A 72089-nucleotide genomic window follows, 5' to 3' on the forward strand; every position below is an offset into this window, starting at 1 on the left:
GACTCGAGCATGTCACTCGAGCACACGCTGTACATGGTGCATACCTGAGTACCCGATGCAAACTCAAGTAGCGAGCACTTGCGCTCAAGAATAATGACAACTTATTCAATATGATGACCTAATGTAAACAAATAATGTGCCGTACCTCTGGGTTCAAAATGTTCACTATACACCTTAATAAAATCCTTGAGGGGTATAGTTTCCAAAATGGGGACACTTGTGGGGGAGCTCCACTGTTTAGGCACATCACGGGCTCTCCAAACGCGACATGGTGTCCGTTAACAAATTGAATGGAAAATCGGCTCAAATTGTTAGCGGACGCCATGTTGCGTTTGGAGAGCCCCTGTGTGCCCAAACATTGGAGCTCCCCCACAAGTGACCCCATTTTGGAAACTAGACCCCCCAAGGCACCTATCTAGATGCATAGTGAGCACTTAGAACCCCCAGGTGCTTCACAAATTGATTTGTAAAAATGAAAAAGTGAAAATAAAACACTTTTTCATTTTTATGAATCAATTTGTGAAGCACCTGGGGTTCCAAGTGCTCACTATGCATCTAGATAGGTGCCTTGGGGGGTCTAGTTTCCAAAATGGGGTCATTTGTGGGGGAGCTCCAATGTTTGGGCACACAGGGACTCTCTAAATGCAACATGGTATCCGCTAACAAATTGCATGGAAAATCGGCTCAAATTGTTAGCGGACACCACATTGCGTTTGGAGAGCCCCTCTGTGCCCAAACTTTGGAGCTCCCCCACAAGTGACCCCATTTTGGAAACTAGACCCCCCAAGGCACCTTTCTAGATGCATAGTGAGCACTTGGAACCCCCAGGTGCTTCACAAATTGATTCGTAAAAATGAAAAAGTGAAAAAAAAAACACTTTTTCATTTTTAGGAATCAATTTGTGAAGCACCTGGGGTTCCAAGTGCTCACTATGAATCTAGATAGGTGCCTTGGGGGGTCTAGTTTCCAAAATGGGGTCACTTGTGGGGGAGCTCCAATGTTTGGGCACACAGGGACTCTCCAAATGCAACATGATATCCGCTAACAAATTGTCGGCTCAAATTGTTAGCGGATATCATGTTGCATTTGGAGAGTCCCTGTGTGCCCAAACTTTGGAGCTCCCCAACAAGTGACCCCATTTTGGAAACTAGACCCCCCAAGGCACCTATCTAGATGCATAGTGAGCACTTGGAACCCCAGGTGCTTCACAAATTGATTCATAAAAATGAAAGTGTTTTTTTTTTCACTTTTTCATTATTACGAATCAATTTGTGAAGCACCTGGGGGTTCCAAGTGCTCACTATGCATCTAGAAAGGTGCCTTGGGGGGTCTAGTTTCCAAAATGGGGTCACTTGTGGGGGAGCTCCAAAGTTTGGGCACAGAGGGGCTCTCCAAACGCAATGTGGCGTCCGCTAACAATTTGAGCCGATTTTCCATTCAATTTGTTAGCGGATACCATGTTGCATTTAGAGAGTCCCTGTGTGCCCAAACATTGGAGCTCCCCCACAAGTGACCCCATTTTGGAAACTAGACCCCCCAAGGCACCTATCTAGATTCATAGTGAGCACTTGGAACCCCTAGGTGCTTCACAAATTGATTCGTAAAAATGAAAAAGTGTTTTTTTTTTCACTTTTTCATTATTACGAATCAATTTGTGAAGCATCTGGGGGTTCCAAGTGCTCACTATACATCTAGAAAGGTGCCTTGCGGGGTCTAGTTTCCAAAATGGGGTCACTTGTGGGGGAGCTCCAAAGTTTGGGCACAGAGGGGCTCTCCAAACGCAATGTGGTGTCCGCTAACAATTTGAGCCGATTTTCCATTCAATTTGTTAGCGGATACCATGTTGCATTTAGAGAGTCCCTGTCTGCCCAAACATTGGAGCTCCCCCACAAGTGACCCCATTTTGGAAACTAGACCCCGCAAGGCACCTATCTAGATGCATAGTGAGCAGTTGGAACCCCCAGGTGCTTCACAAATTGATTCATAAAAATTAAAAAGTGTTTTTTTTTTCACTTTTTCATTGTTACGAATCAATTTGTGAAGCACCTGGGGGTTCCAAGTGCTCACTATGCATCTAGATAGGTGCCTTGGGGGGTCTAGTTTCCAAAATGGGGTCACTTGTGGGGGAGCTCCAATGTTTGGGCACACAGGGACTCTCTAAATGCAACATGGTGTCCTCTAACAAATTTAACGGAAAATCGGCTCAAATTGTTAGCGACACCATGTTGCGTTTGGAGAGCCGCTGTGTGCCCAAACATTGGAGCTCCCCCACAAGTGACCCCATTTTGGAAACTAGACCCCCCAAGGCACCTATCTAGATGCATTGTGAGCACTTGGAACCCTCAGGTGCTTCACAAATTGATTCATAAAAATGAAAAAGTGTTTTTTTTTTCACTTTTTCATTGTTACGAATCAATTTGTGAAGCACCTGGGGGTTCCAAGTGCTCACTATGCATCTAGAAAGGTGCCTTGGGGGGTCTAGTTTCCAAAATGGGGTCCCTTGTGGGGGAGCTCCAAAGTTTGGGCACACATGGGCTCTCCAAACACAACATGGCGTCCGCTAATTATTCAAGCAAATTTTACAATCAAAAAGTCAAATGGCGCTCCTTCCCTTCCGAGCCCTGCCGTGCGCCCAAACAGTATTTTTTCCCCAAATATTGGGTATCTGCGTGCCCAGGGGAAATTGCACAACAAATTTTGGGGTCCATTTTTTCTTGTTACCCCTGTGAAAATAAAAAAAATTGGGTCTAAAGTAACATTTTTGTGAAAAAAGTTAAATGTTCATTTTTTTCTTCCACATTCAAAAAATTCCTGTGAAGCACCTGAAGGGTTAATAAAGTTCTTGAATGTGGTTTTGAGCACCATGAGGGGTGCAGTTTTTAGAATGATGTCACTTTTGGGTATTTTCTGTCATAAAGACCTCTCAAAGTGACTTCAAATGTGATGTGGTCCCTAAAAAAATGGTTTTGTAAATTTTGTTGGAAAAATGAGAAATCGCTCAACTTTTAACCCTTATAGCTCCCTAACAAAAAAAAATTTTGGTTCCAAAATTGTGCTGATGTAAAGTAGACATGTGGGAAATGTTATTTATTAACTCTTTTGTGTGACATATCGCTCTGATTTCAGGGCTTAAAAATTCAAATTTTGAAAATTGCAAAATTTTCAAAATTTTCGCCAAATTTCCATTTTTTTCACAAATAAACGCAAGTGATATCGAAGAAATTTTTCCACAATCATGAAGTACAATATGTCACGAAAAAACATTCTCAGAATCAGGGGGATCCCTTGAAGCGTTCCAGAGTAATTACCTCATAAAGTGACAGTGGTCAGAATTGTAAAAATTGGCCCGGTCATTAACGTGCAAACCACCCGCGGGGCTTAAGGGGTTAAATATTTTTACTATTTTTTTTTTTTTCACTTTCTGTGAGTTTTTTTACTTTGTTCCACGCTGGGACTTTCACTTTTTTTATTCTGATCGCCTGCATAGCATAGGGATGGAGCACCATCCCTGTGCCATGCAGGCAGTCAGCACTGCACAGTGAGAAGATTGTTTAGTCATGCACTGCGCATGACCAAAAAATCTTCCTGCTGTCTGGTGACCCGGATGTTGTCATGACGACATCGGGTCGTCATGGCAACACCCGGGAAGCCGAGGCAGACAGCGCTGGAGGCCGGAAGAGGAGGTGAGTATTGCGGTCACCTCCCCTTAGCCACCGCAATGCTGCGATCGACTTGCACATAGTCCCGGGTGTCAGCTGTGACAATCAGCTGACACCCGGCGGCGATCGCGCCCACACAGCCTGTGTGCGCGCGCGATCGCGATGACGTACTAATACGGGTCAGGCTCTTAAGTCCCAGGGCACAGACGCATATTAGTACGTCATGGGCTTTAAAGGGGTTAATATTATAAGTATAATTAGTATGGTATTGCCATACCAGGGGGTGGGAAGCAGAGCAATCCTATCCCCATAGGGACCCCCTGCCGGGTTCTACACAGCTGCAACAAGTGCAGATTGTTGGGGTCTGGGGCGCACACAGTCACAAACAGCTACCAGTGAGCAGAACATCAGTTAAAGGGAACCGGTCACCAGGTTTTCCCAACAAACTATAGGCCCCACCTTTATCACCTTTTTTCCAGCAGTCTAGTAACCTGCATATAAGCACCAAACTCCCTCTGCATAGCCCAAAAACACCAAGGTTACTTACCGGTAGCCGGCTTATCCTGAACCCATGACAGCACACCTTGAGAGAGAGGGATCCGCCCCATCAAGGACAGGAAACCATCTGAAATAAAAGGGTGGTACCTCTCCCGCGCTTCAGTTGTTTACAGAGCATTGAGAGAACCTCCCAAAACAGTGCACACCAGGGTGTGAGAAACAGAAAAATAGGGGGGGGAAACTACGGGTGCTGTCATGGGTTCAGGAAAAATTGGCTACCGGTAAGTAACCTTGGTGTTTTCCCCTCACTCATGACAGCACACCTTGAGAGAATTTTGGAGAATTATGAGCACCCTAGGGAGGGACCACCACCTGAAGTACCCTTCTCCCAAAGGTAAGGTCAGAGGAGGACAGATCCAGCCGATAGTGTTTATAGAAGGTGGATGGTGTAGACCAAGTAGCAGCTCTACATATCTGATCGATTGAGATATCTGATCGATTGAGACGTCTGCCCTCTCCGCCCAGGAGGTTGCGACCGCTCTGGTGGAATGAGTCTTGACATTGTCCGGGGCCGGAACTCCTGTGGACGTATATGGAAAACAAATGGCCTCTCTAAGCCACCTACAAATGGTACCCTTGGACACGCCGTGACCTTTCCTACTCCCCTGAAAGGCCAGGAACAAGGAATGGTCCTTCCTCCATACACTAGTCATGTTAATGTACTGTAGTAGGGATCTTCTAACACCTAGGTTACGGAATCTAACTTCCCCTGGGTTTTTTGGATTGTTGCAAAACGAGGGTAGTACAATCTCCTGGTTACAGTGGAATCTAGATACCACTTTGGGAAGATATGCTGGATCGGGTCGCAAGGTGACCCTATCATCATAAATTTGCTTGTACGGAGGATCAACCGAAAGGGCCTGCAGGTCACCCACCCTACGAGCTGACGTTAAGGCCACTAAGAGGATGGTCTTAAGGGTGAGGATCTTTGGAGAGACGTCCTGTAGGGGCTCGAACGGGTCACTGGTAAGTGCGTTCAAGACCAAATTCAGGTCCCAGGAAGGAACTCGTTATGATCTAAAACATGAACTAAGGAAAGATAGGGGAAGGCTGTCCCTACAGTAAGACTAAGCTGAATCCCTACAATGTAGCAGGCTGCCTGTTCCTAGTGAACAGACCCGCCTTAGTCCTCAGCTAGTCTGAACGAAGACCTATAGCATAAAGGGAGGGGTCCCTAAAAGAACTAAGGACTGGGACAAAAAATGGGACACCTCCTAAACAGAGAAGTAGCTGCAGAACACAAAAGACAAACTGACAAAAAGGTATTAGAGGTCCCAGAAGGACCAAGCGAACTGACAGAGAAAGGCACAGAAGCACCTGGCTAGAGAAACAGTCAAACACTGAAGTCCAGCACAGCCAAAAGGGCGGGGCTGGAATATAAAGGCAGATGGTCACGTGACCACAAAACACAAGATGAAAAAAACAAACAGGAGGGTTCTAACAGTACCCTCTCTTCTATGAGGATCCTCCGGATTCTCCAGGCCCAGGCCTATCCGGAAACCTCTTGTGGAAAGCTTTAACAAGCGTTGGAGCAGAGACATCATCAGTCCTTACCCAGGAGTTGTCTTCGGGACCGAAACCCTTCCAGGAGACAAGATACTGTAATCTCCCTCTATGCCATCTAGAATTCAAGATACAAGCAATTTCATATTCGCCGTCTTCCACCACAGGAGGAACTGTGACAGTGGCGTTCCTATCAGATACATTAGCCTTTTTCAACAAGGAAACATGAAACACAGGATTAATCTTCCAGGAAGTAGGGACATCCAACCTAACAGCAGATGGGTTAACAACCTGAAGCACTTTAAATGGACCCACAAACTTAGGACCCAGTTTTTTAGAGAGAATCCTCAACTGCATGTTCTTCGAGGACAACCAAACCATGTCACCCACAGTAAACAAAACCTCCTTACGTTTCCTGTCAAAATACTTCTTGGACTTCTTGTTAGCCTCTTGAAGGTTGCAACGTACATTAGTCCAAACTCTCTCCAAATCACCGGAAAAATTCTCCTCCTCCGGCACTGCCGACCCCAATTTGGAGAACGAACCAAAAGATGGATGTCTCCCAGTACAACAAAAAAAAGGAGAACACCCAGCAGAGGAGGATGTATGATTGTTAAATTCTGCGAGAGGCAGAAACTCAGACCACACCTCTTGATTGTCCTCCACAAAACAACGCAAAAACTGTTCAAAATCCTGGTTCTTTCTTTCAGTCTATCCATTAGACTCGGGATGATAACCAGACGAAAATGATAAATGGACTCCCAACCTGTCACAAAAAGCACTCCAAAAGCGAGCCACAAACTGAGATCCTCTATCAGAAACAATATCCGTGGGAACGCCATGGAGCTTGACCATCTCCTTAACAAAAGCTTTAGCGAGTGTCTTGGCGCAGGGCAACTTAATGAATGGAACCAAATGACACATCTTACTAAAACGGTCCACGACCACCCAGATGACAGTAAAACCCTCGGACACAGGAAGATCAGAAATAAAATCCATTGTGAGATGCGTCCAAGGCGCACTAGGAACCTCCAGAGAGCAAAGCAACCCCGCAGCAGGAGTATGTGAAGCCTTTGACCTAGCACACACAGTACACACTTGAAGACTTCCTTCTGCCATCCAGGCCACCAAAAACTGCGACTGATAAGTCTCTTAGTCTCTGAAATTCCTGGATGACCTACCAACCGAGACTCATGACACTCCACAAACAAATCTTTCCTAAAGGTTCTAGGCACGAACAACCTCCCATGGGGAGTGTTAGATGGAGCATCATCTTGAGCTTTCAGAATCCCATTCTCCAACACGGAGTCCAATGCTGCCACCACAACTCCTTTCTGTAAAATGTTCTCCTCCTCCTCGGCACCGACCGTAGGAGAGAAGCTGCGAGATAAAGCATCGGCTTTAACATTCTTAGTACCAGGGATATAGGTAACAGAAAAATGAAACCGAGAAAAAAAAAAGTGCCCACCTAGCTTGACGGGCATTCAAACGCTTGGCAGCATCCAGATAGATCAAATTCTTATGATCTGTGAAAACCTGAATAGGAAATCTAGCGCCTTCCAAGAAATGACGCCAATGTTCAAACGCGAGTTTAATAGCCAGCAACTCCCGATTTCCAACATCATAATTTAGTTCGGTTTCCGAAAAAATTTTTGAAAAGAAGGCACAAGGATGTACTCAACCCTTGTTCTCCTGAACAAAACTGCTCCGACCCCCACCGATGAAGCATCGACCACGACCAAAAAAGGCATGGTCTTATCAGGCTGCATAAGGATAGGGGCAGAACTGAACCTCTCTTTGAGATACTTAAACGCTTAAATGGCCTCAGTAGTCCACTGGGCAGTATTCGCACCTTTCCTGGTGAGATCGGTTAGCGGTTTAACAATTATAGAAAAATTCTTAATGAATTTCCTGTAATAATTGGCAAAACCCAAAAATCTCTGTATAGATTTCAAAATCAATAGGCCTAAGGCCATTCCTGCACAGCCTGAACCTCCACAGGGTCCATCTCAAAGCCCTCGCTGGAGGCAATGTAGCCCAAAAACTAATTTTCTGTACAGCGAACTCACATTTCTCCAGCTTAGCAAAGAGTGAATTATCACTCAATAACTGCAAAACTTCACATACACTCTGCCAATGGGACTCCAGATCTGGTGAATAAATCAAAATGTCATCCAAATACACAACCACATTCTTACCAATCAAAGGTCTCAAGATGTCATTAATAAGGTTCTGAAAAAATGCAGGTGCATTGGTAAGACCAAAAGGCATCACCAGATTCTCAAAATGACCTACCGGAGTGTTAAAAGCAGTTTTCCATTCATCACCCTACTTCACTCGTAACAAATTGTATGCCCCCCGGAGATCAATTTTAGAGAACCACTTGGCCCCCACTAACTGGTTAAACAAGTCAGGAATTAACGTCAATGGGTAGGAATTGCGTACGGTAATCTTATTAATTGCACGAAAATCCAGACATGGATGTAAACGCCTGTAATTTTTTTTAACAGACAAAAATCCAACTGCCACAGGTGACTTAGAAGGTCTAATGTGACCAGCAGCCAGGCTAGTCTGTATGTATTCCTCCAAGAACTTTCTTTCAGGGATAGTCAGATTAAACAAGCGACTCTTGGGAAGAGTAGCTCCCGGAACAAACTCAATGGCGCAATTACAATCCCTATGAGGAGGTAAAACTTGCGACTCCTACTCCGAAAAAACCCTCCAAAAATCTTGAATAGGTACAGGTAATTCCCCTTTTTCCACTGCCGCAATGCGACCATTACAACATTTGTCATAGCACTTAGGACTCCAAGACTTAATCACATTAGTAGACCAATCCAGTAAAGGATTGTGCATTTTTAACCAAGGCAATCCTAGAACAACCGGAGAGGGTAAATTATCTAAAAGAACCAAGTCCAAAATTTCTTGGTGAACTCCATTGATAGTGAGGGGAAATGCAGCAACCTTGTGAGTAATACATTTCAAGGGAGTGTTATCAATAGCAATCATAAAAATAGGTGATGACAAAGGTTTGGATTTCAATTTAAGGTTTTCCAAAAACCCTTTATCAATCACATTAAGTGTTGAACCACAATCCACAAATACCTGAAATTCAATCAAATCTCCCTGCAAAGTAGTACTTCTAGAAAGTAATACTCCTGCAGAGCATAAACAATCTATACGGGCGTAACTGACCTTTTTTTTTTTTTCTTTACTTAAACATAGCTCACAATACTTAATCAAATGCTCAGCTTTACCACAATAAAGACACAATCCCTCGGTAAACTTCCGGTTTCTTTCCTGAGAGCGGAGTGACATCGCCCCAACCTCCATCGGTTCTCCGCTGTCTGAGCAGATTTTCTGGTGACTAGGAACTGACATTACAGGAATCTTTACCTCTTTCAGCCTGAACCTCAGCCTCCTGTCCACACGAACAGCTAATTGCATGGCATCCTGCAAAGTCTCAGGTGCAGGGAATGCAATTAGCATTTCCCTAACCCTTTCACTCAGACCAGCAAGAAATAAACATTTCAGCACAGGATCATCCCATTTAACTTCCGAGGCCAATCTCCTGAAGTGTGTGCAATAATTTTCAACATCATCTTACCCCTGATTCAAACGCCTGAGTTCAGCCTCAGCAGATGAGATTCGATCAGGATCGTCATATAATAGCCCCATAGCAGAAAAAAATTCTTCAACAGACGTTAAACACAGATTAGGTTGGAGAGACAAGGCCCACCCCTGTGGTTCATTGCGCAAAAGTGACATAAAACCAATGCGCTGTGATTCATTCCCAAAGGACCTTGGTCTCAAACGAAAATATAACAAACAAGCATTTTTAAAGGAAAAAAAATCTTGCTGTTTACCATAAAAAACATCAGGCAGTCCTACCTTGGGTTCGACAAAATGCCCTCCAGAACAGCTACTCACGTGTTGCTGAAACTCGGCCACCTCCAGAGACAATCCTTGCAGGCGTTGAGCCAAATCCTGGACTGAAACCATATTGATTCCCGAATTTCTTTCCTTTTAGATTTTTGGGCTGGACTTACTGTTATGATCTGCAACATGAACTAAGGAAAGATAGGGGAAGGCTGTCCCTACAGTAAGACTAAGCTGAATCCCTATGATGTGGCGGACTGCCTGTTCGTAGAGAACAGACCCGCCTTAGTCCTCGGCTAGTCTGAACGAAGACCTATAGCATAAAGGGAGGGGTCCCTAAAAGAACTAAGGACTGGGACAAAAAAAGGGACACCTCCTAAACAGAGAAATAGCTTCAGAACACAAAAGACAAACTGACAAAAAGGTACTAAGGTCCCAGAAGGACCAAGCGAACTGACAGAGAAAGGCACAGAAGCACCTGGCTAGAGAAACAGTCAAACACTGAAGTCCAGCACAGCCAAAAGGGCGGAGCTGGAATATAAAGGCAGATGGTCACGTGACCGCAAAACACAAGATGTAAAAAACAAACAGGAGGGTTCTAACAGAACTCTAAGGGACCGAACCGGTTCGGCTCTGGCACAGGACTTGATAAAACTAGAGACCCACCTGTTCCCAGCCAAGTTACAATTATAGAGCGCCCCCAAGGCCGACACCTGAACCTTAAGAGTCCCCGTGGCTAGACCCAGGTCACGCCCATTTTGCAGAAACTCCAGGATCCCTTTGATTGGAGGCTTGTCTGATAACGGGGCATCTATAAAAGCTAGGAATTTCTCCCAGACTCCGTTATAAATTTTAGTCGTTATTGGTTTCCTACTACCCGGCAAGGTAGAGACTAACCCTGGTGAAAACCCCTTTTTACCTAGTAGTGACCTCTCAAATTCCACGCCGCAAGATGGAATCCTCTGGCTTGGGCGAGGATTAGTGGTTCCTGAATGAGAAGGTCCGACCTCTCCGGTAGAACCCAGGGATCTGAAACAGACATTAGTCGAAGCAGGGAGAACCGAGGCCTCTTGGGCCAAAAAAGGGCTATAAGAATTATCCTTGCGCCATCCTCCCAAATCTTCCTCACCACTGCTGGAACCATTACTAACGGGGAAAAGGCATAGGCCTTCCTGAACTTCCAAGGAATCTGGAGGGCATCTACAGCATGGGGATTTTCTGCTGGGTTTAAGGAACAGAATCTGTCTACCTTCCTGTTTGCTCTTGTGGCGAACAGATCTATGTCTGTTTGTCCCCATAACTGGACAATCTGTTGGAAGACCCCCGGGTTTAAGCTCCATTCCCCTGTCTTAGGGTGTGGCGCTGAGAAAATCGGCCCTTACGTTTTCCACCCCCCTTATGTGAAGGGCACTGAGGGATGGGAGGTGCAGCTCTGCCAGATATAGTATTCTGTCTGCCACAGCCATCAGGGAGCGTGACCTTGTTCCCCCCTGGTGATTTACATAGGCTACTGAAGTCCGGTTGTCGGACCTGACCTGGATGTGGTGACCCTGAATGTGAGGAAGGAATCCTATCAGCGATTTCTCCACTGCCCAAAGTTCTTTTAAGTTTGAGGATGCCCCCATCTCGTGGTATGCCCAGTGACCCTGTACTGAGAGCTCTGCTAGATGACCCCTTCATCCGGAGCTGCTCGCATCGGTCGTAATCACCCGATCTACTGGTCTGGACCACTGCACGCCTGAGGTCAGATTTTTCCTGTCTGTCCACCATGAAAGGGAATCTACAGCTTCTAGGGAGAGAGAGAACTTGCATTCTAAACGCCCGTTGAAGGACCTCTGCGCTGACAGGACCTCCCACTGAAGAAGTCTCATATGCCCCTGAGCCCATTTGACTGCTGGGAGACAGGCCCAGGAGGGACATTTCTTCTCTTAGGGACATCACTGGAGACCGCATGGCTTTCAAGACTAAATTGATTATTTTGCGGACCTTGTCTTCTGGGAGGAAGCAGGCTTGGAGACGAGAATCTCTTCCAATTGTTGGAGCCACACCATTAGAGACCTTGCCACACAGGTGCCAGCTACCGCCGGCTTCAGGCCTCCTGCTGCAGCTTCACAAGTGTGACACAGAAAGTAGTCAGCCTTTTTATCAAGGGCATCCTTTAGGACGCCTGAATCCTCCAAGGGTAGGGAAGATTTTTTGGATGACTTGGCTACAGTCCCGTCAACTTTGGGGATTTTATCCCAAGGCTCAGAGTCCTTCTCTTCAAAGGGGTACCCTTCTTTTAGAGAAGGAGGGTAAGGCCCCTGATCTCTCTGGTTTCTTCAACTCTCGGTCAATGAGGCCCTGAATTTTAGTGTTTACCGGAAAGGAGCATCTCTTTTTTTTCTCCAACGCCCGCAAACATAACGTCCTCCCGGGATTTGGATGCTTTCTTCTCCCCTAGACCCATGGTTGATCTGACTGCTCTAACCAGTTTGTCTGTACCCTCAATGGAGAAGCAAGGTCTACCGTTATCCGATGAGGAAGAGGATGATGAATCACTCAGCCATAAATCCTCGGACTGGGAGGAATCAGAGTTGGAGGAGACATCTCTATGGGATCTTTTCTTCCCTCTAAACAACCCCTTCAGGGACCCCTGAACCTCTGCGTGGACTATGGATTTCAGATTAGATGCGAAATCCAGAGAATTTTCTGCTATAGTTTTATTAATGCAGTTCGGGCAAAGCCGCTTTTGCCAGTCTATGGGAAGGGAAGTTTGGCATAGGGCACAAATCCTGTGCTTTTGCTTGGCGCTACTCTTCCTAGGCTACTACAAAAGGAAGCACATAAGAGACTTCCCATTACTAAAAGGTGACATTCACGAAGATCACTCACCCCTGAAGTCAAAAACGGGTAAAGCATTCGGAGGCTGTAGCGGAACACACGATGATTCCTTTCTGGATGGTCCAGAGGTGTTTGATACCTTGCTCCTGCGGCTGCCACTGCGATTGCTCGAGCGGCTGTCCATGTGAGAGGCGTCTGTCTGCTTCTTCCGTTGCTGAGGTGGGGGGGTTAGCTGCTGCTCTTGACTATTCTGGTCAGCCATGTTGCAGAAGCGTGCCACGCTCCCAGGATACCCCCCTAATATAGGGCCATCCAGAATCTCCTCCGGTTAAAGGGCCCTCCTCCCCCCCCTTCCCAGGCCGAGGTTTCAAACAGAAAAAAACGGCCCGGGAGCGCTTCACAGGGAGCCATCATCTTGGATTGGGCGCCGTCACCCGGCACGCCTTCTCCCAGCATGCCCCGCGCTGTGACGTCAGGCGTGTCATACCCAGAAATTGCCGCTCCGGAATGCGGCCGACAGGAGCGGCAGGGGGAGGGGGGTGCAGTGGTCTACGGGAAGCCGGAGCTTGCCTCACCGCTTGTGCCCGCTCGGACGCAGGACACAAAGGAGCTGCGGACGGCGCTTCTGGAGGCTGGAACCGGGTGCACAGGCTAGTGCCCGCTCTTCCACACCGGAACAGACCCAGGTAAGTCTTCTTTTCCAGACAGGTTCCCATCTAGGACAGCAAACAAACTGAGAAGCGAGGGAGAGGTACCGCCCTTTTATTTCAGACGGCTTCCTGTCCTTGATGGGGCGGATCCCTCTCTCTCAAGGTGTGCTGTCATGGGTGAGGGGAAAAATACCTTTTATACTTCCCTCATATGGCGCGGTCTGGCCTCATGGCGCCTCCTCTCTCCCAGCAATCGCCGTCCTCCTGAGATGTTGTCTGAGAAAAACCTCGGCACTTGGTATAGCTCTCCTGAGATGTTGATCCAGAGAGATTCAAAAACCCCATGCGGCAAATGTAATTTGTTCCAAATTAGGGGAAAGATTCCTTCCAGACTCCTCAAACGGCAATCAGACTACAGTAGTTCGTTGGATTAATGTCCCGGTCGTCATGGAATTTAGAGCCCATAACCTGTAATGTCATATTTATCAAGATCAAAACTTTTGAGCATCCGTGCCTCTTTAAAAGGGAAGCTGTGACCATGAAAATCTGTTCAATCTGCGGGCACCATGTTATAGAGTAAGGGGAGAGGAGCAGATTGATGTATAGTTTTGTGATTAAAGTGATTTAAACCTTTGCTTTCTGGGATTTTCGGTCCAGTGGGCGTCCACTGGACCGAAAATCCCAGAAGGCGAGTCCCTGACCACGGCATTTAATATGTGCTTGTGGGGGTGCGTCTCATTCTTCCTGCTGTTTGGCATTGCCGTGACGTGATCACGGAGCTCCGATGGGTTGTCATAACAGTCCAAGGTCTGCTGATTACTCCCGTGCCTGTCATTACGATACTCCTGTGAACGTCGGTCTGTGGCCGGCGTTCATAGATCATGATTTCACCTATTCATATCAGTGCTGCTGCTGAAGCACTGCTATGTGTAGTACCAGTGATCAGACGATTGCAGCTTCAAGTCCCCTTAGAACAGTAAAAAGTAAAAAAAAAAAAAGTTTTAAAGCATGAAAAAGAAACACAAAAAGTTCAAATCACCTCCCTTTTACCCCATTTAAAATAAAACAATAAAAAATTACACATTTGGTATCGCTGTGTTCAGAAATGCCCATTCTATCAAGATATAAAATAAATTAATCCATTTGTTAAACGGTGTAACGAGGAAAAAATAAAAACGACAGAATTACAATTTTTTGGCCGCCGCAACATTGCAATAAACTGCAATTAGAGGTGATCAAAACATTGTGTTTATCCCAAAATGGTATCAGTAAAAACGTCAGCTCAAGTCGCAAAAAATAAGCCGTCACCCATCCAGTTATGGATCTTGGAAGAAGGGGAGGAAAAAAACAAAAATTAAAAAAATCACGGGGTAGTGAAAGCTCCATTTTTGCATTTAGTTGGAAATCTTCCAGGGTATATTTTGTACATAACAATATTGATGATACATCCTTAGGATAGGTCATCAATATTATATCGGCGGGGGTCCAACAATCAGTACCCCAACTGATCAGTTATTTACATACAGCCATAATGTGCTGAAAAGGTCACTGGACTATTCCAGAAATTTTATAATTGTTCATAAAAAGAGGGATTTTTGGTACTCACCGTAAAATCTCTTTCTTGGAGCTTTCATTGGGGGACACAGGACCATGGGGTGTATGCTGTTGTCACTAGGAGGTTGACACTAGGCAAAAAGGAAAAAAGCTCCTCCTCCGCAGTATACACCCGCCTACAGGCATAAAGCTCACCAGTTAGTGGCTAAAGCAGTAGGAGGAACTTAAACAATTAACTATGCAATGCCCAACGTGGCACAACCGCGAAACTATATTAGATGCCCGACAGGGCCCACTGTAGCTATGCCCAAAATCAGGGAGGGTGCTGTGTCCCCCAATGAAAGCTCCAAGAAAGAGATTTTACGGTACCAAAAATCCCTCTTTCTTTATCGCTTCATTGGGGGGACACAGGACCATGGGACGTCCTAAAGCAGTCCCTAGGGTGGGAGAACAGAAAAAAGGTAACCACAGACTAGGTCTGACCGCCGGCAACTGCTGCCTGCAGAACCTTCCGTCCAAGACTGGCATCAGCCGAGGAATAAGTGTGGACCTTGTAAAACCTTGAAAAGGTGTGGAGTGAAGACCAAGTTGCGGCCTTACAGATCTGAGAAGCTGAAGCCTGATGGCGAACAGCCCAAGAGGCCCCCACCGCCCGGGTGGAGTGAGCCCTTACCCCCGGAGGGGGAGATTTGTCCGAGACGCGATATGCTTCCAAAATGGTAGAACGTATCCAACGGGCGATTGTTGACTTGGAAGCAGGGAGACCCTTGCGACGCCCCTCAGGAACGACAAACAGGGCGTCCGAACGCCGAAGGAGAGTCGTTCTAGAAAGGTACACACGCAGAGCTCTGACCAGATCCAGTTTGTGCAGGGACTTCTCCTGAGGATGCACTGGGGCCGGACAGAAGGAAGGCAAAACAATGTCCTCATTGATGTGGAAAGAGGAGACTACTTTTGGCAAAAAGGAAGGTACCGGCCTGAGGACTACCTTGTCTTGATGGAATACCAGAAAAGGAGACCGACAAGAGAGGGCTGCGAGTTCTGCAACCCTCCTAATAGAGGTAATAGCCACCAGAAAAGCCACCTTCCAGGAGAGAAGAGAGGCTGAGATGTCCTGAATGGGTTCAAATGGGGGCTGCTGAAGGACGCTCAGGACCATATTAAGGTCCCATGGAACCACCGGGGGGCGATAAGGCGGCGCTAGGTGAGCCACCCCTTGCAGAAACATCTTGACCTGAGGACGGAGAGCCAAGTTTCGCTGGTATAGAATGGACAAGGCCGAAACTTGGCCTTTGAGAGTGCTTAGAGAGAGTCCCGCTTCCAGGACAGACTGAAGGAAAGCCAAAATGACCGGTAGCGAAAAGGACATGGGAGCTAGCTGATCCTTTTCACAGTGACGAAAGAAAGCTCTCCAGGTTCTGTGGTATATGCACGAGGTTGCGGGTTTCCTGGCACTAATTAGGGTCTGGATAACGTTGTCCGCAAAACCAGCTTTCCTTAACACTGCGGCCTCAATAGCCATGCCATTAAATTCAGAGACCGAGAACTCTGGTGAAGAATAGGTCCCTGAGAGAGGAGGTCCGGACGGTCCGGCAGTCTCCAGGGGGAGTCGACGAGCAGGTTTACCAGATCTGCGTACCAGACGCGTCTTGGCCAATCCAGGGCTATTAGAATTACCGGTACTCCCTCTGTCTTGATCTTTTTGACGACCCGAGGGATCAATGGTAGAGGGGGAAAAAGATAAGGGAGCTGGAACTGAGACCATGAGATGACTAGCGCGTCTTGAGCGATCGCAAGGGGATCGCGGGACCGGGCTACGAAGGATGGGACCTTGTGGTTTAACCGAGACGCCATGAGGTCGACGTCCGGCGTGCCCCATCGTAAGCATATCTGTTGGAACATCTCGGGATGGAGAGACCATTCTCCTGAGGCAAGGCCCTGCCGACTGAGGAAGTCGGCCGCCCAATTGTCGACCCCCGGAATGTACACTGCTGAGATTACCGGAACAGTGTTCTCGGCCCAAACTAGCACTCTTGCCACCTCTTTGAAGACGGATTTGCTGCGTGTTCCTCCCTGATGGTTTATGTACGCCACCACCGTGGCGTTGTCCGATTGTACGTGCAAGAATGTCCTGCCAGTGACGCAACGCCAGGTAAATTGCCCTTATCTTCAATATATTGATCGGCAGGGAGGCTTCGTGGAGACTCCAACGGCCCTGCACTGTGTGGTGGAGGAAGACTGCCCCCCAACCGATGAGGCTGGCATCGGTTGTGACTACCTGCCAGCGAAGCGGCAGGAATGACCTCCCGGGTCTGAAGGAAGAAGGACGAGTCCACCATATTAGTGACGTTCTGACATGAGTCGGTAACCTGATGTGTCGATCTAGAGACGACGGGTTCTTGTCCCATGCCGACAGAAGGGCCAGTTGAAGAGGCCGGGAATGGAACTGCGCAAACGGGACTGCTTCCATGGCTGCCACCATTTTTCCCAAGACACTCATGCACAGGCGAAGGCGGCGTGGACTCGGGTCGGAGAGAAGGTGAATCCCCCGACGGAGAGAGTCCATCTTCTCCCTCGGGAGAAGGACCCGGGCATGGGTCGTGTCGAACTGCATCCCTAGAAAGGTTAAGCGCTGAGATGGGACCAGGGAGGATTTGTCTGGGTTGATCAACCAGCCTAACCGAGAAAGCGTGTCCAGGGTGATCTGGAGACTGTGGAGACAGTCCCTGAACGTGGGACCCTTGATCATTAGGTCGTCGAGGTAGGGGATAATTACAATCCCCCTGGCTCGTAGAATGGCCATGACTGTCGCCATTACCTTAGTGAAAACCCTCGGGGCGGAGGCAAGCCCGAAGGGGAGAGAAGTGAATTGGTAATGTGCGTTCTGGAAGGCAAAACGAAGGAACTTCTGATGTGGTGCGTAAATTGGAATGTGAAGATACGCATCTTGAATATCCACTGAACTTAGGTATTCCCCGGCCTCCATCGAGGCGATTACCGACCTGAGGGACTCCATTCTGAAGTGCCGTACGCGTACATGTCGGTTTAGTTGTTTGAGGTCTAGGATCGGACGTAGTGAGCCTTCCTTTTTTGGAACGACGAAAAGATTTGAGTAGAAACCAGAACACCTTTCTTGAAGGGGAACTGGAACTATAACTCCTGAATGCAGAAGGGAGGCAATGGCCTGAAGGAAACCGGGAAGTAGAGATGAATGCGGGTGGCGGGACCTGAGGAATCGTGTTCTTGGCATGGTGTTGAACTCGATTTTGTAGCCTGAGGTCACTACCTCCTTGACCCAGGCATCCTCTATTGCCGATACCCAGGGGTCTCGGAACAGAAGAAGACGGCCGCCCACCCTGGGAGAAATCCCAGGTGGGAGTGACCCGTCATGCTGAGGAAAACCTGTTGGATCGAGATCGGGATCCAGAGGACTTGGAAGAGCGACTCTTTGCGCGCCAGTTGGGAGTGGGCCTAAAGGTAGGCTTACGTTTGTCTTGCTGTGCTGTGGTACGGTCCTGTTGAGAGGAGGGTCCTGGTTGAGAGAACCGACAAAAGGACCGGAACTGAAGGTAACGTTTTCTAGGAAAAGGGCGATTAGGTCTCGGCTGAGGAAGGGAAGTGCTCTTGCCCCCAGTGGCATCAGAGATGATCTGGTCTAGTTTAGACCCAAACAGTCTGGAGCCCTGAAAAGGGAGATTTGTTAGTGATTTCTTGGAAGCCGGGTCGGCGTTCCAAGCCTTCAGCCAAAGAATCCTACGTATAGCGATGATATTGCTGGAGACGCGTGCTGAACAGGTAGCGGCGTCGAGGGATGCCGTGAGGAGATATTTCCCTGCGTGGGCAATCTGATCCGCTAGGTCAGCCAGATCGTCTGGGGAAGCCCCGGAAAGGATGCATAGCCTAAGCTGTTTGGCCCATGCGGAGACTGCCTTTGAAACCCAAGTTGAGGCGAAGGAAGGACAAAAGGAGGTGCCAGCAGCCTCGAAGGCTGACTTAGCCAAGGCCTAAACCTGTCTGTCTGTAGTGTCCTTGAGGGAAGAACTATCTGGGAGGGACAGTACCGTCTTAGCCGAAAGACGAGAGACAGGAGGATCTACAGAAGGGGACTCCGTCCATCTGCTGACGAGGTCGTGGTTAAATGGGTATAGCATGTCTAACTGCTTATTTCCAGTGAAGCGTTTCTCTGGATGCTCCCATTGTTTTTGAAAGATACCATCAAATTCTGAATGGTTAGAGAAGATGCGTGCTGGGCGGTTAATTCTCTTGAAGGAAATGGAGTAGTCCTGAGAGGGACTCTCGTCCTCTTTAACATGCAGAGTGTGATTGACGGCCGATATAAGGCTGTCAACCATGTCCTGGACTTTAGAATATTGGTCCTAGTCGGATCAAGAGTCAGAATCTGATTCAGTGTCAGATCCCGGAGCGACCTCTTGGGAAGAGGTGTGAGAGGCCGGGAGCAATTTGGAGTCTGGAGAGCTGGAGGATGAGCTTGTGTGAGTCCGTTTCTGAGAACATGCCCTCGGTCTGCCCTTAGAAGGAGGGGGCAGGGGTGCCTGCGAATCGTCCGTTGGAACGTTCGGAGCACTTGTGGCCGTGGATAGCATGGGCAAACGTTCTAGGACCTGCACCAGAGATTGAGATACCTTGGTGAGGTCAGAGACAGACTGGGACATAGCAACAGCCCACTCCGGAGGAGGGGGAGTTACCTCGTCCTGGGCGGCAGGGTGGTCCTGGGGTGCCAGCATGGTGGGAGGCTTGCAGGACGAGCAGAAAGCCGTTGTCAGACCCGCTGGCCACTTAGTACTGCAAAGAGCACAGGCGTAGTATGTGACTGTGTGAGTGGGACGAACAGAAAACTCCCTGGGTTTGGGCATATGTGCCTAACCAGAAATACTGCAGAGGAGGGAGCCTGTGTGGTGCCAGAGTAGGTCCTACCAGGTCTGGGGTGTGCACGGTCCCGTATCCCCCTTCAAAAAGTCCGGAGCCGCGGAGACAGGAGTAGGGCTGCAGTGAGGAGGCAGTCAGACAAGATGCTGCTGCCGGAGCCAGCACGAGAGCAGCGTAGAGGGGCGGAGAGTGTTTCCCTGAGCGAGCTAGGGGAGCCAAAGCTCCGATAGGCAGAGGGGATGAGGGGCGGGCTTAAGAACCTGGCCGCTGATAGGCCTACAGGATAGAAGTGGGCGTGACGAGAGGGTCATAACGCTCCACAGTCCTGATTGGCCGTTTTCCGGGAGGGGCGTGTACCCTCCCGAAAGAGAAACGCCCGCCCGAACCTGCCCCCCGAGAGAAAGCGCGGGCAGAATTGCCGCGCAAAAGAGGGAGAGGGGGGGGGGGGTGTAGATCTATGGGGGGCGCCATGGGGAACGCCATTAAGTATGAGGTCCTCGTCCGCCTATCCGATGTCTGAGGAGAGGGGGCGTGGCTAAGCGCTGCAGTAGGCAAGCGGAGATGAGAGGGCTGAGGGAGCAGCGTGGATTGTACCTTTCCCGATGACTTCTTGCTCCTTCCCTCTGAGGATGTACACAGGACGTCCTCCGTGGATAGGGGGGATCCTGGCTCTTTCCTCCTTCCCGCACTGACCGGTCCTGGACAGTGCAGGAGACGGTGTCGACCCCAGAATGTGGGGGAAGGTCACCGTAGTGACCAACGTCTCCCTCCCAGGCCGCTCCGAGGAGGGGGCTGGGGTGGGGAATGGGCAAGGACTGGCCACCGAGAATCACCCTGAGACACCCTAAGGTGACAGGTCCTGCCCAGCGGGTCCGAGAGTGGGCGATGTGGGGGTAGCCACATTGCTCTCTCGGTCGCTAGTGGGTTAACAGGGGACACAATGTGCCCTGTTAGCCTGAAGAGCTGTATCTGAAAAACAAAGAAGAAATGTTAACAACACACAACAGGGTTGGATCTGAGAAGATCCAGGTCTACCTCCTACAGACACTAAGCTTAAACTGGTGAGCTTGATGCCTGTAGGCGGGTGTATACTGCGGAGGAGGAGCTTTTTTCCTTTTTGCCTAGTGTCAACCTCCTAGTGACAACAGCATACACCCCATGGTCCTGTGTCCCCCAATGAAGCGATAAAGAAAGTGGTTTTATTGAGAAAATGAAAAGAGAAAATCAAACTCGTTTTGGCTAAACTTTAGCCTTCATCAGGTGTAACTTCATCCATATGTTCATTATTACGCTTAGAGAGTGCAGTTGTTTGTCTCCTCCTTTGCTTCTTTTTCTTCATTTCTTTTCTAAGGAAATCTGTCCAATAACAGTATGACCATGACGGGATTAAAGTCAGAGCAGCACAGTGCCATCCTCAGGTACTGCAGATGAACTCACAATGTTATATGAGCTGCAATACCCAAGAATGGCCACTACACAGTGAATGGCGCTGTTCCTTTCTAGCTTGTACAAAGAGTATATTTTCAGGCTGCAGCAGGGGCTGTGAACTGTGAGTATGATAACGACCAGGCCCATGCATGAGGGGGGACAGCGACTCCTATTTCAACTGAATGTGCAACGACGTACATTCAGCTGAAATGTATTGCAGAGCAGAGGCCGGCCAGGTCCCTGCACCACAATACGCACCACCAGCCAATCAGAGGCCAACAGCCGAAGTTAGCTGTGGGCCTCTGCGCCAGCTACAGAAGAGGGTGCTGTGTGTTGTGAGCGCGGGGGAAGGTGAGAAGTTTTTTTTAATGCATTAGAGAGCAACGGCAAAACGGAGAACATTATATCAGGATGGGCCCATGAGGGGGGATATTATACTAGGAAGGGGCCCATTGTACCTGTAAGGAGCCCAGTATGGGGGACATTATACCAGAAAATGGTCCAGAATGGAGGACATATCAGGTAGGGGCCCAGGATGGGGGACATTGTACCTGGAAGGAGCCCAGGTTGGGGGACATTATACCAGGGAAAGGCCCAGAATGGAGGATATTATATCAGGAAGGGGCCCAGGATGGGAGATATTAACCCCAGCAAAAGGCCCAGAATGGATAACATTACATCAGAAAAGGGCTCAGGAAGGAGGACATTAGTACAGGATGGGGGATACTATTACAATAGGTGGGCTTGGGAGGGGAAACATACATGCCTTTATAGGAGCTAGAAAGCTACAATGGCCCATACATCTGACCAACATGCAGGTGGGAGCCCACTGGACTCTAGTTACGCCCCTGGTCCCCATAGAGTCCCCTAAGTATGGTAATTATAAGAAGCCTGAAACCACAAAGTAAAGACACGTCATACAAAAGGAAAAGCTTCCAAACCCTCTACTGAACAAAGCAAACATCTTTACGTTAAAAAGTTTATTACTTATAAAGATGACTCTGTATAATCTCATATTCTAATATACAAACGACACAGAAAATAGCAATAACTTCTAAAGGGAAAACACAATCTGTGCGAGGAATCTGTGTTCTTAGATTAACAGCCGTCTCTTTTCTTAAGCAACTTAAATAATTTTTTCTCCGGCAGCGTCGCGAGCCATACACGAGGATATACACTTTACATGGACACATTTTCTGGGTGATTGATAAAATCTCTCCGCTATTGAGCTCCATACAATAACGGTTTCTGAACAATTAAAAACCTGAATTTGTAGCTAGAAATTTTATTTTGCAGAGTTCTTCCACAGGAAGAAACAACAGAAATTCATAGGTGTAGAAACGTTCGCCATTCCCTGGATTCTGCTACATTACCTGCGTTAGCTACATCTTCCCACCTTTTGTATTGAGCTCCTTTCTGTACAGACTTAAGGTCCCCAAACACCTTAGTCGGCAGCCTTCTACCCCCAGACACAGGAACGCTTGGCCGAGCAACCCAACGTTTTCTGTGAGAGGCGCTGATTAAATAATCGGTGGCAGCAGATTATCTCTCAAATGCAACAGGACGGAGGCTTCTCTCCCTGACATCACCTGAGAAAAGTCAGGAGGACGCCATAAAGATTAGACAGGCGACCGATCCCGCCGATGTCGGCAGGGTAGGTAGATTTTAGGTGTATGGGGGGGCCATTCTTAACGTCAGTCCATAGTACAGCTAGAACATCTGTCGCTAAGCTTTTAGATTTTCTTTTTTCTCATTGCACTTCAAGTTAAAAAAAAATAAAAAATCTGATTGAAGTAGGCAAGGAGCGACTACTGCGCAGAGCTGATTTACCTTCGTTTTTTATTTTTATTCCAGAAATCAATAGTACACGTGAAAATAAGCAACTTTGCAATATATCTAATCAAAGGACTCAGCTTCTTTCTCCTCCTGGACTGATCATTCACTTTCAATTTATGGGTAAAATCTGTATTCAGTGAAGACAGATTTTCCCATTACTAAGATAGAGGCGTTAGTGCTTAGAAAGTTCAATGGAGAACTGTCATTTCAGAAGAACTTACAGCAGAATGTCTGTGTCGGCCTCCAGCTCCTCCCTAGAATGTCTGTTTCTGCCTCTAGCTCCTCCCTAGAATGTCTGTCTGCCTCTAGCTCCTCCCTAGAATGTCTGTGTCTGCCTCTAGCTCCTCCCTAGAATGTCTGTGCCTGCCTCTAGCTCCTCCCTAGAATGTCTGTGCCTGCCTCTAGCTCCTCCCTAGAATGTCTGTGCCTGCCTCTAGCTCCTCCCTAGAATGTCTGTGCCTGCCTCTAGCTCCTTCCCAGAATGTCTGCCTCTAGCTCCTCCCCAAAATGCCTGTCTCAAGCTCCTCCCTAGAATGTCTGTGTCTACCTCTAGCTCCTCCCTAGAATGCCTGTGTCTGTCTCAAGCTCCTCCCCAGAATGCCTGTGTGTCTCAAGCTCCTCCCCAGAATGCCTGTCGGCCTCTAGCTCCTCCCTAGAATGTCTGTGCCTGCCTCTAGCTCCTCCCTAGAATGTCTGTGTCTGCCTCTAGCTCCTCCCCAGAATGTCTGTCTCTAGCTCCTCCCCAGAATGTCTGTGTCGGCCTCCAGCTCCTCCCTAGAATGTCTGTGTCGGCCTCCAGCTCCTCCCTAGAATGTCTATGTCTGCCTCTAGCTCTTCCATAGCATGTCTGTCTCTAGCTCCTCCCTAGAATGGCTGTGCCTGCCTCTAGCTCATCCCTAGAATGTCTGTGTCTGCCTCTAGCTCCTCCCTAGAATGGCTGTGTCTGCCTCTAGCTCCTCCATAGCATGGCTGTGTCTGCCTCTAGCTCCTCCATAGCATGGCTGTGTCTGCCTCTAGCTCCTCCCCAGAATGTCTGTGTCTGCCTCTAGCTCCTCCCCAGAATGTCTGTGTTGGCCTCTAGCTCCTCCCTAGAATGTCTATGTCTGCCTCTAGCTCTTCCATAGAATGTCTGTGTCTGCCTCTAGCTCCTCCCTAGAATGGCTGTGTCTGCCTCTAGCTCCTCCCTAGAATGTCTGTGTCTGCCTCTAGCTCCTCCCTAGAATGTCTGTGTCTGCCTCTAGCTCCTCCATAGCATGTCTGTGTCTGCCTCTAGCTCCTCCCTAGAATGTCTATGTCTGCCTCTAGCTCCTCCCTAGAATGTCTATGTCTGCCTCTAGCTCCTCCATAGCATGTCTGTGTCTGCCTCTAGCTCCTCCCTAGAATGTCTGTGTCTGCGTCTAGCTCCTCCCTAGAATGGCTGTGTCTGCCTCTAGCTCCTCCCTAGAATGGCTGTGTCTGCCTCTAGCTCCTCCCTAGAATGGCTGTGCCTGCCTCTAGCTCCTCCCTCCTTCATAGAATTTTATGAGCACCAACTGTCATCTCCTGTCTCAGTAATGGGAAAATCTGTCTTCATTGAACACAGATTTCATCCATGAATAGAGAGTGTAAGAAAAAAACAGGAAGGAGAAAAAAAGATTTCTCTGCTAAGATGAATTACAAAGCTGCTAATTTTCATGTGTACTATTGATTTAGGGAATAAAAATAAAACAGACGGTTACTCTTTACTCACTTCTGTGACAATTAATGTCATAACATGGGAGTCGGAAATAAGATTAGCTTGTACAGAGCTCCAAATCATGTTCCTCTCTTCACAAATACATTAAAGGGAAAAGCAACCCTTACGTTTATTCCCACGTCTGCTTGTCATGGTCTGAGCACGGACAGGGTGCAGGTGTCCTGACCTCAACCTGACAGCCTATAAGGCTGCTGAGTTTGGGTAATGAGACCCACAGCCGGTCAGTGAATGTAGCATTAAGAATTTTTTTTTCTCACGGGCTGACAATGTAAAAAACAAAAACCCTTATTATATTTACCTTTAAGACTTCCCGACATTTTCACATCACCAGTTGTTGGGGTTCGGAGCCACCCCCATTTGGGGTAAATAAGTATTTTTGATTACTTTTTATTGAGGTTGTTGGGAGGCAGGATGAACAGGAAAAAAAAACAGTAATTCAGGATTTTTTTTTCTTTTTTTTACGCCATTAGCAGTGCGAACAAACAGCACATTACTTCTGAAGCACAGCTTTTTATGGATGTAGCATTATTATTTAGCAATGGAAAAAAGGAGGCTTTTTTAGTTTTTTTTTTACTTAAAGGGACCCTGCCCCATTGTTTATGCATCCGATCTGTGGACACCATGGTATAGAGGGGGAGAAGCTGAGCAGAATGATGTAAAAGGTTTGTAGGAAAAGATTCAGTATAACTTGTTTTTTATTTTCTGAAATCCCAGATGGTTGCATGCATACGAGTCCGGCGGGGCTGGTCCTACGCAATACGAGTCCGGCGGGGCCGGTCCTACGCAATACGAGTCCGGCGGGGCCGGTCCTACGCAATACGAGTCCGGCGGGGCCGGTCCTACGCAATACGAGTCCGGCGGGGCCAGTCCTACGCAATACGAGTCCGGCGGGCAGTCCTACTTAATGAATAACAGCTATCTACAGTATGCATGCAGTCATAAAGGAAAGACTGTCAATCACTAGTAAGACCGCCCACTGGACTCCTATATACACACAAACACCAGGGATTTTAAAGAAGTTGTCCACTACTTTATTTCCTCCCCCCAATGTATCCCCCCGGGGCCCCTAAGACGTATTGTAAATACCTTCTGTTGCTGCTAATGCCTGTGAGCGGCGCTATCGGTGGCCGCTCAGAGGCATGATGTGACCACGCGCTGACGTCACGACAAGTGAGGCGTGACTCAGCGCTGGGGGTCCCCGTGGTGGCTGCTGGGTTGTGGGCGGGGTTATCCCCCGCGTCACACCCAGCATCCACCGCGCGCTTTCCCAATGAATGGGGAAAGCCAGAGCGCGCGGTAGAAGCCGGGTGTGACGAGGGGGGGGTAACCCCGCCCACAGCCTGGCATCCACCGTGGAACCAGGAAGACAGAGACCCCCGGCTGCTGCCAGCACTTGTCGTGACGTCAGAGCCAGCTGCAGCTGGGGGTCACGTGATGCCTGTGAGTAGCCACCGATAGCGCCGCTCACAGGCAGTATCTGCAACACAAGGTATTTACAAGAAGTCTTAGGGGCCCCGGGGGGATCAATGGGGGGGGGGGGGGGATATAAAGTAGTGAACAACCCCTTTAATGAAGAAAATACAAGTCATCAAGTCATACTGAAACTTTTCAAATATCTATCTCCTCCTGCTCTATAACATCCTGCCTGCAGATCAGATCCCATTTTCACCATGACATGTTCCCTTTAACATCCCATTAAGGGTTTGAAGCAATCGTTTGGTTGCTGGTATAATTCACTACTTCTATACTGAAGTGATCATGTCTATTATTGTAAACATGCCTTTGGCAAGGTTTAATAGGAGTGCAAAGATGGCAGACATAGGGTGCTTCAACTTATCATGGAAATCTATTGCCATCCCACAATCAGATTGAAGGGGAGTGTGAGGAGGGACAGAGGAAGTCCTCTTTGTCTAACCGCTTAGATGCCACTGTCACTATTAACCACAGTATCTGAGGGGTTAAAAAGCCAGGATGGGACGTATCTCCAATACTGGCCGCTGTAGCAGTCAGTAACCTACAGCTGACACTCACTGGTAACGGTGCAGCTCCTGTGCTGTACATTTATGGCGCTGTGAGCTGGTGTTGGAAATAATCACTGATGTAACCCATAGGATATCCAATCTAAACAATTACTCTTATCAGATGCACTGCAGGAAGCTTTAGGGTCCGGCACTTTGTGTGTCGTTATATAGTGTCCTTGCAAAGAAATGAGGTGAATGAAATAAATACATGACCTGTATAGCTGGGACTGATCTAGGAGGCCTCCTCTATGACATCCATATGCCCTAATCAAAACATTTCCTTTAAGAAGCAGCAGGCTGAAGCTGCTGGTTAATAGGCTTTACCTATGAACTTTAAAGTGGTGGTCTGATCTTCCGGTGAAAGTCTGCAGTCACTTTATGTGTATGCAGACTACCGAGTCCTTGCAGTGTGCGGGCCATGCGCTATCAGATTTCTCCAGTTGCCAGCGACAGCAGGCGGTTATGTGATAGCAAATATGTGATTTGCATACACGTGGTCACATGCTGACTAGACGTGTGTAGCCTCTCTCCTACAGGTGAATTGAGCAAGGCTGAGCACATCTAGTTGGAATGTGGCTGGAAATATGCAAGTCGTATACTTGTGGTCACTTGCTGGCGCCAGACATTCCTGACAGTATGTGGAGCGCTCGCTGTAAAGATTGAGAAGTCTGCAGTCACATAGTGCAACACCAGAAGACAGGAAAACCACCTTTAACAAGCATGTAAGTTTGTAACCAAAGTATCTCCGCATTTATAAGGAAGTCTCCATCTTGAGATCTTTAAGCATTGCTTGCAATTAGGTAAAAAGAGCAGAAGTCCGGATCAGAGTTCCCTCAGCTATCGCTGTATTATCATCAGAGACCCCATAACTCCTGTAATGAATATTAGCTGTACTTTAGTCAGCAAACGGGAATGAATCCATCAGCAAAAGATGCACAACGGAGGAAAATAAATAAATAAGAAAAAGCGGAGGTGAGCAGGCCGGGGGTGTAAGAACTGAAATGAAATCAGGAAACTTAAAAGTGGTTAAAAAAAAAAAATGCTATAGATTAGTAATAATTAATCCGTGGTGAAGGCAAGTAACTATTAGCTTTGAGTTCTCTGCGTCACTCCGGGGACGGCATCGCCACATATGAGCGTGACTGTGCCATCAAACAAATCCTCCATGCTGACGGCCACGAGTTCTGTGCCAGCGGATTGGCTGTTCTGCGAGTCTGGTAAAGCCACAATCACCTGAGAACCGGCCAGTTGCGACTCGTCTAAGGTGATTACTTGCTCTCCTGCGGCTACTTGATCCTCCGTCTGGATAACCTGCAGCAGGCAGACAGCGAGCGGTTACTTATAGTGCAAACACTCCCGTGTAACGGATCCCATTACTCATTGTATAAAGAGGAAAAATAATATAAAATAAGTACCTGCACAACTTGTGTATTTACGGCCTGAGCTTCCGCCAGTACAATGTCAGGATGGTCTGTTTCATAGTGTTTCTCTAGCTGAGTCTGAGACGTGAAGAGCTCCCCGCAGAGGTCGCAACCAAATGTGTTCTCCGTCTCATTAAAGTGGTCGGTGGATACATGATGCTGCAGCGCACCCGGGAACTGGAAACACTCGCTGCAGTAAAGACACTGGAATGGCTGGGTCCCTGATAAGGAGAAGGATTATTAGAAATAGATAGAAAATCTGCTGGATTTATAATCTCTCTGCCCTGATTTAAACCCTCGCCCCCACACTTCTGTTTTGTTTTTGTTTTTTAACTACAAGAGCCATATATTCTTTTTATTCTTCCATCAATATAACTGTACCAGGGTATACAAGTTCTTTCTATGGGTCAGCACAGTTATGGTCCAGCAAATCTGTTTGATCACATCTGTAATGTACTATTACCGATAGAAGCTGGAAGCGAAACGCGCGTCGGGGTGAGGGGACGCAGACCCAAGCACTTTCCAACATTCCAAAGGATTCCTCACTTCACAGCTATTTGACTTTCTGGTACACTGGATGTATGTTGGTCTTTTTAGATATGATAAGATCCTAGACGATGTATTTCACGATTGTTAGGTATCAAACATAATAGTTGGGTTGGCTACATGCTTACCCATTACTCCAATAATTTACCTGCAATTTAAGGGATTTATTTATACGGAGCTGTATTGATATACTGTGTATTGGATTGTCCTATATTGTTATTGCTAGATACCTGCCGGATACACAGTTGATTTGCACCCTCTTGTGGTTATTTATATTATGACATCACTAATGTAAATTCCTTATGCTGGTAGGAGATATAGATTCAGATTGTTTTGTAAGAGAGAATCCTTTATATATATTTTTAGAGGGTTTAGCCTCCCCTAATACAGCATTCTGCTTTTTACAGTTGATATTTTTAATTTTGCTTCAATAAATTTCATTGTTTTTAATTGATGATCGCTTAGTTTCTCAGTTTTTATTTTTCGCTGAGGTTTGTTGTAGTGTATGGAGATTAAAGGGAATCTGTCCGCAGGTTTTTTGCTTTGTAATCTGAGCACAGCATGATGTAGGGACCGAGACCCTGATTCCAGCGGTGTGTCACTTATTAGGCTGTGTTGCTGTTTCAATAAAATCAAGTGTTTTATCAAAAGGAGATTATCACTACAGGACTAGGTTTCTCGTGTCTCCTGGTCTAGCCACACCCCCCACCACTGATTGGCAGCTTTCTGTCAAAATACAGTGTACACAGGAAGCGGCCAATCAGTGTTGTGGGTGGGGTTATACACAACTCTGCATTAGAGAAAACAGTGATTCTATGAAAATGACAGCATTCAGCCCAGCAAGTGACAAATTGCTGGAATCAGGGTCTCTACCCATACATCAGGCAGTTCTCAGATTACATAGCAAAAAACACTGACAGGGATAGGGGCAACATCACCATATCTTATCAGAAGGTTAGGGTGACCAATAATGATGATGTGACGACAGTATTATCCCTTCTCAATTCTGCAGTATTAAATGGACAAGTAAGGGATTTTGGACTTGTTTCTTCCTATTCTTGGATATTTTCCCAGCGCTTAGGTTTCCTCCATACATGAAGCGCTCACATAGCCACTTACCTGAGTGCTTGCACTTGATATGCACTTGCAATGCAGCCGATGATGGGTAAATCTGCAGACATTTCTCACATTCATAAGGCTTGTTATCTGAAAAGGGACAGGGTGCCAAAGACTTCAGGTTACCCTAATTCTGTAAGTACGACATGTCACTGGAGTTCTCGTTATCGTATGTCTGCACTAGTTAACGCCTGTATTGCCCATTTAAGAAGAAGAGTGGTGCATGTTTTCTTACAAATCAACATTGTTCTGTTCCTCTGTTAGTCTGCCTGGAAATGCATGAGCTAACCATTACTATTATCATACCCCCGACCATAGGGTGTGTTCTTCTTAATTGGACAGTGTCTGAGTACAAGGACACTGCACTGACACGGAGAATGGTAGATCCAGGTTGTCAGACTATTCATGCATTTCCAGGAACAATAACAGAGATATGGTACATGATGTGTTCTCATTTGTCGCTTAGCTGATTATATTGGCATAAGCTCATGTTATAACCTAGAATGACATGTTCCTTACCGCTCTCGCAAGGATGTTCGTTCTTCGTGTGCTTCTGCAGAGTAGACGGGTTGGTAAAGCCTTGCTCGCAGAAGCTGCACTGAACGGACGAGAACTTGGAAGAGCGATGGTTCTGCGCAGCAAACAGATCTGGATGATGGGTGCGGTTGTGGTACCACAGGCCGGACAGTTGCTGTGAAAATGAAGGTGATGGCATTACAGGAGAGAACCTGGTTACAGTGGCAGGCATCCGGCGAGAGTCTCGGATCACTGACCTGGTACGCTTTGTCACAGATCTCACAGTTGTACGGTTTTCCTCCCACGTGGGTGACTATGTGGCGCTCTAGTAGAGAAGGGGCACTGAAAATCTTTTCGCAGGATGGGCAGGGGTGGTATTCCTTGGAATGGACTATCTGGATGTGCTGTCTGTTCTCTTCTAACGTAGGGAAACTCATTCTGCATTTCTGACAATCGTACGGATCTTCAATGTCTGAAAAGATCCATTTATGTAACAAATGTCAAAATACAAGACAGGTTGTACAATAATGGCAAGAGAAGACTACAAATCATAATGTTTTAACAAAAGTTCAAAGAAACAGCAGATTAAAACCCATCTTAAAAATACTGAACTGAGCAAGAGGAATCATAAAAGCGCACTCCAGTTGTTTTTTTTCAGCGTTGGAGTGGCGCTTTAAGTGTAAGCCCCCTGCCCTCAGTCATATGCTCAGCCTCTGGCGTCTTCCCCGGTTTTCAGCACCATTCCGGTCCCGTGGCGCCATCCAACTGGAGGTCAGAAGCTCCGCTCACAAGCTCTCAATACAAGTCTATGAGAGCCAGAACGAGGCCAGAACCAGGATCTCATAGACTTGTATTGAAAAGTGACCTCCGCACCGCTCCATTAAACACTGGAGTCCGTCAGGAGGTCACTTTTCACAGCAGGCGGACTGGAGTGGCAGGGAAACTGATGAAGGTGAGTATATGACAGGGGAATTACATTTAAACCACCACTCCAGCGGTGCTTTAAAGGAAACCTGACAGCGGGTACATGCTGCCTGATCAACGGGCACCATGTATCAGATACTGGCTGCGTGATTTTATCTATGTATGTTGCATTATTTAAGAGAAAAACCTACTTTAATAGCCGGCTGGGAACCAAACTGCACAGGTGACCAGTGGGAAAGGCCAGTCCCTGTGGCTTTTCCCCGCCGCTGTCACAGGTCTCCTCCTATACACGCACAGGGAGAGACCTGTCACTCAAGGAGAGGGGGCGAGGAGAAGCCGCTGTCTTTCAGACTAGTCTACAGCACAGGTCTGTACGTGGCGGCTTTTAAAAACCATTAGTAAATGCATTACACATAGCCGGCAGAAGGACCTCCTACTGACCGGCTGGGGTAAATATGAGAATCATATAAGACACACTTTAGAGGCTTTTAGGAAATATTTTTAAAGTCGCAAATTCCTTTCATGTTAAGGAAAATCTAAAGCCAGGCAATAATGCATCTAAACTAATGAGGGGCGTTCCCAAATTCATGTAATGAATGAATGAAGCTTACTATGGAAGGTCCGTAGGTGTATACTAAGCCCATTGGCTTGGCTGAATCCTTTCCCGCATTCACGACAGACGTACGGCTTGTCTCCTGTGTGTGTTCTCACGTGTCTAGTCAGCTCGATAGATTGTGCAAATACGGCATCGCAATACTGGCAGACGTACATTTTACCTGGGGTGGAAGGACAGAGCGATGTTAGAAGACAGACAAGTGCTCTTTTATTCATAGGCAGCAGCGCCACCTTGTGGTAAATCTGAGTAATTGCAGTAATCCGTTCACTCACACAGCACTGCTCTCCAGCTACACTACAACTCCCAGCATACCTGAACAGCCACAGAAGAGGTCGTATGTACCTGTAAACAGACTGGCCAGTATCATACCTTCAGAATGCTTCTTCTTGGTGTGGTAGGACAGCGCGGCAGCCTGGGTGAATGTCATGTGACAGTGCTTGCACACAAAAGGGCGCTCTCCCGTGTGCAGCCGCTGATGATTCTTCAGAGTGGAGTTTGCAGCAAACTTGGCGCCACAATCCTCACAGGAGAATGGCTTCTCGTCAAAATGCTCTGTCCGTTTATGGTACTGAAGCCCTGAGGAACAGCAGGTTACCATTTACTGAACATCACTGTTTAGCGAATTAGGCAGTGTATTTTCAATTATACTGAACAGGGATTGCAGCACTTAATGAGGACAAGACTGGCCCGTGGGCTGCAGTCTGAAGAAACACAGCTCCCAAGACCTGTGTCTCGACTGTCAGAGGAGCAAGATCGTAAACACACAAACGTCAGTGAGCTGATGAGAAGGGCTGTGACATGAGAAGAAATAAATCTCCTTGCTGACTGACTGCACAATGATGGCTGAGGCTGGGAAAAATAAAAAAATACTTTGTGTTCTGTCAGCGAGAAGATTTATTTCTGTTCTTGTCACAGCCCTGCTCCGCTAGCTCACTGGTATGTGTGGTTATGATACAGCTCCTCTGTCATATGAGACACAGGTCTTGGGAGAAGTGCTTCTTCTGACAGCAGCCAGTCCTGACACATGACAGACAGGCTGCCATTTGAATTACATGATGGGGGCCATCTTATCACACTCTTTGTGAACCCCTTTAAGGGTCAGTCACTTGAACACTCGACACAGCTAAAGCCTCATTCCAATGGGTGTTTTCCAGTTGTATGTGAAACAAATGAACAGAGTTTCAGTAGTGCGCCGATCAGATTTTCATCTATTTTTAACATTTGCTTTTGCACGTATGCAAAAAATAAAAAAATTAAATTTAAGCTCCTCCTACACTGTGTTCCAAATTATTATGCAAATATTTTCTCAGATTTTCCCAAATTACCTATATGAATTGCAGACATTGTAATTCTCCAGTCAAATAACTATTAGAGTACAATTGAAAGGTTTTTGTACAAACTGCCTATGATAACAGTATATTTTTAAAAAAATAAAAAACTCAAACTGCACTCAAAATGCATGTTCCAAATTATTATGCACAGCAGAGTTTTCAACCTTTTCATTTTAATAAAGAACAAAAAAAGGTCATTTTTGAAATTATAAGCATTAGCAGGTTATTACAAACTGAAATCAAACAGTTTTCAACTCAAAACTTTATTCTAGGTGATGTTACATTTGCACAGAGGACCCCTTGTTCGAAAGGAGCTTCTGAACTCTCTCGTCCATTGAATTTGTCAGGTTTTGGATGGTTTCTGCTTCAATTGTTTTGCATGAGGACAGAATACCCTCCCAGAGCTGTTGCTTAGATGTGAACTGCCTCCCGCCATCATAGACACTCCTTTTGATGATGCTCCAGAGGTTCTCAATGGGGTTGAGGTCAGGGGAGCATGGGTGCCACACCATAAGTTTGTCCCCTTTTATGCCCATAGCAGCCAGAGATGCAGATGTGTTATGTGCAGCATGAGACGGGGCATTATCATGCATGAAAATGATCTCGATGGTCCAGATGGATGGAGTGGAGGATGGCTGGTTGATGGACACCCCATGCAAACACGGCTACGGCGCTAACAAGGAGGAGGTGGAGTAATGTTTTGGGCTGAAATCATGGGGAGAGAGATTGTCGGCCCTTTTAGGATCCCTGAAGGGGTAAAGATGAACTCCATAATGTATGTTGAGTTTCTCAAACAGCACTTCCTTCCATGGTTCAAGAAGAAGAACCGTGCATTCCGCAGCAAGATCATTTCATGCATGATAATGCCCCGACTCATGCTGCACATAACACATCTGCATCTCTGGCTGCTATGGGCATAAAAGGGGACAAACTTATGGTGTGGCCCCCATGCTCCCCTGACCTCAACCCCATTGAGAACCTCTGGAGCATCATCAAAAGGAGTATCTATGATGGCGGGAGGCAGTTCACATCTAAGCAACAGCTCTGGGAGGGTATTCTGTCCTCATGCAAAACAATTGAAGCAGAAACCATCCAAAACCTGACAAATTCAATGGACGAGAGAGTTCAGAAGCTCCTTTCGAACAAGGGGTCCTATGTGCAAATGTAACATCTCCTAGAATAAAGTTTTGAGTTGAAAACTGTTTGATTTCAGTTTGTAATAACCTGCTAATGCTTATAATTTCAAAAATTACCTTTTTTTGTTCTTTATTAAAATGAAAAGGTTGAAAACTCTGCTGTGCATAATAATTTGGAACATGCATTTTGAGTGCAGTTTGAGTGTTTTATTTTTTTTTAAATATACTGTTATCATAGGCAGTTTGTACAAAAACCTTTCAATTGTACTCTAATAGTTATTTGACTGGAAAATTACAATGACTGCAATTCATATAGGTAATTTGGGAAAATCTGAGAAAATATTATTTGCATAATAATTTGGAACACAGTGTAGACATTAAACACACAAAATCTGTCATCTGTGTCCTGTGTTTGTTTTTTTTCACAGATCCATTGACTTGCATTGGAGAGTTTGATCGGTGACTTGCATCAAAAACAGACTTCCGTTTTTTTATTTGCAGACACTGGGACTGCAAAAAAACCACATGGACTATAACGGGCCCATATTCAATCCATGAAGAAAATGGACATCTGAATGAGGTCCAACAACAAAAAAGGAAACGTTTCTTTAAAAAATTATCCGACAATCTACTTCATATAATTACAACTCAGAACGGACAGAAAAGCGATGATAGACTTTCTATTAAGTATCTGTACAGTTGCCCCTCTATGTATGTAGATTCATATACTGGACATTTACTATTATGACTTATACGTACAAGTATTACCTGACGGATGAGCAAATTCTTTCCCGCAGATGTCACACGTCACCAGCATTTTCTTTTTCCCTTTGTTATTCCGGGACATCAGACAGCCGTGCGCTTCCTCCCGGTGCTGGTCCAGCTCCCTCTTGGAGGCCTGCACCACGTTGCAGTCTTTGCACTGCAGAGGATTTCTTTTTGCCATTCGGCAGCGTTTCATGTGCACCTCCAGGCGGCAGCGGAACAGGAAAATTTTGTCGCAGGATTTGCAAATAAAACTCTTTTTTGAGCCCCTTTCTTGAGCGAATTCTGCTCTCTCCTTTTCAGAATCCACGTCGTCGTTCTCATCATCTTTCGCTTCATCGTCCTCTTCGTTTCTGTCGCCGATCTCTTCGATAGGTTCTAGCTGACATTCGTCGTTTACCCCCCACTTCATAGCGCTCAGGAAACTGAATTTGCCGTCTACCTGCAAACCTTAAAAGAAAGAAATTCATCTGAATGATAAAGTAATAATGTAATAATAGGAAGGCGGAAATAAAAGGGATGGTAGAAGAAATCATGGTGGCCTTCTACTACAAACAGTCTATGTAAATACTTTTATACAAAAGGATTCTTGCAGTGATATTTTTCTGTTATACCAATAAAAGTGTCACTACTAGAATACTTTTGTATTTTTAGGCATAAAAGTATTTACATAGATTTCTCTGGCTAAGGATGCTTTCACATTGTGTTTAGGCATCCGTTCAGTGGCCAAGTCGGGGTGTATGTTGGAACCCCCAGCAGAATGGGATTCGGACGTATGCGCTGACGGGCCTATAGACTATAATGGTGCCGGCAGAGCGAACATGTGCTCTGACGTGCATCATTTTCGGGAGTGTACGCCTACTGGAGGCAGACACTCAGACGTAGTAGACTTCTTTTTTTTTCCCCACCAAATTGTACATTTACAGGGGTACTCGAATGTCAAGGCGTTATCTCCAGGACAGGTGATAAAATCCGGATTGAGCTCCTGCACCGACTGCCGAGGACAGGATATATCAGAGTTTGGCTCCATCGTTTCAGCCGTGTATGTTTTACACAAACTGCAGCATTTCAGAGAAAGCATCCTTTGAAAAGTGGTCTGGGGACTAAACGTCTTGTGTGCCAAGTCTAAGAAAAAGATCCCCGGTGGCTTCTCCTCACCCCACTCCCCAAGACTGCCAGGTCTCTCCTTATATACACACAAAGGGTAAAACCTGTCAGTCATCGGGAATGATATAGGGAGAAGTTGCTGGGGCCTGACTTCTTGGACTTGTCGCCTGAGTGACATGGTCCCCAAAGATCTTTTTAAAGTGTATTTTCTCCGAAACTTGGTAGCACTTCAGTGTGAATCATACATGGCTGAAATTATGAAGCCAGACTCTGATTCATGCTGCCCATGGCTCGGGCAGCAATATTCAGCTGTCTGCTTCTCTGTAACTACAGCTCAAGATGAAAAAAATAAATCAATACTTGGATAAGACAAAAACTTACTTAGCAGTTGATTAATTAAAATGTGAGTATTTTGCCATTGCTTCTTTTGAGTGATAGGAGAGACAACACACAGCGATATAAAACACTCACCGAGTTCTTCTAACTCCTTCATTAATGGCTGTAAGTCGGGGGCAGAGTCCTGGAGGATGAACAGCAGCTGGCAGAACTTCAGGACAGGCACCGTGTGCTGCAGAGCAGAACTCAGGAGCAGCTTTGCAGGCAAATCTTCGTTATCATTCTGCTGAGCAATGTTTAACAGCTGTAAGAACAGAAAGTAAGAGGTTAAACATTGCATTGCAAGGCACAATTAGCAGGTATGGTGCACGTGTTCAGTCCTGAGAACATGTGCACCATACCTACATAGGACATGACACCTGCCGATCAGGTATGTGTAGACGTGACAAAAGAACTGAGTGGGCACAGGACAAATCCTCTAATAAGTGCTATAGCGGTCACCCAAGATCAGTACAAAATAGGTTAAATAAACGTTTTTTCTAAGCCTTAAGATACTGATGCCCTACCTTAAGACAGGTTTTCTAGGTGATCAATATCCGAGCAGTGGGGATCTTTCCCCAAGCAGCTGTATTCAGCTCCGGCAGAGGCTGAATGTGAAGAATGAATGGAGAGGGAACCGCACAGCTCTGTTCGCTGTATAGTGGCCACTCCTGGATAATTTGGGCTCAGATCCTATTCACTTCAATAGGAGCTGAGCTACAGTATTGTGCAGGCCAAAGCTTACCAAAATGTTTCCTTTAGGGCCTCACGAGTGGTTAAGGCCAATGTCACAATTATACATCTGTACCTATACCTTTCATGTATCTTCTGAACCCAGTTTAAAAGCGGCAAATAAAACGGGGATTTTTAGTTCTGACCCTAAAATCTCTTTCTCGTAGCCTTCATTGGGGGACATGGGAACCAGGTGGCTGACACGAGGATAACGCAAGTGTCAGCTTCTCCGCAGGCTGCATACCTACAGGCACCGCGCTAACACCAGTTTGGCTTAGTGCGTGCAAGTCTGGAATTATTTTCTACCCAGTTTACTTCTTCATATTGGCCACTTATTTTCCTTTCTAGGCTGGGAAACAGCGCAATAGGCCACTGCGTGTAGAGAGAACAGTGCTGAATAAGGCAGGTGAGTAAAAGGGTTTGTACCCTTTCCATAAAGTTTCTTCCCTGGTTGAAATTAGTTATAAAATAACAAACAGCGTTGTACTCACCATCCCCGCGTCCACCGGTCAGTCTCCACCGCTGCTCCCAGTGTCTGGCATTGGTTGCGGCGCTGAAGTCTCATCGTCAGCCAATCAGTGAGCTCCGCAGCTCAGAGGAAGGTGTTCTGTCGACAATGGCAGAGCCGCTGAGCTCACTTATTGACGACACGTCGACAGTCAATGCCAGACACCAGGAGCAGTGGAAAGGTGGATCAAGGGAAGGAGAGTACAGCACTGTTTGTTATATATGTATGATTAAAAAAAAACACAGAAAAATGCTGCAGAAAAGATGGCGGAAGAAAGCTCGGTTAGATCACTGCACACTATGTGATTCTTTCATTATACTGGAAGCTTTGTGGGTGAGCAACAACGCAAATGTGATCAGAGACGAAAGTCTCCCTACTCCGAAATGTTAAAATCAGCATGAAATACACCAGTATGAGATCAGAAATTTCCCTTCGCTCCTCTACTCACTGCTGTGATGGGATCACAATTATAATTCAGGTCATGAGAGAAGTGAATGGGGAATGCTAATAAAACACAAGATGGCTGCGATTACCAGACAAGAGTTTACCTGTTTTACCAAGTCGTTCAGAGCCTCATCGTCGGGTGACACAAAGCTGAGGACATCGCAGTGTCTGAAAGCTTGTGCTATCAACTCGCTGTGGCGCAACAAAACCTCAGCCAACTCATTCTCTCTGTTCATCACTGTGGAGGTAAAAAAAACACAATTATCAGGATAAAATAAACAGTTTACACCGAAAAAGCACAAACAAAAATTCTGGACAAATGATGGCCAAGGACAGGAGCTCTACTCTGAGCATTTACAGCCAGGCATCGTATTGGACCCTTCCTACCGCTCTGGAAGAAGACATCAGCTCCCGGTTCTTTACGGATCTCATCCATCAGAGACCTCACTGCCGGGCTGAACTCCTGCATCGCTAACAGCAGCTGCCAGATGGCCCCAATGGATAACGTTTGCTCCTCAAATACACAAGACATTAGGATACTGAAGACACGAGTGCTGCAGTTCTTTCTCACAATATTCTCCACCACCTGAAACAGAAGATGCGCTCATAAATGCTCTAAAGCTTCACTTTTAACCCCTTAAAGCAGCCTTTTTTTTTTTTTTTGCGCTTTTTCTTTTAAAAAAAAAAAAAATTCCTCCTCGTCTTCCAAGACCCTTCATTTTTCCATTCCAACTTGACTCTATAGGTCAACATGATTACGGCACTATTAAATGTATACAGTCTTGTTTTAAAAAAAACTCTGTATTATCTGTAGGTACCTGCGATGTTTTGAATGCTTTTTATTTGCAAGTGAGGTGACTGAAAAACAGCAATTCTTTACAGTGTTTATGGCATGGGTCAATTAATTTGATATTTTGATAGAGCGGACTTTTATGTATGCAGAGATATTGATTATGCTTTTTCTTTCTTTATTTTCAGATTGGGAGAAGGAGATCAAGTCAAAATGTAAGTGTCCTTTTAGGCCTGTGACAGGGTGGCATACCTTTATATCATCTATACAGCAAAAGCACAGCTATCATATACCGTGTGGTATACTTTTATACCATGTCTGCCAATACCATGGCATATCTCAGAGCCTTCCCTGCTGGGAGCAATTCCCTCTGGCACAGTTTGCATAGAGCCTAAACCAGATTGCTGCCATTCAATAGCCCAGGCACAATCTGGCTATATTGTATTATTTAGCAACCCATAAAAGACACTGGTGCCGTCAGTATTACAAGTGAGACTTCTCATGGGTAAGGACAGCGTCCACTGCAGGTTCCCCTCCACTATCATAAGAGAATTACACTGTGCTGATGCTGTGGAAACAATACTAGTGAATGGAGCGAGCGCCATTACACCAGCACAGCCTCTGCCCTTTCCAGACAGAATACCGGCGCCATAAAATGCACTGGCGCTTTGCAGCCTTGGATCAGAGAAATACACAGATGAAGAATTATTTTGCACAAGGCTGCATTGTGCGGTGGGGACGCACCTCTTTTTCTTGATCTGTCAGGTTACTTGCTGATGACAGTCCGCCGAGAACCAAGTCGGCGTCATTAACGACTTCGGATAAATTTTCCTGATATTGCTTCAGCAGCTCTGCCCCGTAGTCGGCCATGCTCATCTTGCCTGAGACAAGTAGAGTAGAACCAGTTTACACAGAAAACATTTTTATAATTATGACTTTAAAGTTTTTAGCTACAATTTTGGTACCGTGAAAAATCACAGGATACCCCATTATATTTAACCCGGTCAGGTTTTCATCTTTGTGCTTTACTTTATTCCTCCTCTTCTTCCAAGATCTGTAACACTTTTCATTGTCTGCTGAAAATGCCGTGCGAGACCTTATTTTTTAAGGGAAAAATTTTAACTATTGGGGTAAAATGGTGGAGGAAACCCCCCCTCCCCCCAAACAAAATATTTTTGCTATTTTTGGGGGATGTTTTTATGGTGTTCGAACCAATGTTGACCGCTGCGTCACGCGACCGCATCACTTAAAATTTGCTGCCAATCTAATTGGCAATTCAATCTGGCGCGGATTGCTGCTGTCAGAGGCCGGTCCTAGCTGTGTAACGTAGCCTGTCACCTGTCTTGTATGAAGAGGGCTCAACTATACCTCCCGATCAGACAGGTGACACATGTACACAGTGGTTAATACCGAAGCTGAATATTTCCAATCTGCTGCTCGTGCTGAACATTTCAGATGGTTTTATACTGAGCTTTAAAAAGTTGTAATTGTTTGGATACTATAAAAAGTCTATCGTTTTAAAGCCGCGATCAGGAACCTGCAGCTGCAATTCCCATCATGTCCTCATAGTGAGCGGCTATAAGGACTTGCTGAGAGTTCACAGCTGGAAAACTCAATAAAAAGGTTTTATACCTTTAAAGGTGGATTTTTTACTGTGCGGCTCCAGAATATCAAGGAGAGCGTGCAGATCTGGGAAGGCTTCTCTCACCGCTTGTAGAAGTTTGATCAGACTATCAGGGCTCAAAGTTCTGGTCTCTGAAGCTTTCCTCAAGAGTTTGTCCATAGCCTCCTTGTGTGATCCGCTTTCACAGCAGTCCGTGATCACCTGTCGGTACAAGGAAAGCGCATCATTGGGACTGGTAAAACCGCAAAAGACAAAGCTGTTCCATTGTGAGGGAACAATTACCTTTTTCTCGATATTGGTTAGGAAATCCTCCTCTGCTGTATCCAGACACTCGATGATGGGGCTGAGCTCAGTAATACACTGTATCAGCTCTTCTCTGCGTTCCATCAGGAGATCAAACAAAGTTTTCTCTTTTTCCACCAGTTCTGTAGATACAGAGACAAATCATATTAGACCTGTGTGCAGGCCACTAATGGAGACTGTGAGGAGCTGCCCACTTACTAAAGACTATAAGACTTTTTCCAGCATGGAGCACCCATTTTCCTCGATCTTATTGCTGTGTTTTGTTAGAAATTTGATTGCTGTGTTTTATTAGTGATTGGTTTGCTCATCAGTTCAACCTCAGGTATGAATTCCATTCAGTGAGCATATCTCAGGAGCCTCTAGCCATTGTTCAAACAGAGACTAGGCCCATTGTGTGAGTGTTGAAAGTAGATCCAGTTGGATCAGTCACCACAGGGAGTCTCACATGCAGACCCAGGTGAAGGGTGCGACCTGAGAAATATACCTCCACTAATACACGCTTAGCTTTGAGGGGGAAGGGGGTGGATGAGAGCAGTTCTGCCCATTCAGGGGGCTGATCCTAGTGAAGGAGAAAAGAAGCCACGTTTAGTGGAGCGTTGGTGAAATGACACAGAAGGAATAGGATCGAGACTGATGACCTGGAAGGATGGATGGATGCATGGCATATGGAGTGTTGGCAGATCAGTTACCAACTGGACTGGATAAACATGCTACAGTTGTGGGATCTGTCGTTTGGATTTAAACTTTCTTAAAGGATTGTTGCTACTGGATACCTGTGCTTCCATTGTTTTACCTGTCGTCTGGAGGATCGGGGACTGTGACTACAGACTATACTGGCACAAAGGAAGTGGAACTACCGTTCCGGGAAGGGGATCTTATGCACTGAGACAATTGTATTTTGGACATTTACCTGGAATTGCTGTATTACCATAGATGTGAGGAATAAAATATTGTTGCATCATTAACCTGCTTAGGTGATTATTAAAACCCATAATCTCAGATGTTTACAGAGACTGTAGCAAGAAAAGTTGTCTTCTGGCACTCGAAAGTATTAAAGTGGAATGGGGGGCTCAGTTTCAAGAAAGTAAAGCTTTGTTGCATGATGTTCTGCAACTTTCTAAAATACTTTTAATATCACTCCTCATTTTAATTGCAAGATCATAGTTTACATTAAGACACTGGAAACCAGTACAGAGCTGAGGTTTTGCTACAGCTGTTTCCCACCTTGGCAAACCTCTGTCAGATAATGGATACAATTTACATGCACTAATACAGTGTAACAAGCCCATATGACAATAGATTTGCAGTGGATTTGTTTAGTCTGTAGTATTTTGCTTAGATGGGAGACTATGCAAAGCATCCGGTCTGTAAAGGTTTATAGTGTTCCCACCTATTGACAACAAGCACAGATACTGAACAAACCTCTGTCAGATAATGGATACAATTTACATGCACTAATACAGTGTAACAAGCCCATATGACAATAGATTTGCAGTGGATTTGTTTAGTCTGTAGTATTTTGCTTAGATGGGAGACTATGCAAAGCATCTGGTCTGTAAAGGTTTATAGTGTTCCCACCTATTGACAACAAGCACAGATACTGAAAACGGAGAAGAGTAGTCAAATCTCATTAGACCTGTACCCACAGATGTACACCACCAACTAAATCATATCAAAAAAAGGGGAAGGGGAAAAGAATGTGGATATATAATCATTTAAAATTCATATACTTTATTGAATTATTTAAAAGTTTTGAAAGAGTACAAATTACTCATGCATCCACAGATGCATATAATAAGGTAACCATCCTAATTTTGGACGGTACCCACTAATAAATCTGGTTAAATGGAGTGTTGGATAAATTTGGAATGCTACAACCCCATCCCTTAATTCATTAGGCTATAGCTGTACATTATACATTGCCCCTTCGACAGATGTATGCACTAACAGTCACAGCGAGTAATCACTGCGACCTAGCTCTCAGATAGCAAACTCAACAACAGGATATTCTATCTATCCTCACCTCAGTTGCGTATATGTAAGATCGTTGCAGATAGGGTGCTTGGTGTTATCAGAGTGATCGTTGCGATCTAGTTCTCCCAGTTATGAGATATCAATCTTCACCCCAGCTAAGTGTATTATATATTCATTGCAGATGGGGTGCTTGATGTTACCGTACCAGACCGTGCAGTGTAGTTCCACTACTGCACATACCATATGTCAGCCTGCCTACTCGCACAGCTGATCGACACCGGTAAAAAGAGTTCTCCCGGCTGCTAAAAGAGGGATTTTTGGTACTCACCGTAAAATCTCTTTCTTGGAGCCTTCATTGGGGGACACAGGACCATGGGTGTATGCTGTTGTCACTAGGAGGTTGACACTAGGCAAAAAAAGAAAAAAGGCTCCTCCTCCGCAGTATACACTCGCCTACAGGCACCAAGCTCACCAGTTAGTGGCTAAAGCAGTAGGAGGAACTTAAAAAGATTAACTATGTAATGCCCAAAGGGGCACAACCGTGAAAACTAAATTAGATGCCCAACAGGGCCAACTGTACCTATGCCCAAATTCAGGGAGGGTGCTGTGTCCCCCAATGAAGGCTCCAAGAAAGAGATTTTACGGTGAGTACCAAAAATCCCTCTTTCTTTATCGCTTCATTGGGGAACACAGGACCATGGGACGTCCAAAAGCAGTCCCTAGGGTGGGAGAACCAAAAAAGGTAACCACAGACTAGGTCTGACTGCGGGCAACTGCTGCCTGTAGAACCTTCCGTTCAAGACTGGCATCAGCCGAAGAATAAGTGTGGACCTTGTAAAACCTTGAAAAGGTGTGGAGTGAAGACCATGTTGCGGCCTTACAGATCTGAGAAGCTGAAGCCTGATGGCGAACAGCCCAAGAGGCCCCCACCGCCCGGGTGGAGTGAGCCCTTACTCCCGGAGGGGGAGATTTGTCCGAGACGCGATATGCCTCCAAAATGGTTGAAAGTATCCAACGGGCGATGGTTGACTTGGAAGCAGGGAGACCCTTGCGCCGCCCCTCAGGAATGACAAACAGGGCGTCCGAACGCCGAAGGGAAGCCGTTCTAGAAAGGTACACACGTAGAGCTCTGACCAGATCCAGTTTGTGCAGGGATTTCTCCCGAGGGTGCACTGGGCCCGGGCAGAAGGAAGGTAAAACGATGTCCTCATTGATGTGGAAAGAGGAGACTACTTTTGGCAAAAAGGAAGGCACTGGCCTGAGCACTACCTTGTCTTGATGGAAGACCAGAAAAGGCGACCGACAAGAGAGGGCTGCGAGCTCTGCAACCCTCCTAATAGAGGTAACGGCCACCAGAAAAGCCACCTTCCAGGAGAGAAGAGAGGCTGAGAGGTCCTGAATGGGTTCAAAAGGGGGCTGTTGAAGGACGCTCAGGACCATATTAAGGTCCCATGGATCCACCGGGGGGCGATAAGGCGGTGCCAGGTGAGCCACCCCTTGCAGAAACGTCTTGACCTGAGGACGGAAAGCCAAGTTAAGCTGGAATAGAATAGACAAGGCCGAAGCTTGGCCTTTGAGAGTGTTTAGAGAGAGTCCCGTGTCCAGGCCAGACTGAAGGAAGGCCAAAATGACCGGTAGCGAAAAGGACATGGGAGCTAGCTGATCCTTCTCGCAGTGCCGAAAAAAGGCTCTCCAGGTTCTGTGGTATATGCGCGAGGTTGGGGGTTCCTGGCACTAATTAGGGTCTGGATGACGTCCGCAAAACCCGCCTTCCTCAACACTGCGGCCTCAACGGCCATGCCATTAAATTCAGAGAACGAGAACTCTGATGAAGAATAGGTCCCTGAGAGAGGAGGTCAGGACGGTCCGGTAGTCTGCAGGGGGAGTCGACGAGCAGGTTTACTAGATCTGCGTACCAGACGAGTCTGGGCCAATCCGGGGCTATTAGAATTGAAGGTACTCCCTCTGTCTTGATCTTTTTGACGACCCGAGGGATCAATGGTAGAGGGGGAAAAAGATAGGGAAGCTGGAACCGAGACAATGAGATGACTAGCGCATCCTGAGCGATCGCAAGGGGATCGCGGGACCGGGCTACGAAGGATGGAACCTTGTGGTTTAACCGAGACGCCATGAGGTCGACGTCCGGTGTGCCCCATCGTGAGGATATCTTATGGAACACCTAGGGATGGAGAGACCATTCTCCTGAGGCAAGGCCCTGCCGACTGAGGAAGTCGGCCGCCCAACTGTCGACTCCCGGAATGTGTGCTGCTGAGATTGCCGGAACAGTGTTCTCGGCCCAAACTAGCACTCTTGTCACCTCTTTGAAGACGGACTTGCTGCGCGTTCCTCCCTGACGGTTTATGTACGCCACCGCATTGGCGTTGTCCAATTGTACGCGGACTGGGAACCCTGCAAGAATGTCCTGCCAGTGATGCAACGCCAGGTAAATTGCCCTTATCTCCAATATATTGATTGGTAGGGAGGCTTCGTGGAGACTCCAACGACCCTGCGCTGTGTGGTGGAGGAAGACTGCCCCCCACCCGATGAGGCTGGCATCGGTCGTGACCACCTGCCAGCGAAGCGGTAGGAATGACCTCCTGGGTCTGAAGGAAGAATCCACCATATTAATGACCTTCTCACATGAAGAGGTAACCTGACGCGTCGATCTAGAGACGACGGGTTCTTGTCCCATGCCGACAGAAGGGCCAGTTGAAGAGGCTGGGTATGGAACTGGGCAAATGGGACTGCTTCCATAGCTGCCACCATTTTTCCCAAGACACTCATGCACAGGCGAAGACGGCGTGGGTTTGGGTCGGAGAGAAGGTGAATCCCCCGACGGAGAGAGTCCATCTTCTCCCTCGGGAGAAGGAACCGGGCATGGGTCGTGTCGAACTGCATCCCTAGAAAGGTTGAGCACTGAGATGGGACCAGGGAGGATTTGTCTGTGTTGATCAGCCAGCCTAACCGAGAAAGCGTGTTCAGGGTGATCTGGAGACTGTGGAGGCAGTCCCTGAAAGTGGGACCCTTGATCATTAGGTCGTCGAGGTAGGGGATAATTAATATTCCCCTGGCTCGTAGAATGGCCATGACCGTCGCCATTACCTTTGTGAAAACCCTCGGGGCGGAGGCAAGCCCGAAGGGGAGAGAAGTGAACTGGTAATGTGCGTTCTGGAAGGCAAATCGAAGGAACTTCTGATGTGGTGCGCAGATTGGGATACGAAGATACGCATCCTGAATATCCACTGAACATAGATATTCCCCGGCCTCCATCGAGGCGATTACCGACCTGAGAGACTCCATTCTGAAGTGCCGTACGTGTACTTGTCGGTTTAGTTGTTTGAGGTCTAGGATCGGACGAAGTGATCCGTCCTTTTTTGGAACGACAAAAAGATTTGAGTAGAAACCCGAACACCTTTCTTGAAGGGGGACTGGAACTATAACTCCTGAGTGCAGAAGGGAGGCAATGGCCTGAAGGAAACCGGGAAGTAGAGATGGATGCGGGTGGCGGAACCTGAGAAATCGTGTTCCTGGTATGGCATTGAACTCGATCTTGTAGCCTGAGGTCACTATCTCCTTGACCGAGGCATCCTCTATTGCCGATACCCAAGGGTCTCGGAACAGAAGTAGACGGCCGCCCACCCTGGGAGAAATCCCAGGTGGGAGTGACCCGTCATGCTGAGGAAAATCTGTTGGATCGTGATCGGGATCCAGAGGGCTTTGAAGAGCGACCCTTTGCGTGCCAGTTGGGAGTGGGCCTAAAGGTAGGCTTACGTTTGTCCTGCTGTGCTGGGGTACGGTCCTGTTGAGAGGAGGGTCCTGGTTGAGCGAACCGACGAAAGGACTGGAACTGAAGGTAATGTTTCCTAGGAAAAGGGCGATTAGGTCTCGGCTGAGGAAGGGAAGTGCTCTTGCCCCCAGTGGCATCAGAGATGATCTGGTCTAATTTAGACTCAAACAGTCTGGAGCCCTGAAAAAGGGAGATTTGTTAGTGATTTCTTGGAGGCCGGGTCAGCGTTCCAAGCCTTCAGCCAAAGAATCCTACGTATAGCGATGATATTGCTGGAGACGCGGGCTGAACAGGTAGCGGCGTCAAGGGACGCCATGAGGAGATATTTGCCTGCGTGGGCGATCTGATCCGCTAGGTCAGCCAGATCGTCTGGGGAAGCCCCGGTGAGGATGCCCTGCCTAAGCTGTTCGGCCCATGCGGAGACTGCTTTTGATACCCAAGTTGAGGCGAAAAAAGGACAAAAGGAGATGCCAGCAGCCTCGAAGGCTGACTTAGCCAAGGCCTCAACCTGTCTATCTGTAGTGTCCTTGAGGGAAGAACCGTCTGGAAGGGACAGTACCGTCTTAGCCGAGAGACAGGAGGATCCACAGAAGGGGACTCCGTCCATCTGCTGACGAGGTCGTGGTTAAAGGGGTATAGCATGTCTGTTTCTTTCCAGTGAAGCGCTTCTCTGGATTCTCCCATTGTTTCTGAAAGACACCATCAAATTCTGAATGGTTAGAAAAAGTGCATGCCGGGCGCTTGATTCTCTTGAAGGAAACGGAGTAGTCCTGAGAAGGGCTCTCGTCCTCTTTAACGTGTAGAGTCTGATTGACGGCCGATATAAGGCTGTCAACCATGTCCTGGACTCTAGAATATTGGTCCGTGTCGGATCCAGAGTCAGAATCTGATGCCGTGCCTGATCCCAGAGCGACCTCTGGGGAAGAGGTGTGAGATGCAGGGAGCAATTTGGAGTCTGGAGAGCTGGAGGATGAGCTTGTATGAGTCCGTTTCTGAGAACGTGCCCTCGGTCTGCCCTTAGAAGGAGGGGGCAGATATGCCCGCGAATCGTCCGTTGGAACGTTCGGAGCACTGGTGGCCGTGGATAGCATGGGCAAGCGTTCTAGGACCTGCACCAGAGATTGAGATACCTTGGTGAGGTCAGATACAGACTGGGACATAGCAACAGCCCACTCCGGAGGAGGGAGAGTTACTTCTTCCTGGGCAGCCAGGGGATCTTGGGGTGCCAGCATGGTGGGAGGCTTGCAGGTCGAGCAGAAAGCCGTTGTCAGACCCGCGGGCCACTTAGTACTGCAAAGAGCATAGGCGTAATATGTGACTGTGTGAGTGGGACGGACAGAAAGCTCCCTGGGTTTGGGCATATGTGCCTAACCAGGAATACCGCAGAGGAGGGAGCCTGTGTGTGTGTGGAGGTGCCAGAGTAGGGCCATCCCGGTCTAGAACGGGCACGGTCCCGTATCCCCCGTCAGAAAGTCCGGAGCCGCGGAGACAGGAGCAGGGCTGCGTTGATGAGGCAGTCAGACAGAATGATGCTGCCGGAGCCAGACCGAGAGCAGCGTAGAGGGGCAGAGCCGGAGCGGAGCGTGCTGCCATGAGCAAGCTAGGGGAGCTAAAGCTCCGATAGGCAGAAGGGATGGGGGCGGGCTTAAGAACTCGGCCGCTGATAGGCCCCCGGGGTAAAAGTGGGCGTGACGTAAGCGTCATATTGCTCCTCGGCCCTGATTGGCCGGTTTCCGGGAGGGGCGTATACCCGCCAGAAAGAGTAACGCCCACCCCGAGCCGCCCCCCGACAGCGAAAGCGCGGGCAGAAATGCCGCGCAAAAAAGGACAGAGAAAGGGGGGAGGGGCTGTGGGGGACGCCATACTATGCTGTGAGTCCGAGGCCCCCAGTGTCCTGTGAGAAGAGGGGACGTGGCCAAGCGCTGCTGTAAGTGAGCGTCGGCGGAGAAATGTGATGCCCCCATTATTATCCCAGGGTTTAAGGAGCCCGCTGGTAGGCAACTCTGTGCCATAGCTGAGGGACCTGGGGCTGAGGAGGCAGCAGGGAGGGATTGTACCTTTCCCGATGACTCTTCTTCCTCTTTCCCTCCGAGGATGGACACAGGAGGTCCTCCGTGGATAGGGGGGATCCTGGCTATTCCTCCTTCCCGCACTGACCGGTCCTGGACAGTGCAGGAGACGGTGTCAACCCCAGAATCTGGGGGAAGGTCACCGTAGTGACCACCATCTCCCTCCCAGGCCACTCCGAGGAGGGGGCTGGGGTGGGGAATGGGCAAGGACTGGCCACCGAGAATCACCCTGAAACACCCGAAGGTGACAGGGAATAGGTCCTGCCCAGCGGGTCCGAGAGTGGGCGATGTGGGAAATGCCACACTGCTCTCTCGGTCGCTTGAGAATGGGGATAACAGGGGACGCAGTGTTCCCTGTTAACCCTGAAGAGCTGTATCTGAAAAATAAAGAAGAAACATTAATAAAACACAACAGGGTTGGATCAGTAGGATCCAGGTCTACCTCCTACAGACACTAAGCTTAAACTGGTGAGCTTGGTGCCTGTAGGCGGGTGTATACTGAGGAGGAGGAGCTTTTTTCTTTTTTTGCCTAGTGTCAATCTCCTAGTGACAACAGCATACACCCATGGTCCTGTGTCCCCCAATGAAGCGATAAAGAAAGTCAGGCGGTCTGTATTATTGTGATGTGGGGTAGTCCATACCAGGACAACTCCTCACATCTATGATCTCACTGCCTGCACACGCGGTCAGCATGCCCGGCTCGCGCACCTGATAACTATCACGCTCCGGAGGTTCTGCTTGGTCAGACACACCGTAACTGCATATACAGTCTTAGGGCTTTTTCATATTCCCTCCTAACATTCCCATTATACCAGAGTAAAGTACTTTACTACACTGCAAGGTCTGTCACGGTAACACCAAGCACCCTATCTGCAACGATCATACATATACGCAACTGGGGTGAGGATAGATAGAATATCCAGTTGTTGAGTTTGCTATCTGAGAGCTAGGTCGCAGTGATTACTCACTGTGACTATTAGTGCATACATTTGTCGAAGGGGCAATGTATAATGTACAGCTATAGCCTAATGAATTAAGGGACGGGGTTGTAGCATTCCAAATTAATCCAACACACCATTTAACCAGATTCATTAGTGGGTACCGTCCAAAATTAGGATGGTTACCTTATATGCATCTGTGGATGCATGAGTAATTTGTACTCTTTCAAAACTTTTAAATAATTCAATAAAGTATATGAATTTTAGATGATTATATATCCACATTCTTTTCCCTTTTTTTGAGATATTGAAAATGGTCAAGGTCCGAAACAATGTGTATAAGAAATGGCCGGATCCCTATTGATCGTAGAGTGATCATGTATCCTATCAATATGTCATCACTTTATAGGGAATCTGAGAGTATGACAAACCCCACATATGGGCCTGCTGCTGTTTGAAATGTAAATCCATTGACACCTTTATATTTCCAATTTGTCGCTGCATTAAGGAGAAAACAGTGTTTTCATTAATGTGCAAATGATGCCTCAATTGGCCTGGGCATGGCATAGCACTTAAGAATCCTATGCCCCCTGAGACTGTTTCCCTGCCCAGCACCAGCCAATTTAGCTTGATTGATAGCTCTCTGTGATATCAGACACCAGGAAAGGAAATCAGACAGCGAGCCATCAATCAAGCTAAAGAGGCTGGTGCTGAGCGGAAAACAACCTGGGAAGGCAGAGTGCACTGACAGCATCAGGGCAGACACAGCCGGCAGTCAGCGCCGGGGCGTGCTTATCGCTGCCTCTCACAATGTCCAGAGCGCTGACTCTAGCCGTGGCGGGCACATAGCTGACTGAAAGACAGCAGCTCATGGGATTAATAAAGTTCATTTTATATCGGGTGCCACACTTTTGGTACGATGGCATTTACCTGCAGATCAACCCTACATCTGCAGGTTAATAGCGTTAACTAACATGACAGGTTCCCTTCAAGTGCTCGGTTAAGCACTTGCATATAAAAGAATACGCTGATTACCCAGGAGTGCAGCAACAGATAGAAGATATAATGATCTCAATAGATTTACATTTCAAACACCTGCAGCCCCATATATGTGGGTTTTGAGGGAGAGGGGGTGGAAAAGATGATATTACAGACAGAGAAAACCAAAGTTTAAAAGTACCACACTCCAAAGTTTGTTTTTTTAATTTCACCATCGGTTAGGTATCAGTAATGTATGTTCTGTGACTGTACAGTGCCGGTAAAAAAAAAAAAAAAAAAAATCTTTACATGTAAAATCTGTGTCATTATTTCACTTCTTAAAAAGTGCAAACAATGTGGGCAATAATCAAAAACCGGCACGCTGAATTCATGCCCAAACGACTGCAGATGGTGATAAAATGTAAGGGTGACATGACGAAATACTAATTGCAATGAAATATCCACAATAAAACACTTGAATGTTAAGATTTTGTGGTTTTCTTGAACTTGTAAAGATCTGTTTTACCGGCACTGTAGTAAAATCCTTCCCGGCCGCTGTATTCTGCACTTTTCAGGCCCACTCTGATCCTTTCCTGGATCATGTCACCCCGGTTGTGACGAGTCTTGTCGCTCTGATGGTTGGGCACACGGAAGTCGCTTATCAATGCAATCTATTGCGACTCAGGAGGAGGTCCTCATAGACTTACATTAAGAGGAAGTAACAGTCTTTGTGAGCCGGCAAATCAAAGCTGCAGTCACAAGATATCGGAGCAGGACTGGAGCAGCGATGGAAATAGCAGGCGGCAGCAACCGGTACGTGTCTTACTACACGAAACACACATCGCATTACTGATACCGAACAAATAGTGAATTTAATGAGAATTTATTTAGTTATTTTTGGCAATGGTTTTCTTACCAGTTTCCACTAATTGTTCTTCCTCTGAATCTTTTTCTTGTGGCTCTTTCTCACGTAACGCTTCATTTACGCTCGGATTGGTGTCTCGGCACAACTTGAGTAAAGCCAGGACGGTCTCCACAACAATGCTCTGGCCGTCTTTAACCTTCTCCAGCAGTTTTGCAAACGTTGAGCTCCCTTCTTCGGCTTGACAGCACTCCACCACAGCCTTTAGTGCAAAACACATGAGCAGAAAGCAAAACTTCAGGGGCTGCTGAGAATACACCTACGCTGTGCAGGCCCTGAAGACTGACCTTCTCTACCACGGCAAGTGGAAACCACAAGTTATAGAGGCAACGCATCAAGTAGTTCATGCCAAAAAAAACCACCCCCAAAATACTGCATACTTGTGCAAAACTGGTGTCACACTTGCACTTGAGCAAGAAGCGACCCCATAGTGTACAAGACTGTACTGTGCAAAAAGGGAAAAATATATATGAATGCGGAAGGAATGAACAAGTATGTGCACAAATCATCAATAGGTTTCCCTTGGCAGCCAAGAAATAATGCTGCAAATATTAACAAGGCAGAAATCAGAACCCGTAAGGATTGTACTCATCTTGGCTGTGGTTTTCACTACCATGTATAAGTGCACACTCATCCCTTATGGGGCGCCAACACGTGGACTATAGGGGCTCTCACCTGTTTCTCCGCCTCATTGATTTCTTGACATCTGCTTAGGTTTTCCAGGACGCTCTGCGGGTCCGACAGCGCCTCGCTGAAAATACTTTCATAACGGATAAGAAAATCCAACTCACCGGAAGTTTTCTCAGTTTCTAAATGCAAAACACATGACATCCAGATTAATGAACAAGAAACGACATTCAGAAAAGTGGTTTCCGGCTTGTAAAATGCATTTATGAGCAGTTATTGTTATGTCTTTCTTTACCCTTAAACCTCAAGAAATGTCATACAGGTACTAACAGACCTCTCCCTCCCCCATTGGGCACCCTAAACTCTGGGTCCGACATCAGACCGCAATGCACCGACTGTAGCGGGCGTCTCTGCAGCAATGAAGTCCTGATCTCAGGGACATCTGACTGCAGCAGCCAATCACTAGCAGCAGCGTGGACCTGCTACATCCAGTGATAGGCGGAAGTGGTCACATGTCCCTAAGCAAGGACATCATTGCTGCAGCAGTAAATAGAGACTGTCTATTTTTTTTTTAAATGGAGACCGACTTACACTAGTATTGCTAGTGTAAGTCGGTCTCCATTAAAAAAAAAAAAAAAAAAAAAAAAAAAAAAAAAAGTTCACCCACCCCTTACTCCTCATTTATGAACATAAGCTTTAGCAGTGAGAGGCTAAAAATTAAAGAGGTTTTCTGGGACTTTAAAACTGATGGCCCATCCTTAGGATAGGTCATCAATGTCTGATCGGTGGGGGTGCGACACCCAGCATCCGTGCCGATCAGCTGTTCCCGGTATTGGCCGACATTGCTCAGTTGCCGAGCTGCACAGCTCTGTAGACTGTAGCGGACGGGTAATGCACGTCTGCCTCCTATTAAAATCAATAGTGGGTGTATATGCAGTACCCGGCCGCGGCCACTGTGCTGTGCAGCTCCGTAACTGAGCAGTTCCATCCGCCACCGTCACCGGGGTACCGGGTGTCGGACCCAACGGATCAGACATTGATGACCTATCCTAAGGATAAGCCATCAATGTTAAAATCCCAGACATCCCCTTTAACAGTCAGGAAGCACTTAGTAGACGAAGAGGCTAACTTCTTATAATATGAACAGTAGATACACTAATTGCATATGGACGTCACCATCACGAAGGTGTGGAAGCCTAACTCGGGACCTAGAGAGCCACTTGAAAATATTACATGAACATTCATTCATATTAGAGGCCGACAAGCAATACTGCTATTATGACCAGCCACAACTTCACAATGGAGGCATTAACTTATTGCTAGGCTCAGCAGAAGTGATGATGGAGTATTTCCATCTTATAAAGGCCATTAATATATGGTCGGTGGGGGTTACATCTCTCTGATCTCCACAATCTTGGAAATGTAGACGGTAGAGCGCCGACCCAGTGTTACACCCCATTCTCAATTTATCACCGCACAGCAGCGCTCACGACCAGCGTGCTGTGCAGGGACCGTGTCCGGCCTCATTTACTTGCTATAGTTTCTCTGCACAGTCAGGAGAATTGCTGTGCAAAGAAATTTTAGAAGGGAACACAGTGCTATATCAGATCTGTGTCCCCGTCATTCACGTTTCCTATGAGATGGAAACACACTATCAAAAGATTGTTTATATCTACGACTGTTGGTTTAACTTTCCCCTATGGATCCATAAACAGTTATGCTGTAAGATGACCGTCACATGTGGATACACCCTGAATGTGTGAATAGGTCATAAGATTACCGGTATCATCAAGTCTTCTTTTCTTGGCGGCAGGTTCCGCAGTTTCCTCCGCAGCCGCTTTACCATCTTGTTCTGAGACGCAGGACGTGGCTTCAGGACCTGCAGCTAAAGAGTCGGCATCCACCTCTTTATCAGCAGCTTCTTGCTCTGACAATTGCTGTTGGCAGATCTCATCTACGGGGGAGACACATGTTCTGACTGCAGGTTTTTCAGGACTTGAAATGTCATTGGATTTCACGAATAAAGGTGCAGAATTTATCTGAGTTGGGGATAGAGTCCTTTCTGTACTAGAAGACTCCGTCAAGTTCTCCTCCACCTTTTCAGGCACTGTGCGATCGTCCAAACTTTGTTCTGTAGGTCCATCGGGTAAGGTCTGGTACGCAGGCTGCAGATTGCTGTTGGTGTCCAACTTCTTGGTAAGCAGAGTGGGGCTTGGAGATTTGCTTACTTGTTGCTGCACTAGAGCCAACAGGACAGAGGAACTTTCGGCACTCATGGGAGACATCTTTTCAATAGCAATGGTTTCATTAGCTACATTACTCCTGGGGACAACGGGTTTAATATCGGTCTTAACCAAGGTTAATGGCTGGACTGGGACTTCTTTCTTCTGGGTAGAGTGATTCATCAGTTCGGTCAGGAGGTTTTTACAGCTTACAGCCACGTCAAACATCTGAAGGCTGTCGGCCACGGAGATAATTTTGGTCAAGTTGTGCTTGCCTGGTGGTAACTTTCCTGAGTACATCATCTCTAGGAGCAAAGAGAACTCATCGGGAGTGATGACGGAGGCATCTATAGAGATGGTTTCAGTAGTTTCCAGCAGGGATTTAAAGAGCAAACTCGCAGCGGAAAGAACAAGTTTGTGAGCGCGGAAATGTAAGGAGCCGACAAATATTGTGCAATCACAAAACTGCTGCTCTTTGCACAAGGTGTAAACCTGCTGTAGGAGCTGTCTGCTGTAGTTAGGCAGCTCCATTGTGTAAAAGAATATCCTGCACCAAGGTATTACGGGATAGGAGAACCTAAAAAACACAGGAAAAAAGGTATATAAGATTTCTGTAGCAGCATTTAAAAAAAATATATACAAGTAGCAAGATGAGTAAGGCCTCGTTCACACGTCCAATTTCTCGTTTGTCTCATTGAGGGATACAGAACCATGGGTATAGTCTGCTGCCACCAGGAGGCAGACACTATTACTGCATATAAATAAAATTGCTCCTCCCCGGAAGACTATACCTCACCTGCTGGAGTCCGGCTTCCTCAGTTTAGTGTAGTGTCAGTTGGAGGCGAGGTCTGTCAAACCTGTCTTAGGTTAGGCGCTAAGAACTGTTTTTTGTTTTTCAGATGGATGTTTCAGGGTAACAGAGTGTAATTGTGCACGGTTTAACCCATGTAACGTTGGAGAGGACAGGCTGTAATTCTTCAGTCCGTATCTTCTCGTATCAGTGTGGTCGGATCAATGTCCCTTGACACTGTCGGTAGTCAGAAACTGGGGAGGAGGTCCGTAAATCAACTAGCTCTTGCTCACTCCCCCATAGAGGACCAGTGTGCATGGAGCAGAAGGTAAAGGGACAGGTAAGTATAACTCGGTCAATGAGCCCTTTGTTCGCCACCTTCCCCCCCTCTATTCCTTTCTTTGGGGTGGTGGTTACCAGAGGCTGTACGGCTCCGGGGGAGAGAAGGGGACGGTCCACGTGCAGGGGCCAGGTGCTGCTGCTGGCTGTTCTACTTCCCTATCTGAGCTCCCCTTGGCCTTAGCTTGTCAGGGTTAATAAGGTCAGTGGGCTGAAGTGGGACATTGCCTCGCAGCTACCTGTGTATCTGCCGGGGGTGGTAGCAGGCCGGACCGTGTTAGTGCGGGTCCGGTCCCAGCAGGCAGATCGCAAATGCATGTAGCCGTAGGAGCGCTCGGCCAATTGGCTAGTAGAACATTTCCAGCCAATCGGCAGCCATGTTACTCCCGGCCTATCAGCGTGGCCGGCTTTCAGCCAATCAGTGGTGGCGTCTAGCAGGGCTGTGGAGTCGGCAAGCCAAACCCACAACTCCTCAATTTCCAGGACTCCGACATACATGGCTCATGTTTATGTGATAAATTTCCTGTAGCACAGATTCATCTCAGCTAAAAGTCTACACCCTTAGATCAGGAATAGGACAGACATTTATAGGACAGTTCATAGCTTTCCCAAATTCTTATGAAAAAATATTCCCCAAAAACTGCATTGAACTACAATACCCAAATTATTATATATTGACGGAATCGGTGCATTTTATACCGACTCCACAGCCCTGGCATCTAGGCACGCCAGGTTACCGCCCCTTCCTCTTTCTGGTTTCAGTGCGGCACTATTAAATGGTGGGGGGCACAGAAGCACCTCAGCCTCTTCCTTCTTGCTGGATAGCAAACTCACAGGGGAAACAGATTCCTGCAGGGTGGATGTGGTGGGCTGTTGGCTACTGGGGGCTGATACTAAGCACTAACAGTTTAGTGGAGTCTATTTTCTTTCTGTCCTTCCTCTATCACTCAACATCGGAGTCTAGAGAGGACCATTCACACCAACTAGTGCAGTCTGCACTGGTCACTTATTATGCTGTGTGACTTGTAATAGTAAGTTTTCCACCGGTCAGTCTGTGGCCTATTGTGCCACCTGCACCCCTCGTATAAGCACAATGTGGATGCGCTCCTAGTAAATTCATCACTTATTCGCAAGTATAGGGGATAACTTAATGATTACTGATGGTTCGACCTCAGGGACCCCCCCCACTGATCCAGAGAACGAACACTGTATTTGGCCTTGTCCTATCGACAATGAATGGAGTGGAGATGTGTAAGCTCGATCTGCACTCATTCTTGGGATTGATAGGTTTTCCAGGAGACGGAACTCTGATCAGAAAACCATCCCAAATCCTATGGATAGAAAAAAAAAAAAATTTTCAATCTTAGTACAAGCCATTATACGTATTTAATGCATGTGGACATGATTTAGGGAGGCTACACTGCTTTTAAGCACCCAGTTGTGCCAAAAAGAAGAAGGTTTAAATGTGAACTTTGGCAACAACTTCTGAGACTGCAGTAGAGAACAGTTCTGTCAGTCCCACAGCCATTATTAGAGTGGTACTAGAGTTGGTGCAAATTGATTTGCAGTGTTCGTCCTTACATGAGTCATCTGTGGCTGCTCTACGGGAGCCATGAAGACCACCTCCTACCCGACTGCATCCAGAGCCAAGCTAACTGAAATAAGAGCAGTGGATGCCGGGAGGCAAGAGGTGGTTGGTTCTCAGGGCTCCCGTTCAGCGACTGTGGCATGAATAGATAAATGGATACAGCAAATAGATTCACACCAACTCAAAGTGATCCTTTATTTTGACAACAAAAAACATAGGGACCCCTGTTCCCAAGTATTACATAAACACAAAAGCCATCCATTATTAGGGTATTTATTGTGAAATGTACATAAAATAAAAAAAAATTAAAAGTGCTGAATATTGCTAATTTCTATATATTCTTGCAAACATAAAACATTAAAGGGAACCAGTCACTAGAAAAAACGCTATTAACCTGCAGATATAGGGTTAATGTCGAGGGTAATAGCATAGCTTTATTATGCTGCACTTAGCCGAACGCTGCAGGGAGAAACCGCTCTGAGTATAGACAGCGATGGCTGTAACCGTGCCCCCGGCCCTGACTGACAGCAGCCCCAACACAGAAGACTGTCAGGGCCGGGGGGTGCGGTTACAGCGGCCGCTCTCTATACTCAGCGCGGTGACAACCGGCGCCGCTCCAATGACTGAGACCGGAACGCTGCAGGGGGGAATAAAGTGAATTTTCTCCCCGCGGTGTTCAGCTAAGCGCAGGCTTATAACACTATTAACCTGCAGATTAACCCCATAGCCACAGGTTGTGTTTTTTCTGCTGACAGGTTCCCTTAAATAGCAGCAAGAGATAATACAAATCCTCCCATGTAAAACAAGGTCTTATACAGCCATAATAATAATAATCGACAACCCAAAAGAGGATGGGTGTTAAAGGGCCACTGACTCTAAATGTGACATCTTGTAGAACTACAGAACAGATGACAAGCTGCTAATACCCAGCACACATCACACTGTCTACCTCCACTTCTGAAAAGGCAGATACCAGAGAACAATAGACTGCATTCAGCCCACAACAGATGCAGCCAGGACTGCCTGGGCCTGGAGCATCTCTCAGCTGTGACCATGCAGCACTGATCACTACAGGAGCACAGACACCAATCAGAGCCCTTCTTTCATTTTCAAATCTGCCTTAGAAATATGAAAGCCGTGATCTGATTGGTCGCTACGGGCAACAGCAGCCGGTACCTCTGTACCGTACAAAACATACAGTACTGGAGCCGCCCCCACATACACCACTAGCCGGCACCCGCTCACACACGGTCTATGGCCGCCTCCGCCGGACGCTCACCCGCTGTCAGCTCCTCTATAATCTTCCTATTTTGACATCTCCTCCTTCATGTTGAGCGCTAGGCCCGAAGAGTCCTTCCTTCCCCTTCGACCCCCGTCAAGAGACGTACGTACGACGTCACTACGTACAGCGCATGTCCGTGATGCCACAAGTTCAGAGTGTTTGTGCAAGGCGCGGACAATAAAGTTGATTGAAAAAAAAGAGAGAAAGGGGAAGAAAAAAAAAAAAAAAAGATGCAGTTTATTGTATGCGATGTACCAAAAGTCCCAGCAAGTCCTGTGCTAGATATTACATAGATACAACCCTTATAGAGATGAGAAAGAGATAGATTACTAGAGAAATGGATAGATACACTTTGTAGGCCCGCCTTTCTCGTCAGCCCTGTTGGGGTCTTTTGGGGTCTGTACCAGCTTTGCAGGTGTAGAGGTGATCTGTTTGCTCAGTTGTAGCCTGGTGTGGGCAGCAGGCAGACGTGACCGGTGTCAGCTCTGCTGTTTGTGCCTTATTGTCTCTTTTTTAGTTTTCCTAATGTTTCCGGGGGGTGCAGATGTCCCCCGCCTTATATTCACCATCCCAGAGAGGACGGAGCGTGCCGTCCTCGCCGGTCATCTTTCCCCCATGACTGCGGCCACAGTGCAGTGCCGATGTCCCCACTATTCATGCGAGACCACCAAAGGGGTGACCCTGGGGGCATACGAAGACGTCAGATAGGTTAGTATAATTCTCTCCACATTCCCCCGACACACTCCCCCATTTCTCATGGGTTCTGTTAGTCTGTACCCTGGGGGTCTTCCTCCTCTTCATTCACACTGGGCCATTTTTCTTGCTGCTTCCCTGCGTCTATTTGCAGGTTTCAGCACCATTTCAGGATAGTCCCCCTTCTCTCTTGCTCTCTCAATGGCGATCATTCTTTCCCAATCTTTGGGCCTCCTCCAACAACCACTGGGGTGCAACACTAACTAATCGAGTCCCTGGGCTTTCTTGTGGCTAGGCCACAGCCTTTTTTTCATCCCTAGGTTGGCCTGCCAATTCCCCTGACCCTCTTACTTGGCTCAGTGAGGATGAGGACGAGTTTATTCACCTCCTAGAGCACTTTCACGCTATTTACCTGGGGAGGGGTTCTATTTTCCCATGTTTTCATTTTTGCAGGTACCTTCTCAAAATATCTCTATCTGTCCTGACCTTCTTCCACTTGACAAGCCTCAAGAATCATTCATATGAAAGATCCAGCTGCTTTATGCTGCCAGTGAAACTTAGCAGACATGGATCCATGCTTTTACGGCTCCTGAACCACTCTTGGTACTGGTAGATGCCATTCCGGGCCTATTTTCATTTTTTTTCCAAGCACTATGTTCTCTTTGTTGGAAGACCCCACATCATTCCCCCGCAAACAGCCCTGTGGTCAGCCAGGCTCCCTCTTGCCCCAGTGCCTTAACCCCTCGCCCATTCAGAATTCCTCAGATATCTGTGAGAACCCGAACCCCGCAGGTAGCTCAGATCTTTGTTCCAGGTAATCTGGCCAGCCTCTTTCAATCTTTGGGCGATTCTCTAGAATGTTTGCCAGCCCAGCTCGCCTATCAGTGTTTGCTTGCCCAATGGAGTCACTCTGATATAGAACTGAAGGAGCCTACCCCCTCATTACCGACACTCTTACAAGGGAGATAGGTTTTCTTCCCACAGATCCTGTTTGGCCTCTCCGGATCTTTCCTGGGATGGAGCTAAAGTGGACAAGACTGCATATTCCTCTTTCCAGCCTGAATCCCAGGATAGATACCTCTGACTAGCATTCCGAGTCTAAGCTGGGTACTAAGCTGGCCTCAGTCCACCGACGCTGCTGGCAAAAGGTTACCAAAGAATGGAAACGCTTGGATTGTTGCATGCCTTCTTCTTGAAACTTTTAGGTACTCTTCTCCTTTGCTGGACAATTTGTTACCAATTGATCAATACCACCCTCTGTAGACTCTCAGTTGACTCTCTAGAGCCACCACTTTGACCCTCTTTGATGTGGTGTTGATGTGTTGTCCCTCAGTGACCAGCTGATAAGAAAATTGACTCCCTCTGAAGTGGCCTTTTCGACATAAAGTTCCCCTTTGCAGCGTGTCTTTGTGGTGTCTTGATTCAGCAAGGCCTACTTGGCCTGGACTGGGCACCTTCACCTGAGTTTATCGAACCTTAGAAGATCTTCTTGATCTCTTCTCACAATTGCTGCACACCTCTAAAGTCCATTGCAAGGCTTCCCTTGAATTAGCATAGTTTGTGGGCCATGCAACAGCCAATCTGGTGGCTGTTCAGTGTTCCACTTGGCTTACATCCTGGACTAGAATTCCAGGGTTCATAAAGGCCCTTAGGCTATGCTCACACATTGCGTTTTTGCTGCATTTTTTTTCTGCATCAAAACCTGATCGATGATGATTGATAGATAAGAACATCCCTGCACTGATAGATCAATGCTACTGTCGACACAACACTTAATCTTTTTACACACTGATGACCGTGTGCATGCGCAGCCTACCCGACTCCTAAGACTTCCGCTGATCACTTTCATTCCACGCTTGCGGGTCAGCCGGCAGTTCCCAGGAAGCCTAATTCAGAGGGGCGTGGCAGACACGTCATGTGCCGCAATAGTCATCAGGGTCATCAACCAGACACACATTCATTGGTTCACTGACCAGTTAAGTAGGCTTCTACCCATCACCTCAACACCCCCTGCACGAAGCTTGTGGTGAAACACGCGTCAGGGTGTGGGGACGCCACTGTTAAATGTCCTGCCCGCTCCTGCTTTTTGCATCCTTTGACCTACCCCGGTATACAAGTACCTCTTGGAATTTCACATTTATGTGTTCAAATACGTCATTTCTGTTAGCCCATATAGGGCATTACCCTTTCTGAATCTTATGGTGATGTTTGCTAGTGACTAGTGTTGAGCGAACATGCTCGACACTGCTCGGTACTCTCCCGAGCATCACGCTACTCGGGATGTTCGGCGAGCACCGAGCATTTCCGGTTTACTCGGGCGGGAGCTCGGGTCTCCGCCCTGCATGTTTGGCGCTCTTTACAGAGCCAATGAACATGCAGGGATTGCCAGCCAGTCACTGTAATGCTGCAGCCATGTTGGTTGTGGGCATTACAGTGATTGGCTGGCCGCACAGCGTCACCTCGAGTATTTAAAACGGGGCGCCGCCATCTTGGACACAGTCGCTCCGGATTAGACAGTGTAGGGACAGCGCTGCTGATTTAGGGAGAGATATAAACTGCGAAATAGTTAGTGTAGGGTCTGTAAAGGCTGCCAGAACAAACAAACAGTCCTTTTCAGGACTAATATCCATCCCAGATACCAGGCAGGCAGGCTGTATAGGAGACACAGTGGTTATACCAGCAAACGCTGCATTACAGTCCTGTGTGCTCCTGTTGCTGAAATTGCTGGACTTAGCACCAGGTGTCGGGGGCCAGGAAAAATCCTTTTTTTTTCATCTAAATCCTCCTTTTTTTTTTCCTCCTTTACACTGTACAAATACCCGTCTTATTAACCTTTTGGTGTGTCCCCCCCCCCAAAAAAAAAGCGTGTCTCTGATTTTTCAGACACAAATATAACTGTTGAAAATAGTCTGGTGTAGGCTAGAGAAACAGAAGTGTTGTTTTGCACTTCCACGGTTCAAACCTCTGTATTATCCATTTTGGGCAATTTGTATCTAAAAAAAAAAGCAGTTTGAGTGTGTCGCTCACTGTTCAGCCGCAAATATCTCTATTTAAAAAAGTGTGGTATACCCCAGTAAACAATAACTGTGGTTTTGCCATCCCACGGTAAAAAATCTTTATTATTCAGGTTTTGGTAGTTTTTTCCGTAAAGAAAAACAGTAGTGTCTCCTGACTGTTGTGACACAAAGATATATCTGTTGAAAATAGTCTTGTGTAGGCCCGACATCCCAGTGTGGTTTCGCAGTCCCACGAGTCAAATCGCTGTACTATCCAGTTTTGGGCCTTTGGTATCTAAAAAAAAAGCAGTTTGAGTGTGTCACTCCCTGTTTTGCCGCAAATATCTCTATTTAAAAAAGTGTGGTATACCCCAGTAAACAATAACTGTGGTTTTCCTCTTCCACTTTTCTAATCTACTCTTTATTACCCTTTTTCCATTGATAGTGCAAGTGTAAGCTATTTTACTTCATTTACAATGGGCAAGGCGCGTGGCAAGGGACGTGGAAATGGACGTTCTGGTGATGGTTCGTGCAGAGGACGGGGCCGTGGCCAAGGTGAAAATGTGCCACAACCAACAGCCACATCTTCTCGCTCCCACTTCTTGACCGAATTAGTAGGGAAGCACAGAACAACACCAGTATTGAGAACTGATCAGTGTGAACAGGTTATTAATTGGATAGCAGATAATACTTCCAGTTACCTGGGCACCACCACCTCCGGTCTGTCTTCCACACGGTCAACTCATAGTAGCCGTGAGTCTCGACCGCATACTCCTCCTCACCCTGATGCTCCTTCCTCCCACCATGCCGAGTGTCGTCAGGCAGCAAGTGAACCCACACTTGGACACTCTGAAGAGCTGTTCACTGGTCCATTTCCATATTTGGGCCCCTCGCCTGATACGCTTGAAGTGGTGGAATAGGAGATCCCATGTTGCGATGCCTAAATATTTGAACAGCCACGGCCACAGGAAGTCGACGTTGGCAATCTGTCACAAGAGGTGGACGATGACGAGACACAATTGCCAGGAAGTGAGGAGGAGGATCGTGGTGCGCAAGTGGAAGAGGAGGAGGTGGTGGATGATCTAGTAACTGACCCAACGTGGAAGGAGGACATGCAGAGTGAGGCCAGCAGCACACAGGGGGAGGGAGGCAGAGTACCCCAACAGGCAGGAAGAAGCAGTGTGGTGGCCGCAGACAGAAGGCAGGCAACCGTTCCCCGTAACGCCAACACGAGGGACGTTGCCAGTACAAGCGGTAGGTCTTCCAGAGTCTGGAATTTTTTTAAAGACTCTGCTGATAACCCCAAAAAGGCCATATGTTCCACCTGCCATGCCAGCATCAGCAGGGGTGACAAAACTACCAGCCTGACCACCACCAGCATGATCAGGCACATGGCAGCAAAGCACCCGACTTTGTGGGGAGAAACCCAGGGTCCACGACCAGTGTCAGCGGGTGTCACCACTGCTTCTTCCACTGTTGTGCGTGCAATAGAAACCCCTGTTGTGTGTGCAAGTCAATCCCCTGTCTATACTGCATGTAAAGATGCCCCCTCCTCTCAGTCTTCACTTGTTATGGCAGTTTCTCAAGAAACAGCATCAACGTCCACGTCCCACCGCAGCGTTCAATTGTCCATATCCCAGACCTTTGAACGAAAGCGGAAATTCGCAGCTAACGCCCCACAGGCCACAGTCCTAAATTCGCACATTTCACGACTGCTTGCATTGGAAATGCTGCCTTTTAGGCTGGTGGAGACGGAATCCTTCCGCAATCTTATGGCGGTGGCCGTCCCTCGGTACTCGGTCCCCAGCCGACACTATTTTGCCCGGTGTGCCATCCCCGCACTACACAAGCACGTGTCCCAAAGCATCTGCCGTGCCCTCAACAACGCAGTTACTGGGAGAGTCCACCTGACAACGGACACGTGGACAAGTGCTTGTGGCCAGGGACGGTACATCTCTCTGATGGCACACTGGGTAAACATAGTGGAAGCCGGGACGTAGTCGGACCTTGGGACGGAACACATCCTCCCCACACCGAGGATTGCGGGCCCTATGTCAGTCAGAGTTGCCCCCACAGTGTACAGCTCCTGCGCATCCTCCTCCTCCTCCTCATGTTCAGCCTCCATCTCAGATATCACCACATCTGTTACAAGCTGGAAGCATTGCAGTACTGCCTCCGCCAAGCGGCAACAGGCTGTGCTGAAACTCATAAGCTTAGGTGATAAACCTCACACTGCTTGTGAGTTGTGGACAGCTGTGAAAGAGCAGGCAGATCTGTGGCTGAGACCGCTGAACCTACATCCCGGCATGGTCATGTGTGACAATGGCCGTAACCTGGTGGCGGCTCTGAGGCGAGGTGAGATCACACACGTACCATGCCTGGCTCATGTGCTTAACCTCGTGGTTCAGCGGTTTCTTAAATCGTACCCCGAGTTGCCAGATCTGCTCTTGAAAGTACGCCGCCTGTCAGCTCATTTTCGCAAGTCGGCTACCGCTTCCGCCGCCCTTGCTGTGTTGCAGCAGCGTTTGCAGCTTCCGGCACACCGACTGGTGTGTGATGTCCCCACACGTTGGAACTCTACCCTCCACATGTTGCAAAGGATTTGTGAGCAGAAGAGAGCAGTTGTGGAGTACCAGCTGCAACAAGGCCGTCGATATTCAGGTCAGACTCCACACATAAGACCTCAGGAGTGGACCTGGATGTCTGACATATGTACCATCCTGACAAACTTTGAGGAGGCCACCAAGATGGTGAGTGGCGATGACGCCATCATTAGTGTCAGCATCCCACTTGTCTGTCTTTTGCAACGCTCTCTGCAGAGAATTAAAGAGGAGGCATTGCAGCCAGAGTATGATGAGATGGATCAAGAAGCCGTAGCGGGTGATTACACACAGCCCAGCCTCATCTCATCCCAACGTGCATTGGGGGACAATGAGGGAGAGGAGGAGGAGGAGGAAGAACAGGAGCTGCTATCATGAGTTGTAGACGGTAGTACCTGTACAAGTGTCATACCGTCGGTTCAGCGTGGGTGGCCTGAGGACAGGGGGGAGGAGGAAGAGGAGGAGGAGAGCATGGTTAGTCATCATCTTGGTGAGGACACGGAAATCTTGCCCGTTACCAGTCTGCCACGCATGGCTGACTTTATGTTACGCTGCCTTAGCCGTGACCCTCGCGTTGTCAAAATGTTGGGTGACAGTCATTACTGGTTGGTGACACTTGTAGACCCCCGCTACAAGGAGAACTTTCACTCTCTTATTCCTGAGGTGGAGAGGTCTACAAAAATGGGGCAATACCAGAATGCCCTTGCTGCAGAACTCTTAAAAAAATTCCCATCTGAACACGCTAGCGGCAGAGGTCACAGTTCGTTGCCCAACCAAGGCGTACAGGCGAGAGAGCTGCAACTCCAATCCAGCAGAGGCAGGGGAACACTGTCAACGTTCTGGGACAGTTCTCTGACACCCGCCCAGCTTACAGGCCCTGAGGCGCAGGGTACTCTCACAAGGAGTGGAAAGTTTCAAAAGATGGTGAGGGAGTACCTTGCCGATCGTACCAGCGTCCTCCGTGATTCCTCTGTGCCTTTTAATTATTGGGTATCCAAGCTGGACACTTGGAATGAAGTCGCTCTGTACGCCTTGGAGGTCCTGGCCTGCCCTGCCGCTAGCGTGTTATCGGAGCGTGTTTTTAGTGCCGCTGGGGGAATTATAACTGATAAGCGCACTCGCCTGTCAACTGACAAGCTGACCCTTATCAAAATGAACAAGGGCTGGATTGGGCCAGACTTCTCATCACCACCAAATGACAGCAGAGTAACATAAAGTCAAATCCACTGTGTTATTTCGGGAGGTGTATTCACATGCACCGCTTCACACCCACACATGGGTATACGCTTCCTCGTTTCGGCTGTTTAATCTTCTTCTCCTTATCCCCAGCCTCCACCACCACTATACCACCAGGGTGCCAGCATTGCAAGTTCCTCCGTCCTTATTTTTGGCAGCTTTTGCTTGCAAGGCATAAGCAAATACTATGGGACACCCACTCCCCAATAATGGGTCTTATGTTTGTAATATGCTGTACTGCATGGCTCTTGTAAGGGGCATTGCAAGTTGCTCCGTCCTAATTTTTGGCAATTTTTGCTGGGAAAGCATAAGCTAATACTATGGGACACCCACTCCCCAATAATGGGACTTATGTTTGTAATATGCTGTACTTCATGGCTCTTGTAAGGGGCATTGCAAGTTGCTCCGTCCTAATTTTTGGCAGCTTTTGCTGGGAAAGCATAAGCAAATACTATGGGACACCCACTCCCCAATAATGCGACTTATGTTTGTAATATGCTGTACTGCATGGCTCTTGTAAGGGGCATTGCAAGTTGCTCCGTCCTAATTTTTGGCAGCTTTTGCTGGGAAAGCATAAGCAAATACCATGGGACACCCACTCCCCAATAATGGGACTTATGTTTGTAATATGCTGTACTGCGTGGCTCTTGTAAGGGGCATTGCAAGTTGCTCCGTCCTAATTTTTGGCAGCTTTTGCTGGGAAAGCATAAGCAAATACTATGGGTCACCCACTCCCCAATAATGGGACTTATGTTTGTAATATGCTGTACTGCATGGCTCTTGTAAGGGGCATTGCAAGTTGCTCCGTCCTAATTTTTGGCAGCTTTTGCTGGGAAAGCATAAGCAAATACTATGGGACACCCACTCCCCAATAATGGGACTTATGTTTGTAATATGCTGTACTGCATAGCTCTTGTAAGGGACATTGCAAGTTGCTCCGTCCTAATTTTTGGCAGCTTTTGCTGGGAAAGCATAAGCAAATACTATGGGACACCCACTCCCCAATAATGGGACTTATGTTTGTAATATGCTGTACTGCATGGCTCTTGTAAGGGGCATTGCAAGCTGCTCCGTCCTAATTTTTGGCAGCTTTTGCTGGGAAAGCATAAGCAAATACTATGGGACACCCACTCCCCAATAATGGGACTCATGTTTGTAATATGCTGTACTGCATGGCTCTTGTAAGGGGCATTGCAAGTTGCTCCGTCCTAATTTTTGGCAGCTTTTGCTGGGAAAGCATAAGCAAATACCATGGGACACCCACTCCCCAATAATGGGACTTATGTTTGTAATATGCTGTACTGCGTGGCTCTTGTAAGGGGCATTGCAAGTTGCTCCGTCCTAATTTTTGGCAGCTTTTGCTGGGAAAGCATAAGCAAATACTATGGGACACCCACTCCCCAATAATGGGACTTATGTTTGTAATATGCTGTACTGCATGGCTCTTGTAAGGGGCATTGCAAGTTGCTCCGTCCTAATTTTTGGCAGCTTTTGCTGGGAAAGCATAAGCAAATATCATGGGACACCCACTCCCCAATAATGGGACTTATGTTTGTAATATGCTGTACTGCATGGCTCTTGTAAGGGGCATTGCAAGTTGCTCCGTCCTAATTTTTGGCAGCTTTTGCTGGGAAAGCATAATCAAATACTATGGGACACCCACTCCCCAATAATGGGACTTATGTTTGTAATATGCTGTACTGCATGGCTCTTGTAAGGGGCATTGCAAGTTGCTCCGTCCTAATTTTTGGCAGCTTTTGCTTGGAAAGCATAAGCTAATACTATGGGACACCCACTCCCCAATAATGGGACTTATGTTTGTAATATGCTGTACTGCATGGCTCTTGTAAGGGGCATTGCAAGTTGCTCCGTCCTAATTTTTGGCAGCTTTTGCTGGGAAAGCATAAGCAAATACTATGGGACACCCACTCCCCAATAATGGGACTTATGTTTGTAATATGCTGTACTGCATGCCTCTTGTAAGGGGCATTGCAAGTTGCTCCGTCCTAATTTTTGGCAGCTTTTGCTGGGAAAGCATAAGCAAATACCATGGGACACCCACTCCCCAATAATGGGTCTTATGTTTGTAATATGCTGTACTGCATGGCTCTTGTAAGGGGCATTGCAAGTTGCTCCGTCCTAATTTTTGGCAGCTTTTGCTGGGAAAGCATAAGCAAATACTATGGGACACCCACTCCCCAATAATGGGACTTATGTTTGTAATATGCTGTACTGCATGGCTCTTGTAAGGGGCATTGCAAGTTGCTCCGTCCTAATTTTTGGCAGCTTTTGCTGGGAAAGCATAAGCAAATATCATGGGACACCCACTCCCCAATAATGGGACTTATGTTTGTAATATGCTGTACTGCATGGCTCTTGTAAGGGGCATTGCAAGTTGCTCCGTCCTAATTTTTGGCAGCTTTTGCTGGGAAAGCATAATCAAATACTATGGGACACCCACTCCCCAATAATGGGACTTATGTTTGTAATATGCTGTACTGCATGGCTCTTGTAAGGGGCATTGCAAGTTGCTCCGTCCTAATTTTTGGCAGCTTTTGCTTGGAAAGCATAAGCTAATACTATGGGACACCCACTCCCCAATAATGGGACTTATGTTTGTAATATGCTGTACTGCATGGCTCTTGTAAGGGGCATTGCAAGTTGCTCCGTCCTAATTTTTGGCAGCTTTTGCTGGGAAAGCATAAGCAAATACTATGGGACACCCACTCCCCAATAATGGGACTTATGTTTGTAATATGCTGTACTGCATGCCTCTTGTAAGGGGCATTGCAAGTTGCTCCGTCCTAATTTTTGGCAGCTTTTGCTGGGAAAGCATAAGCAAATACCATGGGACACCCACTCCCCAATAATGGGTCTTATGTTTGTAATATGCTGTACTGCATGGCTCTTGTAAGGGGCATTGCAAGTTGCTCCGTCCTAATTTTTGGCAGCTTTTGCTGGGAAAGCATAAGCAAATACCATGGGACACCCACTCCCCAATAATGGGACTTATGTTTGTAATATGCTGTACTGCATGGCTCTTGTAAGGGGCTTTGCAAGTTGCTCGGTCCTAATTTTTGGCAGCTTTTGCTGGGAAAGCATAAGCAAATACCATGGGACACCCACTCCCCAATAATGGGACTTATGTTTGTAATATGCTGTACTGCATGGCTCTTGTAAGGGGCATTGCAAGTTGCTCCGTCCTAATTTTTGGCAGCTTTTGCTGGGAAAGCATAAGCAAATACTATGGAACATCCACTCCCCAATAATGGGACTTATGTTTGTAATATGCTGTACTGCATGGCTCTTATAAGGGGCATCGCAAGTTGCTCCGTCCTAATTTTTGGCAGCTTTTGCTGGGAAAGCATAAGCAAATACTATGGGACACCCACTCCCCAATAATGGGACTTATGTTTGTAATATGCTGTACTGCATGGCTCTTGTAAGGGGCATTGCAAGTTGCTCGTCCTAATTTTTGGCAGCTTTTGCTGGGAAAGCATAAGCAAATACTATGGGACACCCACTCCCCAATAATGGGACTTATGTTTGTAATATGCTGTACTGCATGGCTCTTGTAAGGGGCATTGCAAGTTGCTCCATCTTAATTTTTGGCAGCTTTTGTTGGAAAGCATAAGCAAATACCATGGAACACCCATTCCCCAATAATGGGACTTATGTTTGTAATATGCTGTACTGCATGTGACGCGCCCACTGGACCGCGTGTACACGTGTGTGGGATACCCGGTGCCGGGTCTCTGGGGTCTGTAGTCTCCGTGGCGGTGACCCGGTCCCGTGGCTCAGGCTGGTCAAACCAGTGGCAGTCTTTCTTAGGTTTTGAGGTTAGTTGTCCGACTGCGCCACCCGTGGATTGCGGTCAGGGAGTACCACCGCTGCGAGGCAGACCGCTGAGGCTGGTGTTGTGTGCGCAGCATAGAATGGGATAACTCCCCTCGGGAGGAGTATAGCCTCAGGGCAGTGAGTGTGGATGATGGGGGTGATGGTGCACGAGCGCAGCAGGAATGACTCAGAGTCTTTGCAGTGCAGTTCAGGGTCTTTACTGATGATTATAAGGTAGACCCTCCCGGGAGTACTGGCTAGCATAAGAGGCCTGGTCAGTCTGTGAGCAAGCAGGAGTTCCCCTGGCCAGGTGGAGTTGTAGGCCTCCCCGTCTGTCTGCACTCTTCCTGGCTACCTTTCTGTAAGCGGGTAGAAGTAGCCCACGTCCCTGAGTGTACCGTGTAGTGCTCACCCGTATGGCTGGTGACTTGGGGCCTTCTGTTAGCCTCCGCTCCACGACGGCGGTGCTGGTCCCTTGCTTGTGACTGAGCCTCCGGGCTTCTATGGCCAGAGGACCTGAAATCCCCTGCCGGCTGGTTTCTGCTGCTGGATATATAAGTCCTCACAGCTTCGGACTCCTGTGTCCGGTTCCTATTGTCTTCTGCCAGGGCGAGCTCTGCTCAGCTTCCAGCCCCTGGTCTTTAGCTCCTAGCTCCTACAGAGCTCCTTGCTGTTACTTTCCTTTGCTCTCACTCTGACTCTGACTGTTCTCTGACTCACTCAACCCCGCCCCAGATCCAGTTTATAAGGGCAGAATTCTCCCCTCCCAGGATTGGGGCAGGAGGATGTTGCATGTTTAAGGGATCCTGACCAGGAAACCTCCCACTTGCTCTCCGACGTAATATCTCTATTACTGTGGTGACCAGACCCCTGGGGTGCCACACATGGCTCTTGTAAGGGGCATTGCAGTTCCTCATAATTTTTGGAAAGCCTTCCATTCACTGCTTAGGCCAACAGTGCACGGGAGACCCAGTTGCTATAAATGGAAAAAAAGGTTTAGTTAACGCCCTCTGACCTCCATGTCATTTCCAAGGGGCATTGGAGTGGCTCGAAATTTTTGGTAGGCATTGCACTCACTGTATGCCCTATAACTGTGTAGCCAAACCGCTCCTTTTGTTACAGAAACATATCCTACAAGACATATCTGGTTGACTGGCCTGATATTGATGTGAATGGTCCATGTTCCTCCTGCTCTTTCTCCTTTGCCACTACCTCATCCATCATTTATCACCTGAAGCTTTGTTTTAACGGGAGTCATAGAACTTGAATAGTAGCAGGAAAACATCCAGCAATCCTCAGAGGAGGTAGGATATGCGCCAAAACGCTGACCACATCAGGCCTAGCCGCTACTACATACATGCGCTTGCATTACAACAAAACAAAGCAGATGCTAACTTCTATCATCCTCATCATGCTCCTCACCTTGGCACTCTCAACTCCCCTGATGGAGAAGCCAGGGCCCACCGGAGGAGTCTGATAGTCCGGTGGGCTCGGCCAATGCTGCCCTAAAGCAGGCCAGGCTAAGAAAAGTGTGAGAAAGGTTACCGGGACAAATAGGGGTGGCTGGGGACCGAGTATGGACACCCGGCCACCCCCTGGAGGCTGGGGAGCAAGCGGGGACACCCGGCCACCAGGCGGCTGGGGACTGAGTATGGATACCAGGCCGCCGACACAGCCATGGCGTGGTCGCCAGATTCTGCCTCCACATGCCTAAAAGGCCCAATTTAAAGTGCAAGCAGTATGGTATTGCAGCCTGGGGGTGGGTGGGTGGCTGGCTGCATACTTGCGCTTGCATTGCAAGGAATGGGAGAGGTACAATTGAACACTGCCCTGGGACAAGGACTTGAATGGGGATAGTTGCAAGTCTGCAACGACAGGTGCAAGGTGGGAGGCATCTTCGCATGTACCATGAACAGGGGTTTGGCATGCACACACTACAGCGGAATAGGCTCTCCTTCCCACTAAATGCACTGGGGAGGGCACAGGTAATGTTTTGGTATACGCGCTTAATCTTATGTATAAGGCACACCAGGACAAATATGGGCGGCTGGGGACTGAGTATGGATACCTTGCTGCTGAAGCAGCCATGAGGTAGTGGCCAGCTTCGGCCTCCTCCAAACTAAAAGGCCCCATTTCAAGTGCAAGCTAGCAGTATGGAATTGCAGTCTGGGGGTGGGTGGGTGGCAGGCTGCACACTTACACTTGCATTAAAAGAAAACATAGCAGATGCTAACTTCTATCATCATCATCATGCTCCTCACCTTGGCACTCTCAACTCCACCAATGGAGAAGTCAGGGCCCACCGGAGGAGTCTGGTTCTCTGGTGGGCTCGTCCAATGCTGCCTAAAGCAGGCCGGGCTAAGAAAAGTGTGTGGGGGGATGTTCCAAGGAGAAATAGGAGCGGCTGGGGACCGTTTATGGACA

At 47.4% G+C, this 72089-nt stretch overlaps 1 protein-coding gene across 1 annotated transcript; it reads right to left on the reverse strand.

Moving 5' to 3' along the window:
• Positions 1-26076: 26076 nt before the first annotated feature.
• On the reverse strand, positions 26077-58451 carry ZBTB40 (zinc finger and BTB domain containing 40). Its single transcript, XM_073656808.1, has 18 exons — positions 58301-58451; positions 53863-54881; positions 52131-52264; positions 51450-51657; positions 40767-40909; positions 40493-40685; positions 39605-39741; positions 38458-38656; positions 38175-38308; positions 36483-36651; positions 34908-35354; positions 32042-32248; positions 31668-31832; positions 30390-30604; positions 30136-30307; positions 29620-29706; positions 27949-28175; positions 26077-27844 (listed from the first exon to the last, which is right to left on the reverse strand). The coding sequence occupies exons 2-18, from the start codon at positions 54833-54835 to the stop codon at positions 27620-27622; spliced, it is 4035 nt and encodes a 1344-aa protein (XP_073512909.1). The 5' UTR covers positions 54836-54881; positions 58301-58451; the 3' UTR covers positions 26077-27619.
• Positions 58452-72089: the final 13638 nt, after the last annotated feature.

This window comes from Phyllobates terribilis, unplaced genomic scaffold (assembly GCF_046119375.1).
Source record: "Phyllobates terribilis strain yellow unplaced genomic scaffold, ASM4611937v1 Scaffold_12__6_contigs__length_324123572, whole genome shotgun sequence".
Taxonomy (NCBI): domain Eukaryota; kingdom Metazoa; phylum Chordata; class Amphibia; order Anura; family Dendrobatidae; genus Phyllobates; species Phyllobates terribilis.

Coding starts and splice junctions, on each gene's coding strand:
- ZBTB40 (XM_073656808.1), bottom strand. CDS start 54,835: ATGGAGCTGCCTAACTACAGCAGACAGCTCCTACAGCAGGTTTACACC. Junction 51,658..52,130: donor TCAATGAGGCGGAGAAACAG/GTGAGAGCCCCT, acceptor TTTGCACTAAAG/GCTGTGGTGGAGTGCTGTCA. Junction 29,707..30,135: donor CGAACATCCTTGCGAGAGCG/GTAAGGAACATG, acceptor GTCCCTTTTCAG/ATAACAAGCCTTATGAATGT.